Below are 72,089 nucleotides of genomic sequence, written 5' to 3'. Positions count from 1 at the left end.
ATGCACGGTCTTCAGGGCAGGAGGAGGAGAAATGAAAGAAACAGCTAAATGCTTTCATTTTAATCTTATATCCTTATGTCAATTAGACATAATATTACAAGAACTGATTGGGCATGTCCTGGCAAAACTCTTCAGAATAATGTGCATTCTAATTATCAGCATTTTAATTGTATAAATCCTGTATCCAGGGAAAGGGCCCATGGAGGTTTGGTGTGAATATAAAAGGAGAGATCATTGCAGCTGCCTGCTCATATAAATATATGACAGAAATGTCACTAAGCAAATCAATCTGTCCACTAAAATGCCTGCAGGGAACTGCTCCCACAGGTGCACGCCAAGATACAGTTTCTAGCACCTAATTTAAATGCCATTTACCCAGACATAGAGTTCTCTCCCACTAACCCCCTCTCCTGCCAAAGAAAATCTTGAATGTTTGCAAACTTGGGTAAATCTCAGTTATTTACAACTGAGTTTTAGAATCCCTTAAGTATCCATATTCATAAAAATTGTGTCTTAAACATTGTGTGTTGACATAACATTGTGGAATTCAAACACTACGACAAGCTTGCAATGTTGCTGAGAGGGCTATGCTAACCACATGACACTATAGGCCAATCAGAGCATTGGAAAAAAATTCCATTGGACTCACTCTTCCCTGCTACATAAATCACTTAGAACACAAGGTCCATTCCCTACTTTCCACTCCTAACTGTCAGACAAAAATCCATCCCAAGTGTTCCTGCCCTATTCCACGTCCTCACAACCTAATTCATTAGATCTAGTAACACTCCCAGTGCCTGCATTTCCTGGGACCAGCTGGTCTTGCTCTTATTATTATTCTTGGCTCCATGCAACCTCATCCCTCGCCTTTTCAACTCCACATTTGTTCTTGCCACCTCTCTCTTGGCTCCAAGTCATGCCACCCAAGTTAAAGCCATTAAAGATGCGGCAGCAGATGGTCAATACTAATTTCAAATGGGTGCAGACCTTCAGAACTATTCGATTATAATCAACCCATTCGCTGGGCAATGCTGCTAAATGGTAAGCAGAATTCAGTTTTATGGTCTCTCCTTCAATGTATGGCAGCACTTCCCAAACAGATTAGTACAAGTCATGGCCATGATCCATTGTACCTTCATGAGTGAGTTAAAAGAGTATAAGGCCATGAGTGTCCACTGCTTCCTATAGGCCTGATCTGAGCATTTATCAGCCCATAAGGATGTAGGTTCTTTGTCAATTGATAGTTTCAAGATTGAATAAATAGATTTTTGTTATGCTAATAGTATCAATGGATATAGAGAAAATGGAGGTAATGTCTAGAAAAGTCATGATTAAAGTCAGGGTGCTTATGGGTGACAAGACGAGTGCTTGGAGGAAACAGACAAATGGGCTACCCAAAGGGTCTGTTTTAGCCCCAACTTGTTCAACTTGTAAACCAATGCTCTATCACCAACTCAGTGCCAGAAACTTATCTACGCAGATGACATCTGCTGTGGAACACAGGCTCAGACTTTCCCCAAGTTGGAAGACATGCTAAACGTTGGAATTGCAAAACTGGCCGACTACTGCAAGACATGGTGCCTAAAGCCAAGCAAACTCCATCTTCACAATGCCAGCACTAAGAGGGAATTGAACATAACCCTGGATGACTAGAGACTGAAGCACAATCCCCATCTTGTTTATCTGAGACTAACCCTTGAGAGAATCCTCATGTATAGTCAGCATCTTATCAAGACTGCTGAAAAAATTACAATCCGTAGGGTCCTCAGTAAACTGATTGGAAAGTCATGGGGATCACATGCCAAGACCTTAAAGACCTCTTCTCTTCAGATCACGTAATCAACTGCAAAATACTGAATATTAGGGCTCTCTGGACCCACGTCATGAGCATCAAGTCTCTAAACCCCTTCATTGTGAAACCACAAGTTAACAGGATTTGAGAGTATGGCCCTAGTCTGGTCACAAGCTGCCCATACTGCACTTATTGATGTGTAACTCAACAATGTGCTTCATCAAGTCACCAAGTTTGACCAAGTCACCTTCCCTGGCTCCTCATCCTGAGTAACATGGCCTGTCTACATCCACCACCACCATCAAGAGGGAAACTGCAACAGGCAAGCCACTGGAGAAATTCTACAATAACCCAAGAGCTCCTCAACCCACCAGTGGTATGCCTTTTCTTACTCCACCCTATATGGTTAAACCCACCACACTGAGGAATAACAGCTGAGGACTGGCAAAAGCAAACATCGAACAGAAACAACTCTCCCATCGGACACTCCAATATTTGCCCAGCCAGCTTTGATCCCCCATGGCAACATGGACTCCATTAGAATATTTCCGAGCAGGCCAAGGCCTCTGTGCAGCCACCCAACGTTGACAAGGTTGCTAAGACCATCCAGGCTGCAGCTGTAGTACAGTCCAAACAATGACTCACATTTTGAAGGAATGTCCACTGACTAACTTTGAAGGTGGGCTTAAAGAGCTGCATCTAGCAACTGACAAGGCTATTGTTTGGCTCTGTGTTTATGCACATAGTAAATAAAATAAATGAATTAAATAAAATGGAAGAACAGATTTGTGGGATCAATGACCTTCTCCTGTTCCTGGGTTGCATCCCATTTTTTACCAAATGCCAGTTAGCCCGACAGTGGTTACAAAATTCAACTATTTACCACCTTTTTTGGCACAATGAGTGCCATTTTACTTCCAAAATGTTGTCCGTGGCACACACACACTTTTCAGTGGCGAGACGCATTGGATGCCATTTTAGTGATTTGAATGATACACAGGGAACATTTGCTGGAAGTATTCAGAGCAGGCAGATCATGATGTTAATCAGCATGTGACACTGATTTGATGCCAGTGCTGCTATTTTGGAGCTTAACGCTCCAGCTAACACCCCCTGTTAATTTACATAGCTTAGAATGCATTCAACAGTATTATGATCACCAAGAGGAAACTGTAAACTAAAATAACCAAGTTTACTGAATGACCCGCCAATGAAGAAGTTACCAACAATATTTCACTTTTTGTAGCTTTTACTTTAACATGAATTGGAACAAATGCAAATGACACATGAACCGAAGATATGTCTTACACAACAAACATTTACATCACTACCTGCACAATTATGGCACTACACAATTCTACAATATGCTCTCTCCCTTCGCTCTCTCGCATACCTTCGCATCCATACTGTTTATTATCCTTTGGGGAAGAGTGGGGGAAGTGGTAGAAGGATTTCCGAACTAATTAGCAGCCACTTGAATTGCATTGAATGGTCCTTCCATGGCTAGCAGTGCTGGCGTTGGACTCAAAACCAGAGCCTTTGGCCCAGCAATAGGGGAGCTACCATGGCGCACAAGTTCTTGCTCCCAAGCATGGGTGCAGAGGTCACACAGAGCAGAACAAATTTCTGGAAGAGGAAGGGGATAAGGGATTTCAGCATCTCCACACAGGGTGGTCAGGGAGAAATTCCACTACCCGAACCTCAAAGAGGAACAATATGCCAGGCATTTCCATTTCATAAAGGATGTCCTCACTGAAATCTGCCACCTAATGTAGTCACAACTGCAACCTCAGAGCAGGGAGAGGACAACACTGGCAGCGGTCGTGAAGTTGACCACAGCCATGAACATTTATGCTTCTGGCTCCTTCCATGATGCAATTGGTGATATTTGCAACATTTCCCAGTTTACCATCCACTGCTGCATAATTTTGATTTGACTTATTATTGTCACATGTATTAGCATACAATGAAAAGTGTTGTTTCTTGCGTGCTGTACAGATAATGCATACTGTTCATAGAGAAGGAAATGAGACAGTGCAGAATGTAGTGTTACAGTTATAGCTAGGTTGTAGAGAAAGATCAACTTAATGCAAGGTAGGTCCATTCAAAAGTCTGACAGCAGTAGGGAAGAAGCTGTTCTTGTGTCGGTTGGTACGTAATCTCAGACTTTTGTATATTTTTCCCGGCGGAAGAAGGTGGAAGAGAGAATGCCCGGGGTGCGTGGGGTCTTTAATTATGCTGGCTGCTTTGCCGAGGCAGCAGAAAGTGTAGACAGAGTCAATGGATGGGAGGCTGGTTTGCGTGATGGATTGGGCTACATTCAAGATCTTTTGTAGTTTCTTGCAGTCTTGGGCAGAGCAGGAGCCATTCCAATCTGTGTTATAATCAGAAAGAATGCTTTCAATGGTGCATCTGTAAAAGTTGGTGAGAGTCATAGCTGATATGCCAAATTTCCTTAGTCTTCTGAGAAAGTAAAGACGTTGGTGGGCTTTCATAACTATAGTGTTGGCACGAGGGGACCGGGGATGCGGGGTTTGTATTTCTAAAGAGCTGAGTACACTCCATTCTGTCTTGCCAGGGGAAACAGACAGAATGAGCATGCAGCTTTGTGAGGATTGCAGGCTTTCCCATGGTGCTGAGTGTCACTGACTACATGTTACTTTGTGGGGGCTGATGTCAACTCTGTGTTACACTGAACTGCAAGGGATTCAACTCCTCCAAGATCAGGTTGGTGTGTGACCATACTCAGTCTATCAGGCAGGTCAATGCCTGGCTTCCTGACAGCAATTATGATGCCTACAATCTGCATTTGAGATATCATGACAAACTACAGAGTGGCTACTGGTGACAAAGGCTATTCCTTGATGACATGGCCCAAGATTCTGGCATGCAACCCATGCAGACATGAGCAGTATGCATTCATGATTTTCAGGGAGGCAGTGCAGTAGTGGTATTGTTACTGGACTAGTAATCAAGAGACCCAGGGTAATGCTCTGGGAACCCAGGTTCGAATCCCACCGTGTTGGATGGTGAAATTTGAAATCAGTAAAATCTGGAATTAAAAGTCTAATGATGACCATGAAACCATTGTCGATTGTCGTAAAAACACATCTGATTCACTAATATCCTTTAGGGAAGGAAACCTGTTGTCCCTACTTAGGCTACATGTGATTCTAGGTCCATAGCAATGTGGTTGAGCCTTAAATGCCCTCAGGGATGGGCAATAACTGCTGGGCCAGCCAGTGACACCCACATTCCATGAACAAATAAAAAGAAATACCGCAGACCACTGGGTGCTTAAACAATGCTCCCACTGCCTGGACTGCTCTAGAGGAACCCTGAAGAGCATGTATCAAAATTTGTATGTTGCATGTTGCACAACCTCACCATCATGATGGAACATCTCTTGTCACCAGCTACATGATAACCAATTAAGGAGGTGGAGCCGGGGGAAGAGGATGAAGAGGATAAAGAAAAGGAAGGGAGAAGGCAACTAACATAGCTCCTTTCTGGCCAGGGTCCCTGTGATCAAATCATCCAACTGCAATACCAATAAACCCAACCACAAATTTCCCTTCACTAACAATCACACACCTTTCCTTCTCTCTGTTACCGAGCATTGCTGCATCTACTTGGTCTCAATGGAAAAGTAAAAGTCACAGCAAACATTTCAAATGAAATTTATGAATCAAATCATACTACACTGCATACAAATGACAAGGAATCATGCTTGTGCATTCTCATGCTTGTATTCCACATGTGTTGGCCTGTCCTAGTGCTCCTGCCCAGTGACTGGAGTATGGCTGCTGAAATTCATTGGAGAAGACTACAGATAGTCTTTCAGGATGACACTGGAGTAGCTCAGAACCTAGAATATCCAGCTTTGGACTGAACTATTGTGGCAGCAGTTTGTGCTGGCTGACTGGCAGACAACAGCAAGAGCGTTGGTGGGATGGCAGGGGTGGGAGGATGAATGCTGTCACCTTGAGAGACCATAGCAGGTTCGTGACCCACAGAGACACTGCCACTCCTCTTGAAAGGCACCTCAGCAATCCTATTAACCTGATGGACTATTATGAGATCCTGTAAACCACTGTGAATACTGGTACTCACAGTATGATGACAGCAGTAGGTTGACCGTGCATGAATTCAGTCAGAGTTTACACTGCAGTACCCGAGTATTGGATGGTCTCAGCTTGTTCTACAATGGAAGCTGAGATATTGGCTGAGATACACTGTATGGTGGTTGGATTTGGAGGTGTGCTGATAGTGGTTGGCCACCACTTCCACATTGGAAATAATGACCTTCAAACTCCATACAAAGACCAAGTTGATGCTAGACTCCAGCCCTTAACATTGATAGCAGGCTTTCTGGACAGCTGGACAATACAGCAAACATTTCATGAAAGAAGGCACTAGGTAGAGTCATAGAGGATTACAGCATGGAAACAAGCCCTTTGGCCCAACTTGTCCATGCCATCCAGTTTTTATCACTAAGCTAGTCCCAATTGCCCATAGTTGGCCCATATCCCTCAATATCTATCTTATCATGCAACTGTCTAAAGGCTTTTTAAAAGACAAAGTTGTAGCCCCTCCGCTAGTGTCTCTGGCAGCTCGTTCCAGACACTCACCACCCTCTGTGTGAAAAAATTGCCCCTCTGGACCCTTTTGTATCTCTCCCCTCTCACCTTAAACCTATGCCCTCTGGTTTTAGACTCCCCTACCTTTGGAAAACGTGTTGACTATCTACCTTATCTATATCCCTCATTATTTTATAGACCTCTATAAGATCACCCCATGCCTCCTACACTCCAGGGAAAAAAGTCCCAGTCTATCCAGCCTCTTCTCATAACTCAAACCATCAAGTCCCGATAGCATCCTAGTAAATCTTTTCTGCACTCTTTTTAGTTTAATAATATCCTTTTTATAATAGGGTAAGCAGGACTATACACAGTATTCCAAGCCTTACTAATGTCTTCTACAACTTCAACAAGATGTCCCAACTCCTGTACTCAATGTTCTGACCAATGAAACCAAGCATGCTGCATGCCTTCTTCACCACCCTATCCATCTGCGACTCCACTTTCAAGGAGCTATGAATCTGTACTTCCAGATCTCTTTGTTCTATAGCTCTCCCCAACACTCTACCATTAACTGAGTAGATCCTGCCCTGATTCAATCTACCAAATTGCATCACCTCACATTTATCCAAATTGATCAAGATCCAGTTGCAATCCTAGATAACTTTCTTCACTGTCCACTATGCCACCAATCTTGGCGTCATCTGCAAATTTATTCACCATGCCTCCTAAATTGTAATCCAAATCATTAATATAAATAACAAATAACAGTGGACCCAGCACTGATCCCTGATGCACACCGCTGGTCACAGGCCTCCAGTTTGAAAAACAACCCTCTACAACCACCCTCTGTCTTCTGTCCTCAAGCCAATTTTGTATCCAATTGTATTTTTTTTTAGAAGCTCTTTGGATTCTCCTTTGCCTTATCTGCAAAAGCAATCTCATGTCCCCTTTTTGCCCTCCTGATTTCTCTCTTAACTCTACTCTGACAACCTCTATTCTCTTCAAGGGATCCACTTGATCCCAATTGCCTATGCATGTTATTTGCCTCCTTCTTCCTTTTGACCAGGGCCTCAATATCCTGAGTCATCCAGGGTTCCCTACTTCCAGCAGCCTTGCCCTTCACTCCAAAAGGAATGTGCTTACCCTGAACCTTGGTTAGCACACATTTGAAAGCCTTCCAGTTACCAGATGTCCTTTTGCCCGCCAACAGACTCCTCCAATCAACTTTTGAAAGTTCCTGTCTAATACCATTGGGCCTTACCCCAATTTAGAATTTTAACTTTTGGGCCAGACCTATCATTCTCCATAGTTATCTTAAAACTAATGGAATTATGGTCATTGATCCCAAAGTGATCCCTCACTGACACTTCTGTCACCTGCCCTTCCTTATTTCCCAAGAGGTCAAGTTTTGCCCCCTCTCTGGTCGGGCCATCAACATACTGAATGAGAAATTCCTCCTGAATACATTCAACAAATTTCTCTCCATCCAAGCCCCTAATGCTATGGCTGTCCAGGACAATGTTGGCAAAGTTAAAGTCCACTACTATTACCACCCTATTTTTCTTGCAGCTATCTGTAATCTCCTTAAATATTTGCTCCTCAATTTCCCGCTGACTATTTGGGGGACTGTAGTACAATCCTATCAAAGTGACCTCTCCCTTATTTTTTCAGTTCTACCCCTATAGAGGCAGTGGGCGAACCCTCAAGATATATCCCCTCTCAGTACTGCCCTGATGTTCTCCCTAATCAAAAACTCAACTCCCCCTCCTCTCTTACCTCCTGTTCTATCATTCCTATAGCTTCTGTACCCTGGAACATTGAGTTGCCAGTCCTGCCCCTCCCTTAGCCATGTTTCAGTAATAGCTATAATATCCCAGTCCCATGTACCCATCCATGCCCTGAGTTCATCTGCCTTGCCCGTCAGGCCTCTTGCATTGACATAAATGCAGTTTAATCTAGACTTCCCCTGCTCTCGGCCCTGCTTTCTCAGGCCATCTGTCTGGTCATGTTTTGTACACTCTCTCTGTGTTTTATTTCTCTTAGCCTTACTGGACCCATTCACTGAGTTCTCCACAGCCTCTGTACTCTGTACTGTGGCCCTTTCTGATTTTTGACATTGATTTCTCTGCCTTTCACTTTTCCCCTTACTGTCTTTTGTTTCTGTCCCCACTTTATTTCCATCTGACTTCCTGCATCAGTTCCTATCCCCTGCCACATTAGTTTAAACCCTCCCCAACAGCGCTAGCAAACACTCCCCCTATGACATTTGTTCCAGTCCTGCCCAGGTGCAGACCATCCTACTTGTACTGGTCTCACCTTCCTCAGAACCGGTTCCAATGTCCCAGGAATTTGAATCACTCCCTCTTGCACCATCTCTCAAGCCACGTATTCATCTTAGCTATCCTGACATTCCTACTTTGACTAGCATGTGACACTGGTAGCAATCCTGAGTTTACTACCTTTGAGGTCCTACTTTTTAGTTTAACTCCTAACTCCCTAAATTCAGCTTGTCGGACCTCATCCCATTTTGTACCTATATCGTTGATGCCTATATGCACCATGACAGCTGGATGTTCACCCTCCTCCTCCAGAATGTCCTGCAGCTGCTCCAAGACATCCTTGACCCTTGCACCAAGGAGACAACATACCACTCTGAAGTCTCGTTTGCATCTTCAGAAATGCCTGTCTATTCCCCTTACAATTGAATCCCCTATCACTATACCTCTGCCACTCTTTTTCCTGCCCTCCTGTGCAGCAGAGCCAGCCATGGTGCCATGAACCTAGCTGCTGCCACCTTCCCCTGGTGAGCCATCTCCCCCAACAGTATCCAAAACGGCTATATCTGCCTTCCTACTCTTTCTCTGTCTGGTGGTCACCCATTCCCTATCTCCCTCAGTAATTATTATCTGCGGTGTGACCAACTCACTGAATGTGCTATGCACGACTTCCTCAGCATTGTGGATGCTTCATAGTGAATCCATCCACAGCTCCAGAGCCATCAAGCGCTCTAACAGGAGCTGCAATTGGACACACTTCTTGCACATGAAGGAGCCAGGACACCGGAAGGGTCCCTGAATTCCCACATCACACAAGAGGAGCATGGCATGGGTCAGGGATCTCCTGCCATGACTTAACCCTTAAGTTAACTTACAACAACTAAAATGCCAAGAGAAAAAAAGAAAAGAAAAATTACTTACCAGTCACTTAACTGCTGGCTGTAAGGTCACGGTTTGATTTCTTTCTACCTCTCACTTGTCCTCCGGTCTCCCTCACAGGTCCGCCTCTCTGCTCCTCCCAAAGATGAGCACCTCTTTCCCCATAGCACTGAATTCCCACTCAGCTCCAAATTCCCAATAACCTCACTCTGGCAGAAATCTCGTTCTGGTGGACTGGTTCTGTGCAAGCTCACTGGTCCAGTGGTAGGATTATGATGAGTGGGTATCGGTGTGGGAGGAGGGGTGAGGAGGGGGGGGGGGGTGCACAGGTGTTATGAATGCAGTTTAATCTAGACTTCCCTTGCTCTGTGCCCTGCTTTCTCAGACCATCTGTCCGGTCATGTTTTGTACACTCTTTTATTTCAGGAAGTGAAATGTGTGAGAGTATTATTGGAGAACATACTGTTGTTTTCAATGGTTTCAGCCCCAACACTGGCCATGGCCTTAGCCATTGTTTATCCAATGATGGTGAACACCATCTTCTACATGGGGGTAAGGACATGTAACTATGCCTGTCCCCCACCAGTTAGCTCCCAATAACTCGAGTTATGGACAACCTTGTCCTGCAAGAGAAAAAGTGGTGCAATGCATTTGGCAGATATGTTTGTCAAGATTGAATAACTGGCAGTGTGTGCAAGATGTGATGGGTGGGTATGAGGCTTGCAGCAGTATCTTGTGATGTGAAGCTATGAATGTTGTGTATGAATCATGACTGATAGAGACTGTTGGTAGGTGAGTGATGGGGATGTGGAATGTTGAGCAGTGCGTGAGGTTAGTGTTGCAGTTGTTAGGCTATGGCATTTCAAGATACAGTTACTGTGCTGTAACACTTGTGTGAAATCCTTGAACTGCTTGCGGCATTGCATCCATGAATCAAGGTGCTTGGGGCTAGTAACCTGACTTTGACCACCAAAGCCATCTGTTCCCTCTAACTTCGCAAAGTTTGTCTGAGGGCCTCCAGTTGCAAGCTGGTTAGGCACCCCAAACTGGAGATTCTATTCAGAGCATGTGCCTTTCCATCCTTTGTAAGACACTATTACATCATATCTGTCCTTCTGTGCTTCCCCTGAACCATGTCCTTCAGTGATATGTCAGGAAATGTTGGAGCCCACTCTATGCCGTTATTGAGTGTTCCTCACATAAAATCATTTTAAAAATTACTTCCAGTTCCAGCCAGTGTCCCGCCCCTTTAAGAGGTGCAGGTTGGCTTTAAGAAGCACAGACTGCCTTGAACTTGTGCTACCCTTTCCCAATTTTTCACTCACTGCTTAGGTGCGCAGCAATTTAACAGCATGCTTATTGCTGGCTGTATGATACAATCATTTAAGTTAGCATGAAGTTTGCCTACTGCCAACATCAATAGCAACAGGTAAGGGGTATTCCTACAATGCAGTCCCTGCACCTGCTCCTTGTCCAACTGCACAGCTGGTATTGCTCAGTCTTCCCTTGTTAGGTCCAGACTTTCACTTCTGACCAGAAACATTTAAAATCGTTCTTGATCCTTTAAAAAAGTTTTTAAAACAACTTAACAGCTTTTAAAATTTGATTTATTATTGTCATGTGTATTAGTATACAGTGAAAAGTATTGTTTCTTGTGCACTATACGGACAAAGCATACCGTTCATAGAGAAGGAGAGAGTGCAGAATATAGTGTTACAGTCATAGCTAGGGTGTAGAGAAAGATCAACTTAATTTGAGGTAGGTCAATTAAAAAGTCTGACAGCAGCAGGGAGAAGCTGTTTGTGAATTGGTTGGTATGTGATTTCAGACTTTTGTATCTTTTTCCCGGTGTAAGAGAGTATGTTTGGGGTGCGTGGGGTCTTTGATTATGCTGGCTGCTTTGCCGAGGCAGCAGCAAGTGTAGACAGAGTCAATGGATGGGAGGCTGATTTGAGTGATGGACTGGGCTTCATTCGCAATCCTTCGTAGTTTCTTGCAGACTTGGGCAGAGCAGGAGCCATATCAAACTGTGATACAACCAGCAATAATGCTTTCTGTAGTGCATTTGTAAAAGTTGGTGAGAGTCATAGTGGACATGCCAATCTTCCTTAGTCTCCTGAGAAAGTAGAGGCTTTGGTGGACTTTCTTAACTATAGCATCCACATAGAGGGATCAGGACAGGTTTTTGGACACCTAAAAATTTGAAGCTCTTGACTTTTTCTACTTCATCCCCACTGATGTAGACAAGGGCATGCCTCCACTACACTTCCTGAAGTTGATGACTATCTCCTTCATTTTGTTGACATTGACAAAATGTAAAAGTCATAAATTCAGTAATCAGGAAAAGAACATGCGTGAAAACAGATACACAAGACAAAATGCAGATAAACTAAGATTAAAAACTAAAACTAAGGAAAATCTTGGGAAGAAGTGAAAGGTACTCCAGCATATGTATAAGTAAAAACTAATCTAAAAGGTAATGATGAGGAAAAAAGATGCAGGACCAGACCATTTTTTTTTTACCCGTGAGTAATGACACAGGAGATCAAATAATTTCTATACAGAACTAATGATGGAATAGATTACTTCTGTTGCCTTTGTCTGAGAGTTTGAGGTATAATTTAGATTTATACTGGAAGGAAAATCTTGGGAAGTGAAATGTACTCCAACGTACGAAAAAAAATCTAAAAACAGCTGTTTTTAAGTTTCCTTTTTGTTTGCCTCTTGGGGTGGTTGTTTTACTGAATGTATTTTTTCCAGGATTATTCATTAGAGGAAAGGAGTTCCAAATTATAGGTCTCTATTATAGAGGAACATGGAATTAGGAGAAGTAGGCAATTCAGCCCGCTCCTTCGATTTGTTTTGGAATATCTAGGTATCAGAGAACAACACGACTTCCCATCCTATTTTCATTCCCTCTTACATTATATACAAAGTGAACAGTGATAGTCAGGATAGCCAATGACTGGTTTTTGCAGGAGGATTGCAGCCTGTTTGACAGCTGGCATTTCAGAGATCCAGTTTCCAGTTGTGCACCAGGTGGATCATATAACTCTCACTTTATCACCCTTGGAGGCCAAGTGAAAGACAAAGTGAAAAGAAAACACGCCCAAGCACAAAACTAATATTTTCCTACTGCAGTAACAACTCAGAATAAACAGCCTGCATAAATGTGACAAGAGAACAGGCCGCTGGTGCTCGAGCTCACTGCCATTTCTTCTGAGCATTCTCTAGCTGCTTGGCAACTGTGACCCATGTCAAACACGTGATTAAGAAGAGATTTTCATTGCATTGCCCTCGAGGTGTCTCATTCAATGTATCGAGTATGTCATTCGTTCAGAATGTCATGAATGTCATTTTCCAGTGCAGCTGGAGGAGGCAAGAATCTTACCCACCTCATGGTTGTGCTGTTTTCTAAATTCCAAAACCCATTAAAACACAAATAAACTACCGAGGACAAATGCGAAAGCAGGTGGGAATGTGTGGCCTTCAGAAACTTGACATCTTCATTTTATTTAAACACCGGTTAATGGATTTGCTTTCACTATTAATATTAGATTTTGTATTTATTCCTCAGTGCATAGGACATGATACAAGAAGCTCTACATTCAAGGTGTCTGTAGTTTGTCATTGTCAGCAGTTTATTTTATATGTTCCATAAATATATTTGATATATATTACATATATTTTTAAAAGGTAAACTGTTGACAATGATTATGCATTTCGACATGGAGAAATTTTCGACACTAATTTGAAACCAACTTCACTGGATACAACAATCGACTTTATGGATTTGCACAACTTCTCAAATCTTTTCTGCTGCTTTTTAAAGAATTTTTCTTTTTACAAAGCTTGAGATGTTAATGCTGAGGAATAAACATACAATGTAGTCAATGTTCCCTGTATTATCATTAAGTGAGTACAACATTGGTCGGATGTGAAGTTCCTTCTGCTCGGCTCCAACATGGCTGAATTCCAGGAGAACATCCCAGTGTAGCATATTTCCACCGCAGTTATCCTTTAACCTCTCAGAAAGATTGCCAACTGGGTAGATAATTATGTGCAATGAGCCTGTGCCCACTAAGAACCAAGTTGAGAATGTGCAAGTTCAAGTAATAGTTAACTGCGTGATCTCTCCAATGGCTCAGCTGGCAGAGGTTGCATGTAATTGAGTCAAACTAACCAGAGGGTGCCATGTTTAATTCCACATAAGTTGAGTTAAAGGATTTCAACCCGAGTAGCAGTAGGGATACCTGCTCTGCATGACTGAAAAAGGAAAAGTTTAAGTTTATTTATTTGTGTCACAAATAAGCTTACATTAACACTGCAATGAAGTTACTATGAAAATCCCCTAGTCGCCACACTCTGGCACCTGTTCAGAAAAGTGGGGATTCCCATTCTGATTGCTATCCATCAATTTAGAATCATAAAATCCCAACAGTGCAAAAGGAGGCCCATCGAGTCTGCACTGACTTTCCAACAGAGCATCTTTCCCAGACCCTATCTCTGTAACCCCACATATTCACTCCGCTAATTCCCTGAACCTATATATCTTGGAACATTAAGGGACAATTTAGTATGGCCATTCCACCTAACTTGCACATCTTTGGACTGTGGGAGGAAACTGGAGCACCCAGAGGAAACCCACGCAAACATGGGGAAAATATGCAAAATCCACACAGATAGTCGCCCAAGGCCAGAATTGAACCCAAGTCCCTGGCACTGCTAACCACTGTGCTGCCCTCTGCTAGAAAATATTTGTAAACCTCAGTTAGCAAGCTAGTGCTCTAATAATATGACTGACTAGATTCACATGTGAATAATTATCTCTTTGGTGAAGGTAACAGAGGGGACTCAACATAGTCTTATGCTAAAGGGTGGCATAATTTAAAATAGAAATGAGGAGGAATTACCTCACTCAAAGGGCCATGAATCTGTGGAATTCTCTACCCCAGAGTGCAGTTGATGCCAGAACACTAAAAGTTTAAAGTTTTAAAGTTTATTTATTACTGTCACAAGTAGGCTTACATTAGCACTGCAATGAAGTTACTGTGAAAATCCCCTAGTCACCACACTCAGGGGCCTATTCGGGTACACTGAGGGAGAATTTAGCATGGCCAATGCAACAGCCAGCACGTCTTTCGGACTGTGGGAGGAAACCGGAGCACCCGGAGGAAACCCACGCCAACACGGGGAGAACATGCAGACAGTGGCCAAAGCCGGGAATCAAACCTGGGTCCCTGGCGCTGTGAGGCAGCAGTGCTAACCACTGTGCCATTGAGGAGGAGATAGATAGTAGCGGAATAAAGGATTTTGGGGAGTGGACAAGAAAGTGGAGATGAGGCTGAGATGAGATCAACCATGATCACATTGAATGGCGGAGCAGGCTCGAGGGGCTAAATTGCCTACTTCTGCTCCTAGTTCTTATGTTCCAATATTTCAGCAGGATTTCACACTTCTTGGAGAAAGTGTAAAAATAGGCAAAAATGCAGATTATTTGGAAAGAAACCAAACTGAATCCAAGCAAGACTAATGTTTCTATTCATCACAAAATGCTAGAAATACTGGAGATGGGTGGGGAGCGGGGGGGGGGGGGGGGGGGCAGTGAAATTATACCATGTCACTTTGCAATTAGTTTTCATGAAACTTTGTTTGTCTATCTACTTGTCTGTACGTGGGAGAGGGTAACCTGTTCTTAAACCATCACCTGCGTTTCTCTTTTTCCTGCAGCCAGGAAGCACACAATAGCTGACTTTCTCCATTCTCCATATTTAGTATTCTATTCGCAAACTGTGGCTGAGATCGAAAGATAAGCAAGTTGGAGTATGGGCTGGGCATTATCTTTTTTGTTCCTTCACCTCTTATCTTGAAGGTTATAGCTGAGGCAGGAGTCTGAATTATCGCTTGCTGTCATTTGGCCTTTATTACCTTGTGCAAATGAGTACAAGTTTGAACAATGAGTAGCTACAGAATACCAATCACACGTAAACTCAAATTCACTTACCGGATGTTCAGACACAGAGGCTGCTGGATAGTAATAAAGAGGAGAAATCCTGAATGATTTTCATCACGTTAAATTAAAGATGCTGCGTTGAGGTGCAGAAACCCTATTGTTGCTCTGGCTAAGATTAATTAGCTTAGCATAGATCCAGCCACATCTTTTATTCTTTTTTATTCCTTCATGGGATAGGAATGTCACTGGTGAGGCCAGCATTTGTTGTTCATCCCTAATTATCCTTGAGAAATTGGTGGTGATTTGGCTTCTTGCCTTCAGTCTCTCTCTGGTTCAGTACAAGCACAATGCTGTTTGGAAGGGAGTTCCAGAGTTGTGCCCAGCCAGGAATGGTGATGTAGCTCCAAGTCTGATGGTGGGTGGCTTGGAGGGGGAACTTCCAGGTGGTGGTGTTCCCATGCATTTGCTGCACTTGTCCTTCTAATGTGGTAGAGGTTACAAGTTTGGAAGAAGTCTTGGTAAATTGCTGCAGTGTGTATGGGACTGAGAGTCAGTGATGGAGGAGGTAAATAATTAAGATGGTGGATGGAATGGCAATCAAGCAGTCTGCGTTATCCCGCATGGTGTTGACTTTCTTGCATGTGACTGGAGCTACACTCATCCAGTCAAGTATTCCATCGCTCTCCCAATGGACAGGCTTTGGGGAATCATGAGGTGAGTTACTCACCACAAAATTCCCAGCATCTGATTTGCTCTCAGAGCTACAGTATTTATATAGCTAGGTTAATTAGGTTTCAGTGATAAGTCCCAGCATGTTGGTGGTGGGGAACACAGTGATGGTAATGCCATTGAAATTCAAGGGGAGATGGTTAGATTCTCTCTTGTGGTCATTCATTGGCACTTTTGTGAATGTTGTTTGCCACTTAAAAACCCAAACCTGAATGTTGTCCAGGTCTCACTTCATGTGAACACAGACCGCTTCATACTACATGGCATATTTTGCCAGGTGATCTATTAAGGCAGCTACTGGATAGAGTAGTTAAAAATAATGTTTTTTGACATTTAGAATTTCAAACAGCACTTTTATTTACTGTTTTATATAAACAATGTACTTAATTCCGAGGTTTGCAGTGACTTGTCCTTTACTTGACTTTCCATTGATGTTTCCTGTAGACTGGCTCCGAAAGATGCAGAATGTTGAAGTACATCAGAAAGACCAGGAAGTGGATGCAGGAAAATAGAGACACCATAACAGGGAATAAGTCTGGCAGTTGTGAGGGAGGAACTAGTGTTGCACTTATCAAACTAAGTGTTGCCATGGCAATTACAGATAGAAGGAACTGTAGGAATAAAAGAAAAGGCAGTTTTTCTTTTTCATATACTTCAAGTCACATTTTTCAATACATCACATTTATGCTTTCTCATTTGAAAATATAAAATCCTGAACATCCTTCATTCTCCCTGAATCTCTACTTTGTTGTAATGCTCATCAACTATCACCTGCTTGGCTGATATGTTTCCCAGGATGCCATAACTGTGGAACTATCTGCCTCTTAGTTTTTCCTTCTACAATCTCTTAAAGTCTGTGTTTATTGTTACCCCAGCATTAGTTTTTTTCATACAAGTTGCTCTCTTTTCCTCCTTGCTGGTGTCCTGCGTTTATTATTAAACCCTTCAACTAGGTTTCTTGAAGAAGGAAAAAAGTAAAAGAATCAAAAGCTGTTCTCTGAATTTGATTCATTTATTGATGGTAGCTCACTGGGTAGCAATCTCACTCGGTCAGAAGGTTAAGGGTACATCCCCCATTCCAGGGGCTTGAACACAAAAATCTAGGCTAACACTCCAGTGCACTGCCTAAAGGGTGCAGCATTTTCAGAAATGCCATCCTTTGGATGAAACATTAAACAGATGCCCTGCCTTTCCTGTCAAGTGGATGTGAAAGATCTTATCATACTAGCTTGAAGAATATCACAATTCTTTCCAATATCCTGACCAATATTTATGCTTCAATCTTTTTTTTAAAAGAGTGATCTGGTCATTGCTTTGTTGCTGTTTGTGGGATCTTGCTTTTTGGAAATTGGGTGACATATTTCCTACATTAAAATAATGAACACATTGCAAAAACATTTCAACAACTGTGAAACGCTTTGAGACATCCTGAGATCCTGAAAGGTGCAATATCAATGCTAGTCTTCCCACCTTTCATTTTTTACTGATGTTCCATCTTCTACTACCTCTATTATCTCTATAGTTTTTGGAGCGCTGCTCCTTCATCAGGTGAGTCAAAATTCCAAATAAATTCCAAATAAACCTGTTGGACTTGAAGCAGGTGTTGTGAGACTTCTTACTCTGTGTCCACCCCAGTCCAACACCAGCATCTCCATATCATTTATAGTTTTTGAGTAAGATAGCCACAGTTTAGTACTATTTTTTGTCAACTGCAGAGTTGCTTTGGGTTGGAGGTCCATAACTAGCAGAACTGGGCTAAAAATACCTTCAAATTAATCTTGTGTAAAGACCCATTGGCAATTAATCAAGATTTAGTGTCAAACTGGGAAACAAAAGGTTTGATCCCACTTTTATCATCTGGTATTAATGTTAAGCACTACCATTAAGTAATATGAATTATATGCAACATAAAGTTCTCGTTTCTCTGCCTCAGCATCATAGCTTCAGATTTAGGAAAACACTCTGTTGCGATATTCTCTATTTCCTGCACCAATCATCCTAATGGCCAATTTACTGCTAATTAACCTTTAGTGATCCAATTGGTCTAATCTGGATTTGAACCCAGGTCCTGGGCCTGACAGGATAAGGTGTGATTTCACTGTTCCAACATTTCACAATTGAACACATTTTCAAAAAAAGATGATTTTCAAAATTACTTACTGTAAGTTTTGCAAGATATGGTGGAATTGTAAAGTGTGGAATGTACCTCCTCATACCCTGGGAAAATGGCTGGAGTTGCAGATCCTCCAATGACACTTTATCAAATGCTGACAACAACTTTGCTGTGATGAGGAGGAAAGCCAAAGAGGTAACAGCGTAAGGAAGGAGCAGCCCATCCTTCAACAACAGAGGAAACATGCTGTAAGAAAAGAGTGTGAATTAAAAAACTTCACTCTTATTCTGTTACACCACAAGAAATATAACATTCATTACAGTAAAACCAATCCTTGGATTTAGCATTGGCATCTGAAGATTGAGCATCAATTATTCTCTTTAGTGATCTATGCTAAGACGGTCGATAGACTGGGTCACAGTTTGAGGATATAGGGTAGACTGTTTAGAAGAGATGAGAAGAAATGTCTTTACCCAGAGAGTGGTCACCTATGGAATTCGCTACCACAGAAAGCAGTTGAGGCCAAAACATTGAATGTTTTCAGGAAGCAGTTAGATATAACACTTGAGGTGAAGGGGATCAAAGGATGGGAGGGGAAAGATGAGAGATCAGGTATTCAGTTGGATGATCAGCCATGATCATAATGAATGGAGGTGCAGGCTCGAAGGGCCGAATGGCCTCCTCCTGCTCCTTTTCCTATGTTTCTAACTTGGGCTGAACAACATGCTTTTTGGGCATTACCCCACCCAATATTTGGGAGTTGTCCAAGACTTAATGAATAAATGACTTTCAGCTCTGTTACAAAAGTGAGACTTTATAAGGTTAAATGCTTTTTATATGCTTAAACTATCTCTTTTAATTGAAGATAAAACAGAATGTCCTGGAATGTGGGGATGGTAATCATGCTGAACTCTGTCTGGAAACAGGCCCATGTGATTTGGTTGCCTGAGAGACAAAGGCACAGGTTGAAACTCAAACTCAAGTGTCAGGTTTTGCACCTTGACGCAAAAGGAGGAAAGCTGGTCTTGTTGGATACAGACTCTCAGTCAGGTAACTTGGAGAAGGCGGCAGAAAACAGTGGGTGCTGTGCCAAGCAAAGGAAGAGATTGTTTGTGTCAATCACCAAGCAGAATGCTGGTGAGCACAGATTTCCTGTTTGATGAGATGGCACTTGGAGACTTAAAGATCAAGGAGTCACCAGAAGGTCCCTTGATGCTGGAAATTAATTTGAATATACTCTGAGTGAACGGACTTTTGAAAGAACCCTAGAAAACTCACCCAGATGTAGCAGGGAGAAGAGAACTTGTTGGATAGTTGGGCGGAATGTGAGGTTTAATGGGGGTGATTCTCCCATCCCGCTGAGCTGCCTTTTTAGCCCCCCCCCCCCCCCAGGAGTATTTCACTCCAGCGGGGTTTACAATAGCTCCCCATTTGTGGGGAGCTGGCAGCCTGACCCCACTGGAGTGAAGGGAGGCAATCAGGCCCCCCAGAGAGTCGGGTGCCTTGATGGGGGTGGGGGGGTATACCCTGGGCATTGCCACCTTGGCAGTACAAGCCTGGGACCCCGGCACTGCCCAAGAGGCCAATGCCCAGGGGACATCTTGGCACTGCCCACTGGGCATGGGAAAGTGCCAAAGGGGTGGGGCCTATGCGGGGGGTTCCTGCTGCTACTCTGTATTTGGGCTTAGTGAGAGACAGAGGGAGGCCAGTGATCGGGGCTGCCGGTGGGGTTTGATTTGATTTATTATTGTCACATGTATTAACATACAGTGAAAAGTATTGTTTCTTGCGCGCTATACAGACAAAACATACCGTTCATAGAGAAGGAAACGAGAGAGTGCAGAATGCAGTGTTACAGTCATAGCTAGGATGTAGAGAAAGATCAACTTAATGCAAGGTAAGTCCATTCAGAAGTCTGACAGCAGCAGGGAAGAAGCTGTTCTTGAGTCGGTTGTTGCGTGACCTCAGACTTTTGTATCTTTTTCCCGAAGGAAGAAGTGTCCGGGGTGCGTGGGGTCCTTAATTATGCTGGCTGCTTTGCTGAGGCAGCTGGAAGTGTAGACAGAGTCAATGGATGGAAGGCTGGTTTGCGTGATGGATTGGGCTACATTCACAACCTTTTGAAGTTCCTTGCAGTCTTGGGCAGAGCAGGAGCCATACCAAGCTGTGATACAACCAGAAAGAATGCTTTCCATGGTGCATCTGTAAAAATTGGAGAGAGTCATAGCTGACATGCTAAATTTTCTTAGTCTTCTGAGAAAGTAGAGGCGTTGGTGGGCTTTCCTAACTATAGTGTCAGCATGGGGGAACTAGGACAGGTTGTTGGTGGTCTGGACACCTAAAAACTTAAAGCTCTTGACCCTTTCTACTTCGTCCCCATTGATGTAGACAGGGGCATGTTCTCCTCTACGCTTCCTGAAGTCGATGACAATCTCCTTCATTTTGTTGACATTGAGGGAGAGATTATTGTTGCCGCACCAGTTCACCAGATTCTCTATCTCATTCCTGTACTCTGTCTCGTCATTGTTTGAGATCCGACCCACTATGGTGGTGTCGTCAGCAAACTTGAAAATTGGAGGGGAATTTGGCCACATAGGTCATAGGTGTAAAAGGAGTATAGTAGGGGGCTGAGAACACAGCCTTGTGGGACACCGGTGTTGAGGATGATCGTGGAGGTGTTGTTGTTGCTTATCCTTACTGATTGTGGTCTGTGAGTTAGGAAATTCAGAATCCAGTTGAAGAGGCAGATGCCGAGGCTCAGGCCACGGAGTTTGGAGATGAGTTTCATAGGAATAATGGTGTTGAAGGCTGAGCTGTAGTCAATAAATAGGAGTCTGACATAAGTGTCCTTGTTATCTAGGTGTTCCAGGGTTGAGTGCAGGACCAGGGAAATGGTGTCTGCTGTGGACCTGTTGCGACGGTAGGCAAACTGTAGTGGATCCAGGTAGTCCGGAAGCACTTCATAATGATGAATGTCAGAGCCACCGGCTGATAGTCATTAAGGCACGTTGCTTGGTTTTTCTTAGGTACCGGGATGATGGTTGTCTTCTTGAAGCGGATAAGGATCTCAGATTCTTGTAAAGAGAGGTTGAAGATGTCTGTGAATACCTCAGCCAGCTGATCCGCACAGGGTCTGAGTGCATGTCCGGGTACCCATCCAGGCCAGTTGCTTTCCATGGGTGGGTGGGAAGATCCAAAGATCGGGGCTGCTGGTTGGGGTGGGGGAGAAGGGAGATTGAGGCAGGCTGGGGAGAGGAAGATTGACACAGTCAGCAGGGGCTGGGGCAGCAATCGGGCCGTTTGGGGTGGGGGGTCCGCACGGCCGGTGATGCAGGGGGTCATAGGGCTGGCCAGTGATCGGGAGGCCAGCCGAGCGGAGCTATTGCGCATGTGCCGATCGTGGGCTGACAGATCAGCACATGCACAGTGGCTCGCTTAGCGCTATGCTGCCGGCCTCTCCAGCGGGAATAGGCCCCGCCCACTGAATGTAAGCATGATTCACGCTAAGGCACTCTGCAGTGCAGAGTGTGGGAGATTCATTTTTAAACTCCCGCTGAAAAACAAACGTGATTTTTCTGCCTATTCGATGCTTAGAATTTTTTTGGGAGAATCGCCCCCTATAGATCTGCTGAGTGTGTGCTGTAATGTATAAATGTGGCATGGGGTTTTCAGCTTTGTTAATTGGTTTATGGGGAAAGTGCCTTTTCTGTAGCTGAGTGTAATAGTTATTTGTAGTCATGTTGATTTTGGTTTGCTTGTTACAACAAAACGTTAAATCTTTCCACTGGAAAACTTGTATCTCATTTTAAAAGTTACTGGAAACAGTGGCCCAAATATGTTATGAATGTTTAAAAGAAAAAGATGACTGATGTTTACTAAAATTATTTGCAAAGGGGCATGATTCACTAAAAGCTTTTTAAATCATAAGTTTCTTGTCACTTTTAACAGAGGAAATGGAAAATCACCTCCAATAAGGCCACGGCACATCCACAGAATCTATTCATTAGCATCAATTCAGAGATTTGACATGAAAAAAGCTGACCTTACCTAAAAGTTGACACAAGCAAAAACCAGGTCGCCATGAAAGGAATTTCATGTAGAAGCAACAATACAGGTCTGAAAACAAACCAGATAAAAGGAACATGATTGGAAATTTGCAGAGTTGAACTGAAATATGGGCAATGGATAACGTGGGTAAACACGCTGTCTGCCTTTTCTGGTACCGAGCCATAAAGAACATGAAGGTCAAAGGTTTGCTCACTCGATTTGCAACCTGCTCACACTCGAATCACAGAATGATACAGAAGGAGGCAATGGAGCCCATTCAGTCTGTGCCAGCTCTCTGCCAGTGCAACTCAACTAGTCCCCACTTTCCTGTCCTTTCCCTGTAACCCTACAATTTTTTTCATTTCAAGTAATTCTCCAATTTTTTGGAAAGCCACAATTGAATCTGCTTTCACCACAGTCTCAGGCAGTGATTGGGAGGCCAGCAGTGTGGGGCCAATTTTTTGAGAACACTTTTAGAAACAATAATCAGGGTCAAAAACAGTAGTCACTTAGACAAGGGTGGATTAATTAAGGAAAGCCATAATAGATTTGTTAAAGGTAAATTGTTTTCAACTGACTTGATTTGAGTTTTTAGATAAGGTAACAGAGTGGGTTGATGAAGGTAGTGTGATTGATGCGATGCCACTGGACTTTCAAAAGGCATTTGACACATTTCCACAAAATAGACTCGCGAGCAAAGTCAAAACCCATGTAATGAGAGGAACACTGGCAGTATGGTTATGCACTTAATTGAATGGCAGGAAACAGAGTAGTAGTGAATGTTTTTTTTGGGCTGTAGGAAGATATACAATGGAGTTCTTAACCAAAGGTTTTTCCGCATGTCACTGATGGTTCTTTTGCCGTTAACCTTATGTTGGTGTCGTCTGGTTCTTGTCCCTTCTGCCAATGGCAATGGTTCCTCTCTGTTTACTTGGTCTTGACCCCCTCATGATTTTGAGCATTTCTATCAAATCTACTCTCAACCTTCTCTTCCATAAGCAGAACAACCCCAGTTTCGCCAATTTATTAACATTGCTGAAGTCCTTCACCCTGGAACCATTCTTGTAAATCTTTTCTGCACCCTCTCTAAAATAGCCTTTACATTCTTCCTGAAGTCTGGGTGCTCAGAATTGGACTCAGAGTTTAATAGAGGTCATCAGAACTTCCTTATTTCTGTAATCAATGCATCAATTCATAAAGCCCAGGATCCTCTTTGCCTTTCCAACCAATTTCTCAACCTGCCCTGCTACCTTCAATGATCCATCCACCCAGATCTCTGCAGTCCCTTTAGAATTGCACCCTTGACTTTAGATTCTATCTCTTTGTGCTTCCTACCAAAATGTATCACCTCCCATTTCTCTGCATTAAATTTAATCTGTCACCTATCTGCCCATTCCACCAGGCTACTCACTACCTCGAGGAATCTATCACTTCTCTCCTCACAGTTCACAAAACTGCCAAGTTTTGTGTCATCTGCAAATTTTGAAATTGCACACTGTACACCCAAGTTTGGGTCATTAAAATAGGAGAAAAGCAGCGGTTCTGAAAACTAACCAAGAGGACTCCATTATATACCTTCCTACAGCCCAAAAAAACATTCACTATTCCTCTGTTTCCCACCATTCAATCAAGTGCATAACCATACTGCCAGTGTTCCTTTCATTACATGGGTTTTGACTTTGCTCGTGAGCCTATTTTGTGGAAATGTGTCAAATGCCTTTTGAAAGTCCAGTGGCATCGCATCAATCACATTACCTTCATCAACCCACTCTGTTACCTTACCTAAAAACTCAAATCAAGTTGGTTAAAAACAATTTACCTTTAACAAATCTATGGTGGCTTTCCTTAATTAATCCACACTAGTCCAAGTGACTACTGTTTTTGACTCTGATTATTGTTTCTAAAAGCGTTCTCATTGCTGAGTTAAACTGACTGGCTTGTCGTTGTTAGACCTACAATCCTTTTTGAGCAAAACTGCAGCATTTGCAATTCTCCAGTCTGCTGGCACCATATTTCTATCTAAGGAAGACTGGAAGATTTTAGCCAATGCCTCCACAGTTTCCTCCCTTAGCTCCCTCAGAATCCCTGAATACAGCCCAGCTGATCCTGGTGACTTAGCAACTCCATGTACTGTATCAGTCTTTTTCAATTTTAGCCCATACAGTATGTCAACTGCCTTCTCTTTCATTACGACTTCAGCAGCATCTTCTTCCTTTGTAAAGATAGATGCAAAATACTCATTCACTACCTCAGCACCTCAGCCATGTCATCTGCCTTCAAGAAAGATCTTCTCTTTTGGTCCATAAATCAGCGCAACTCTTCTTATTATCCTTATGCTATGTATATGTTTGTAGAAGACTTGTGTATTCCCTTTTTTGTTAGCTGCCAGTCTCTTCTCATGCTTGCTATCTGGACAACAAGAAGAATGGCTATCTGGAAAAGGTAGAGTACCCTAATCATTACTTGACTGTACCCTAGCACCGGAAAGAAAGTGAACGTGAGCAACTTTCTACTAATTTTCTCTCCCCTTCACCTCCTGTCCATCATACTGATGGTAGAAACATGTCACAGACCTTATTGCTGAGGAAAGTCTCAGGAAGGTTAGAGAAATGAGAAGGAATGGGACCAACTGTAATACATTGCTGAACATTAGCTCAATCCAGTTAGTAGCACATTTTCCTCAATCAAAAAGCTTGTGGGTTCAAGTCACTCCAAAATTTGATGATCTTGGCTGATTTGCCAATACAGCAGTGAGAGAATACTTCATTCAGAAGTGCTGTCCTTCGGATAGATATTGAAATGTGGCACTGTTCTTCCAATGTTTCAATGTGAATGTTAAAGATCCATGGGCATTACTTAAGGAAGTACAATAAGTTCATCAGGTGCCCTGGTCAATGTTCCACCCTCAAGATTCAGTTATTCAATGCATTATTCATCTTATATACAAAATGGCTGTTACACTTGGCTACATAACAGACATTGTACATGAAGTGCTTGAGGTATTTCTAAGATAGAATAAGATGGCATCCAAGTATATGTTTTTGTCCCTCCCCCCCCGTTCAGTAGACTGTCTACAATCTGACTAAACTTGCATATGATGAATGGCCACTTAAGTAAAACATCAGTGAGTGGCTGATTTCTGTAGAATCATAGCCTGGCAAAAGTCTGTGCCTTCAGGAAGGGAGAAAATTGGAACAAAAAATATGTAATTTTAAAATAAGAAATTGAGCCAGGGAGGCAAAATTGTAGCCAGTTTTGATAAATTATTCCCAGCAAATGTGCTCTGGGCAGAAGGCTGCTCCGTTAATTTTATGGCAGCCAAATTGCCTACTGACTGCCTCAAGGTCGGAATGAGATGGAGCAGAAGACTATGTTTGAACAACTGATGGGCTTATATGTTATCTGGCAGAAATATCAATGATCAGATTATTCCAGTAACCATGGAATAATAACTTAATCTCAAGTTACTTTCGGTTAAATAATAATCGATATTTTATAAATAAATGTTGTATTCATTTTAGCTACTCCATGCAGTGTTGCACAACGTATTCTGTCCAATTTGCTTTCATAAGTGAACGTACATTCATTTAAATTTTTTTAATTACATTATCAGACAGGAGTGATTCATATTCAATTGCTGGCACCTCATTGCAGAGTCTACTTCCCATTCTTGAGGCGAGGCGGTCATTTAAATAACTATTCATTTGCACATGTGCATGCACGAGTGCCTATTTGGGGTGGGAACATCACAGGAATTGCATGTTTTCAGACAATATAATCAGCCTTGCTGAATCAAGGTTGCCTGCATAGCCACCAGGAGCAGGTTCGGCGTCTAAATTTTCCCTCCCAGGTAACTTAATTGTAGCACCACACCATTGCCCTGGTGAATAACTCAGCAAAGACCAGAGATGAAATTAGAACACTTCCTTCTTTTTTTTTCAGTCTAATACCTCGGTGCTTGGTGCATTTACTTACTTCACCTTCATGGCAGGTCAGTCAAAATTCATTATGTAGACTATTACCTAATGCCTGCACAAATCATCTATTCGTGAGCTGAAAGTATCAATTTGGCTCAGTTGGTAACATTTCTGGGTCAGCAAGTTAAGTTCAAGTCCTATTCTATTCTATGACTTGAACATGTAAATTGCATTAAATATATAATTTAAATTGTGTTGGAAATTTATCATTGAAGCAGTTATGACAAGGGAACTTCAGTGTCGGATCACTGAACTTTTATTAAATTAGCAATTTCTTAAATAAGCTAATGTACCATATTATAATATATTCAACCTGTACTAGCAAATCAATAGAAATTAAACTGTAACTGTTGAAAATGTTATATCTGTCCCAGATACATTCTGTATTCTCCCATTTTCATCAGTCATGTGTTCATAGTTCACACCACTGTTACCCTCACAAATAAAGAATGGGTTCATAAAGCACAGGTAGTGGGTCAGTCTGTCGCATTCCAGTTACAAGAAAGAGAGTTAAGCTGGTTTTCCATGGTAAAATAAAACGCAAACAAAGTTTCTAAGATTAAGAGTGGAACTGACAAAATTGATCCTGGCACATTGCTTATCAAGAGGTTCAACTGCCAAGGGATAAATGGAAAATGAATCCGTTAAGGCTAGAATGTTAGGCAAATGGTTTTAGATTTGTGAAATAATTTGTTGGGGAAGGCTATTGAATCTGTTAACATAAAGAGGTCTATTTCTGAAGAGAGGAGGAACAGAAGGATGCAGTAAGAACATGGCTAGATAGGTTTAATCTTTCAAAAAGGGATGGGATTGTTGACCTTGATGGAAAAATTTCCATGTCATCTTTTATAATGAACTAATTATAATATATATAATAAACTAATGTCTACTAGTTTGACTGAAAATATCATACTGTCATGAGGAACGTGAGAATTAGACTCATTTATAAAGAAACATATATGCAAATTCCCTTTTAAAATGGAAGAACGAAGGAATATTATTTATATGACATTCTATGATACATGCTCGTCATGGGTGACTTTTAACTTCAGTGCACCCCCCCCCCCCCACCCCCCTCCTTCCCCACTGACAGCCAATGATACTTCAAATGTTCTTGACTGCAGCAAATGTAGCTGAGCCATAGTTGCTCAGCCAACTAACCGTTCTTCATGTTTGAGCCCCTTGTTAATGGAATTGTCAGCTATGGGATTGCAGTATCCCAAATCCAATGCTGATCTTGCCAGTCATCAATAAATGTGCCCATTCCAGCAGGGGGCACTGCTTAGTGACTTGCTTGATTTCTATTTCATTCTATCTCAACCTAGCCTGGAAAATCGCTGCCCAAGCCAAGGCCAACTAACAGCATAAAATCATGGAGTGAACATGGTAACTTCCAAGTCCTTTATGTCTCAATACTACACTCGGCTGAGCATCTAATTACTTAACCATTGGGAAAGCTCAATCAATAGTTTTTTTTAAAAACATAGTAACAAGAATAGAGGCACGTCAAGCAGACAGATGTTTGCCTGGCGCAAGTTAGGGGACTCAGTAGAATAAAGTTTGTCTTTAATTAAATATTTCTAAACAACTTGTTTAGAAATAAATTGTGCAAGTCCCTTTCATTATATCACATCCTGTTATTTTTCATAGTTTGTAATATCTAGAAGCTGAAATATTGTGTGCTACTAACTCAAACTAAAATACATGTTCCTTTCAAGTCAGCTGAGTGCCTCTAATGTCTGATTCCATTCAATTTAAAGATCACAACTAACCAATTTTAAACACTAAATCAAGGCACATGATCTGAAGATCTGAACTCTCTGTGCATCTTAGACCATGCATGGGCCTCAATGAACTTAAAGGGAAAACTTACTCACCGCGTTAACGTTACAATGGGAGTTATTGACATACACAGCCCTCAATATTATGTTGAAATGATAGTTTCGACAGACTGGAAGGAGATGTTTTATGTAAATCTCCTCTTCTGGCAGAATGACTTCATGAATGAGCAAGTTCCCACATTTTGTATTCATGTCAATGGAATGGGACACAATAACATTACAGAAGGGACTGTAAAACTAGGAATGTCCGTGTAGAATAGGAAGACTGAGAAAAATGAGGAGGGAAGAAAATATCTTTTTTAATACTGCATTAAGATATAAAAAAGGGGATATAATTGCCTGATGAGTTAGTAAGCCATAGAGACCATGAAGGCCCCAGATTGCTTGCTTTAGATGAGATAATTAGAGCTGTAATTAGCTACAGTTTATATCAGGAAGGTTGCAAAAAAACACTTCTGGTTGCTATCCTCTGAATCCATGCAGGAAATCCATACCTAACTGAGGGGGTTGCAGGCTAGGTTGTAATATCTGAATTCACACCATCCGACCACACCACCACCCCCCCACCCCCCAACCAACTCCTGCCACCACCCTCACCCCTAGAGTTGAATAATCTATCTGCCTTCACTATTTAGATTCAATCTTTAATTAAAAACAGCCACTTAAGTGAGACTCTGAAAAGTTGCTGGCACTTACAGAATCATAGAATCATTACAGACTGTCAACATTTTGAACAAAAAGGGAGAAACTGAGGGCAGGAAAAGACTCAGGATTTCTATTTTAAACATCTCATAGAATTACCTACTTTACTATTATTAGCAATTCCATAACAAGACCTAATAGAGAGAGAGAGAAAAGAGAGTTCTCTTCATTTACTCTGCTGCTCATCACATGGTTTCTACATTTCCATCTCACACGCGGTTAAAATAAAAGATATTCAAAACTTACACAGCAGCCAGAAGTATAGACTTTTCGTGAGCTTGGAAGGAAAACAGGAAGAATGACAAAGAACAATTCACCTGGAAATTGCAAAAGTAAAAAAGGATTTTAATTTCAGTTTTGTCAATTGCAAATCGCAAAACATCTTCAATGTAGTTTCTCCCCAATCTTCACCTTTTCTAATGGCTAGAGTACAGTTTCTCCAGTTCTGAAGTCATATTGAACTGCATACAAATTGGCACAGAACATATAAAATTAGAGAGGTGAACACGTGGCTCAAAAACTGATGTGGGAGAGCTGGGTTCCGATTTGTGGGGTACTGGCATCAGTACTGGGGAAAACGGGGGGGGGGGGGCTGTACCATTTGGACAGTCTACACCTGAATCGTGCTGAAACTAGTGTTCTTTTGAGACCCATGATTACAGAGGTAGAGAAGGCCTAAAACTAAATAGTGGGGGCAAGGAATCAAACACGGAAAGATGTATATATCAAAGAATAGAGACAAGGTAAGAGAAGAAAGTAAATAATATGGGAAATGAGGGTCAGGAAAGGGGGGGGGGGGTTGTAGTTTTCCTACCTCGCCCGCCACGCAATTATAGTGGGCGGGATAGGAAAATTCCCCCCCCAGTCTCTGTCCTTTCCTGCCATTTCCCAACACTCATTTCCTACATTATGGAAACCATGGAAAGGTCCGTTGACCTCGGGCACGATCTTTCGGTTTTGGGGCAAGCACGGCCGGAAAATCCCACCCTAGATTTCACAAAGACAACAAAAAGACAAAACATTAGGTTCTGTATCTAAATGCAAATGCACATAGCATTCATAACAAAGTAAACAAATTGAGAGAGTGCATTTAAATAAATAAATGTAATCTGATAGCCATTGCAGAGATATGGCTGCAGAATGATATGGATTGGATCCTGAATAATGATAGATATATGACATTCAAATGAATAAGAGGCTAGGTACAGGTGGAGGGGGTCGCATTGTTGATCAAGGATGACACTTGTACAATAGTTAAAGATGATCTTGGTTCAGCATTGTGGAATGTGACCTCAGGGTAAAGGCATCTCTAGGTAGCAGTGACCACAATTTGATTTAATTTTACATCCAGTATGAAAAGGAGATGAGAGGATCTAAGACTTGTATTTTAAACTTAAATAAGGGCAACTATATGGGCATAGAAGCTGAGAAGTGAACTGGGACACTAGGCTAGTGGATAGGTCAATAGAGAAGCAATGGCAGACATTTAAGGGAATATTTCAGAATATTCAGAATAAGTATATTCCTACTATAAAGAAAAATTCTAAAGGGAGGACCCACCATCCATGGTTAACTGTAGTAGTTAGGGAAAGCATCAAACTTAAGGAAAAAGCATATATCTGCATAAAGATGGGTGACAAGTCAGGTAATTGGTCAGAACACATTGAATGGCGGAAAAGGTTAATCGGGAGAAAGCAATTAGAGTATATGGGGAAGCCAGCTAACTATGTAAAAACAGAGTTTGTTCAGGTAGTTAAACAGGAACAAAGTAAAGTGAGTGTTGGTTCTCTGGTAAGTGACAATAAGGAATTAATGGTAGATAACAAAGAAACAGCAGATGAAATTTGATGTCAGCCATGATTGGATGGCGGAGCAGACCCCATGGGCTGAGTGGCCTAATTCTGCTCCTATGTCTTATGGTCTAAATAAACAAATATTTTGGTTCCGGCTTCAAAGAATTCAAAACACCCTCCAGTAATAGCTGTAAATCAGGAGGGAGTGGAGAGAGAGAGAGGAACTTGGTGAAATTACAATCACTATTGAAGTGGTGCTGAGCAAACTGATGGAGTTTCAGCCAGACAAGTCTCTGGGTCCGGATGGACTTCATCCCAAGATCTTAAAGCAGGTGGCTAATGAGGTGGTAGATGTGCTGATGTTAATCTTTCTAAGTTCATTAGATTCTGAAAAGGTTCCACCAGACTGGAAAGTAGCAAATGTAGCTTCTCTATTCAAGGGAGAGAGGCAGAAAACGGGAAACTATAGACCAGTTAGCTTGATGTAGGGAAGGTGTTAGAGTTGATCATTAAAGAGGTTATAGCTGGGCACTTAGAAAAGCACAAGGGAATCAAGAAGAGTCAACATAGTTTTGTGAAGGGAAATCATGCTTAATCAATTCATTAGAGTTCTTTGGAGTAATATATTCTGTGGATAAAGGGGAGATGTAGACGTACTGTACTAGGATTTGATAAGGTGCCATATCAAAGGTAATCGCAGAAAATAAAAGCTCAAGGTGTAAGGGGTAACAAATTAGCCTGGATAGAAGATTGGCTGGCAAGAAGAAAGCGGAGTGTATGCATAAATAGGTCTGTCTGACTGGCAGGATGTGACAAGTGGAGCCCTGCAGGGGTCTGTGCTGAGGCCATAACTTTTTACAATTTTCACAATCAATGACTTAAATGAGGGGAGTGAAGGCATTGGTAGCGAAATTTACAGACTGCACAAAATTAGGTAGAAAAATATGTTCTGAAAAAGATATGAGTTTGTAGATGGATATAGATAAGCTGAGTAGGCAAAAATCTGGGAGAGGGGGCATTGTTACGTTCCCAGTTGATGTTATAACACGACAGGAAGATTCCAGAATGGAACCCTGGCTCAAAGAAAAACACAACTTTTACTTTGTTTTATAAAATGTGGAGGTACAGAATCACAGGATCACTGATTAGTTTTAACAAGAAAAAAAATTAAGCATGAAAAGTCAAATTATTTCAGTATTAATTTACTTCCCCCTTAATTTAACAAATACATGCAGATTTTAAGATTAACATGGATTACAAGATAGAATGGTCTCATTACCATAAAGTCCCTTTTAAGCACACAGATTGGCTGTGGTCAAATACACAAACTCCACTCTGAACCCAAGTTAGTGTCTGTGGTTTTCTCCTCAGAAGTCCTCCAAATGATTGTAACATGAGAGTTTCCAAACACCACTCCCAAAAAGCACACTTTAAAATCTTCTCTCACTATAATGCTTTCCCTTAGCAGTTTGCATTCTGGAATCCACTCCAGATTTTCCAAATGACACTTTTAAACAAAGGTTCTGCTCCACTTTTAAAAATATTGTTATTGAAGATTTTCCCCATTTTACAAACAACACAACATACTCTCAAGGATTGGTACATTACAGCATAATCATTTTTTCACATGTACAGACAGAGACAAGAGAGCACCGATGCAATTGGTTCAGATTATTCATTATTTATTACAAATGGCGCCTCCACAAACAATTAAAGTTTGCTTCAGAGATTCGGGGAAAAATGAATAACAAGATAAAGCCATGATTACAGGCATAAAGGTGCACACCCTTGCCCACAGAACACTAGGGCTAGAGCTACGTAATTTATGGAAAACTTTATAGGAATAAGTCAATGTGGAGCCCAACTTCTTGCGAGGTCCAAAGCAAAATACTTGCTCGGGCTCCACAGAAAACAGGATTTTTTTCCCACCAGGGAAACCTTAGCACCAAAAAGAAGAGGTGTCTTATTAAGGATAAAGTTAAATGGAGTATCTCAGAAGAGCTGCTGACACAGCTGTCCACAAGGTGACAGGGAGGCACATCAAACACGGTCTCTTTCAGTTCAAGACACCCATCGTCCTCCAGAAGAGTTGCTTGAAACAAAGATTTGTCAACTTCCCTTTTAAGAAAAGACATGCAAGTGTCATACAGCCTACACAGCGCACTCTCCAACAAAACTATCTTTTGCATAAGCAAAAGATAGTTTCCCATACTGCCAATTCCAGGATAATTATTTTTATTTATTTGTCACAAGTAAGGCTAACATTAACACTGCAATGAAGTTACTGTGAAATTCCCCTTCTCAAGCTCAAGCATTCAAGGATTTAATTTTGACACGGGGGCAAAGGCAAAGTGGATAGGCCTCCAAACCCAGGCTGCATCTCTGAAACATCAAGGATATAATAGGACAGCACGGTGTTCTAAGCTACATTACCTCACTTCATCAAAGGAGTACGCCGAAGGATGCATTCCATTCAAACAATTGTATTATCCGCATCTTCCAGGATTTACAAAGTAGCTACTGTGTATTCACCCAAGGAGACTATAGGATATTGACAGGTATAGAAAAGGCTGGATGGCCAAAGATTCTTGCACCATGCTTAGGTGAGCACCATATTTCCCCATCTTCAGCTTACACCAGGGGCACCATTGAAACAATGTCTTTTCCCAGGATATGTGCTGTCTGTACCTTTCCAGGAGCCCATCAGATTATTTGACCCCAAAATAATACAGGAAAAAAATTTGACACCAATAGTTCGAAGGAGACTTTCCGCACCAGCTGTGAGGACACATTGGGCCATACCCACAATTTCTACACCAAAGCACCCACCCACCTCTCCCGCAGTTGGCATTACTCACATTAGCTATGACAAGAGTAAAGGATAGAATATATCACCATTAAAAATGTACAGATTATAAAAGAAAAACAGATAAATATTGTACAGCACTAGTGTCATACAACCTACCCACTGCAATCCCCAACAAGCTCTTTAAGGATATTAAAACACTAGGATTCAATTTTGACACAGGACCAGAAGCAATTCAGGTAATCCCCCATGCCACCTTGCACCCCTGGAACAACAGGAATAGAGTAGGATCAAATCTGTGTCCTAAGCTTAGAGTAATTAAAGGAACACGCTGAGGGATGCGTTCCGTTATAAACAAATGGACATCTCTGTTGTTCAAAGGATAACAAGCAAAATTCACCTCAATGCTCATATACTAGATTATCCCTGACAATATGATAAATAACATCGCAAAATCAAAAAAGACAAGGGGTAAAGTCCACGATTAGAGATGAATTGCAGATTATAACTCCAAAATTATTGTCATCCACTGAGAGAGGTCAAAGTGTTAGTAAGACTGTCGAACAGCTTTAAGGAGCCGTCACATATCACCCTCAGGATAGAAGGATAAAGCAGGGCAAACTGCAGTTAGATAGCTTTCCAGCCTCATTAAAATATCACAAGGGCCCCCAGTTGCTAAGCAGTGACTACTACTTCTATTTACCCTTCATGCTGCAGCCCTCTGTAAGCACAATAGAAAGACAGCTGGAACTGAACCAACGCCACACATACAAACATGAATCTAACTGTAGGCTTTACCCTTTCAGGCACAGAAACATTAACTTGAGCACACTTAAAACGATATCTTATTTCTAATGTTTACCAATACAAATATAAATCCCTTAAAACGACCTTTGTTTTCCTAACAGTATAATATGGAAAAATGTGAAGTTGTTCACTTCGGCAGGAAGAATAAAAAAAGCAGAATATTGCTTAAATAGAGGATGACTGCAGAATCCCGAGGTACAGAAAGATTGAGGTGTTCTTGTGCATGAGTCACAAAATGTTAGCATGCAGGTACAGCATATAATCAATAAGGCTAATGGAATGTTATCCTTTATTAGGAGAGGAATTGAACAGAAAAGCAAGAATATAATGCTTCAGTTATGCAAGGAATTGGTGAGACTGCATCTCGAATACAGTGTGCAGTTTTGTTCTCCTTAAAGAACATGATTACATGCTGTACCTGCAGCCAAACTGGTGCCAAATGTTGTGCTTTGCACTCCTTTTGACCCCAAGGCTGAGGGGGGTTTCTAACATTTGGGAAACCTAAAACCTCCATCTAAATATCCTGCTCAGGCACACACCATGGAGAGGTCAGGTCACTCCAGTGATCCACTGGCATACATGCACCTATCTCTTTTGACACAGCAGGGCCAAGGAGTTAAAGATGTATGTAAATGCATTTGAGGCGGTTCAGAGGTGGTTTACTAGATTGATACCCTAATTGAGTTGGTTGTCTATGAATATGGGTTGGACAGGCTGGACTTGTTTCCACTGGAGTTTAGAAGAGGGTGATTTGACTGAAGTACATAAGATCCTGATAGTTTTAACAAGGTGAACGTGAAAAGAGTGCTTCCTCTTATGGGTGAATCCATAACTTAGGGGCACTGTTTTTAAATTAGAGATCGTTAAAGGTCAGAGATGATGACAATTTCTTTTCTCTGATGGTTTTGCAATTTGAGCTTTCAGCCTCAGAAACAGTGGAAGCAGGGTCATTGAATGATTTTAAGGTGGAGTGGATAGATTCTTGTTATGCCAGGGAATTAAAGGTTATCGGGGGTGTGGGGGAATGTAGAACTCAAAATGGTCAGATCAGCCATGGTATTATTGAAGGGCGGAGCAGGCTCGAGGGGCCAAATGGCCTACTTGTGCTCCTATTAAATCTGTTTGGAAATTCGATTTGAAGCGTTAACTCTGTTTCTTTCTCCACAGATGCTGCCAGACCTGCTTAAAATCTCCAACATTTTTTTTTATTACAGTTTAATTAATACCAGCAGCCCTCTGATATTTCTGAGTGGGCTTAATCAAGTGTTAATTATTTATCATTACCCAGCTAACAATAAACTCTTAGGAATGCATCAATCCAGAGGTGGGGTCCAGATTTGTTCCTGCAATTTCCGAATTTTAGTCATTGAACTAGGGGCAGTTGCCAAGTGGTATCAAGGAACAGCCAAGAGCATTTTAATTGTGCCCCCTCAAAAGGTGCTGGAAAGCTGGGATAACACTGCCCCCTAATTAAGGTTAAACTGCCGCCACCCCACCCCCCCGCCCCCCCACCAAAAGCTTGGTGGATCAGAAGCTGCTGCATTCCTAGAGGAGCCATTATCTATCCAGAGCTCTCTACTTACACGGGTCTACACAGTATCAGCAGGCCATCCACAAGAGAGAGCATCAACTCATTCATATTATTGCAATCAGGAGAGGAAATTCTGATTGTGCCCCAGGTTAGGAAGGAAAGTCAATTGTATCACCCCACTGGTTGTGATCAGCTAACTCTTACATTAAAGGTGCAATCAAGATTTGCTTGTGTGTGTGTCTTGATACCAGATCATGGTACATTTTCCTCAAAGCCATGAAGAAACCTTCAAAATACTTCTTGTAACAAAGTAGCAGTAGTCAAAATGGTCTGGCTACCATTCACCTGAAAGTCTCAGCAGACATGTTTCTCCCCATGCTCCAAGTCTCTGTCCATGGACTATCTGGCTATTGACCAAAATAGTTGCCTTGCCCTTTCTTGCTTTGCAGTAAAAGGGTGCCACAAGATTCTATTGCAGGCCAATCTAACTCAATTCCAATTCCAGGGTGAATGCATTCAATCAAAACAGAAAAATTATTGCCCTTTCTTCCTGTGGCAACTTTCCTGGCAACAATTGCCCCCAGTGATATGATTGAAATCAAGGAAAAGAAAAGACAGACATGCATTACATAGCTCACCGTAAGCTACAGACCTTCTAATCAATCACACCATAGCACGCCATCCATGACTGTAGCTTTTAAGCAAGACTTTGGTTGGGAATATGCTCCTTATTAATATAATCTGAAATAAAACTATTTGAATTGACTTAGGTTGTTCATAAATGGCTGAAGCTTCAATATATTGTCACAGTGAAAGTTATTCTGCACTCCAAGCATAAATCTGCATTTCCAATCCTCCCAAAACTGTCAACACTTTTAGAATGGTAATGAATCACAAGATTTATAGAGCATTTTTGAGTCAATTATTGCTGCATTTTAAAACATTATTAGAGAACAATTCATAAATTCATTGTTGCACAAACACTTAAAAAAAGCAAATATTTTACATTCCAAGTTACAAGCACATTAAAACAAATTAGTTGAATTTGTAATTATGTCAAACGTATTGTTTAAAGTTTGTCTTCACCTTCCTGCCCCAAACCCCACCCACCCCAAAGAAATGATCCCTCTTTTCCTTCATTGAATTCATGTTTGCTCCACCACTGCTGACTACCCTCTAGAATCTGACCCAAGAAGTCATTTTTGGCTGAAGAAACTAATGTTTGTGGACCAACCAACTGTGGATTGCATTTCAGCTGAGCCCGATGATGTCCTCGCCCAACAGACATATCCAGGAAGAGTCAGTAGACAGTAAGCAAAACTGGGTACACAAACTGGTTTTCTTTCCCTCCTAAGGCAATGAAGTCAATTATAAAATCCCAACTATTGTCCCAGAAGATCAGTTAACTGAGTAGATAAGCAATAGAACCTGGAATCATCTAATCTACATGACTTAGCAGTACACTGGGCAGTGTCTTCACTGGGTGAGCCCACCAAGGACCACAGAATACTGCTGATATTTTGTTTTAAACTCGTGTGCCTACAGAGTGCAACTCACATTCCACAACACATGTTCCCTACCAGCCGTGGAGGGATCTTGTAACATGATGGAATCCTGTCATTATCTGTCTTCACTTTCACTCTTAATACACTGGGTTACATTCCCTGAATAAGTGCCAAACTACCAGAAGGTCAAAATCTAAAGGTGAAGATTTAAATTCTCTTATACGTAGTATTTTAAAAATGCTTTTAACAGCCTGATATTAAAGGACAAACAATTTGTGTTTAAATAATTTTTATTTAAACTGGAACTCTTAATAACTGGGTGGGTAAATGCACCGCATGATGCAGTGACAAAGTAGGTAGGCCCTAGCTGTAAGTTAACCAATTCAGGGCCACAATGGACATGCCAGTGTCATTCGAGCTAGGAAGGAAAAAACCCAGCCAGCATTTCCATTCCTGACCACTGTCCAGTGATCGTTGTGAGAAAGTAAGTGGAAGTGAATAGGAAACACTGGAGAAGTACAACAATGCAATCTAAACTTGGGGAAAAGAGCTTCAGTTCCTCAGATGACACCAGCCCCTTGGTGCCTCAACCAAACATTTATTCTTTATGTGAGGGGTGAAAAAGTGAATGTTATCAAGCTATTCAACTGTGGAGGGAAACACAGTTCTGTCATATCCTGTCACTATCAGATGTCTACACACATGCAGTTGACTGGAATCACTGGATGGTGTTAAAGAAACAAACTCAGGTTATTTCTCCTCCACTGCTGCTCTGGCTAAGAGCAGTGAACAGGGGTAGTGAATTAAGGGACGTTCCTGGTCAAAATAATTTGGTTCTACTTATCAACTGAACCACGGAAAAGCTAATTTGAAAACATAAAATAATTGCACTCATTGAACATTACTATGACCTAAACAAAGTAAATTCTAGACTTACCAGTGCAAGTTTGAATCCATTTAGCGTGGGATTAATTGTCAGCTTGATACACGTAGGTAATAGTGTCAGAAGTGTGGCAGCAAAACTGAAAAACAAAACATCGTTAAGCCGCTAACTTATAAAATAGCAATACATCAAATGCAAAATAGGCAACAATACTTCAAAACTAATTAATGGAGAGGAAGAGTGGTGGGGCTGACTTACCTCATAACATCGCCTTTCTTTTGAGAAAGGTCCTACATCAAATCAGTCTCTTCTTGATACGTTACTGGAGACTAGGGAATTGGCACCTGCACTTAACATCAAATGCCAACCTACCCAATTCCAAGAATTTTACCCATAATGAGGAAGAATGAGCACACCATCATTTTAGAACTAATTTTGAGGAAAACCTTCTGGAGCTATAAATAACCTCCACAAACTTCAATTGAGCATCTAATTGGTGATAACAATAGGATGCATTTTTTTCTAAAGGTCTGTGCTACTAAAGATACTGGATATCAGACTGGGAAATAAGAAAACTGAAGTACCAGTCCAGAAAACCATCATCCCCTATCAATCACTTACCTAATTCCCCCTTGATACATAGTAAATGTTCCATAACAGTCTGCCTTAGCTCCAACCCTACAATACAGTGTGGCCATTTTCCAATCTCGTGGTTGAGGTAGATTCCTAGTATAGTTGCAATTTATCTGTGACAGTTTTCTCCTGCAAACCTATGCCCAGTAGAAACTAGACTGGCATCACCCGAATAGTCTCATTGCCAATAGGAAAAAAAAGAGTTTTAGTCCTTTCAGCTGGATTTCCCCCACAGGGGAAAATACATACAAAGACACTGACCTATACAAACAAAAATAAATTTTAGCTTTTGATACAGTAATTCACTTTTTCTTTCCCATCTCTTCTGAAGCCTCGTGGACTGTTCTGACAGTCCATTGTGTGTGTCCATGCTACTATTCTTCATGTAGAGAACATATCATGTAGCGAGCCCCCACCTACCGTTGGCAAATCAGCACTTTTCCTCTGAAGCCAATATATGGATTATCTCTTCAGTAGAAGAGAGCAATGAGGTCAATTGGTAATGTCATATCAGCTGTAACTAGTGAACTTAAATATATCAGGGGTCACAGCTTCCTAGTCCATATAGCACAGCACTACAGGGGGCAGCATATTTGCCTGCTGAGTTATTGCAAGAACTTTAAAAGGCTAAATTTAGGATCACTTGCAATGATCATTCACAGACTGCACAATCTGGCCATTCAAATCAGTCACTAATAGTCCAATCACTCTCACCAATAGGCACATCAAATATTGTCCAAACTAAAATATCGTAAAGTAGAAACAACAAAGTTGTGAATATGAAATACACACTGTTGCAAATATCTAATTGATGGTTCATGTTAATATTTTACAGATAATTTTTAGTTCTGTGAAAATTAAAGTTTAACTGTTGAAAGTGGGATAAATGGATCTAAAGCTGTTTGGAGTCCATTACACTCAAAAACGTTATGGAGCCATGTTGACCTAAGGGGACAACAGCTAGAAAGGCAAGATCCTAAAACAGTAGATGGGATTACTGATCTGGGGAACTGGAGGCATAGTGTCTACACTGCTTGCAGAAAAGGGCAGTACAGAGAGATCTTTTGCTTTGGGAGTTAGAACTAAATTAGTTTGAAAGCATTCTGTAACCCTTAAAGGTTATATCATCATGGAGATGGGTGGAGTTTAAGTAGGTTCTCTCATTTCAATTTATCTGGCCATTTGCTCAGAGGTTGGTTGCAATTTGGACCTCATGTGGTTTGCAGTTCAAAGAAAAGCCCTGGGAGTCATTTGGTGTAGTTAGGGTTCAGAGATGTTTTGGAGAGCTGAGAAGGTTGGAGAACAAGTCTCCAGCACTACAGCTAGGGTGCTGTCAAGACTCATAGCCTTTGCTGCATGTAGTTCACCCAGCTGTTTCCTGACATCACATGGAGTGAAGTGAAATGGTTGTAGACTGGCATCTATGATGCTGGGGACCCCAGAAGGAGGCTAAGGTGGATCATTCAACTGCACTTCTGGCTGAAGATGGTGCAAACACTTGAGCCTTCGCCGAATGATGATTTGCGCATGATAATGGAGAATAGTTAGCATCTATTGAACCATATCATAACAAGTTACCATCTTCAGGAAAGATGAGAAGAGAGTTTGAATGGGAGTTATAAACTCACATGATTAACATAAATTAGTTATGTTAATTAGTTACCCAAAAATGAGGACGAGTGGGGACAGGGTGTTGGTGATGAAAGAAAAATCATGAAATGTCTTCATGACGTAATGTAGATCGACAAGAGCAGAACATTACCTGAGCCAAACCTGGGTTAAAGGTGATAAAACCTTCTTCACCTTCAATATGACAGATAAACTGCACCACACATTTGCGACTTTATCCTATTTAGAAAAAAACATGTAAATAATCATCAGACGCAATATGCAAATTATTTCATTGAGTACCTGTGGCATGGTAAACTTTAACAAGGATCAGAAACAGAATAAGTTGGATCCCAATTTTTAAACTATGCGGTAACCAGCTTCACCTCAGTGATGTCACATGACCACAGTCGCCATTTGCTTACTTCCTTGCTCTTCCACCGACATAGTGAAATAATACGAAGTATGGGATCCTGTGGACCATGCAAATTGTGGACAATGCTCGCACAGTGGGTATCGTTCAACAAGTATGCACTCAAATAAGGGAGATGGATATTGAGACAAGGCCTTCTAAAAGATAGAGAAGTTTTAGAGAAGCACAACAATAATGATCCAGGGATTTAAAATGTTAGATAATGAAAAAACAAGTTACGAAAACTAGAATTATTTTCATTGTCAGAAAAATGAGGTTAGAAAGCATAGAATGAAAAATGGCCAACAAATTCATCACTCCTTCCACACAGTATGTACAATCTGCTCAATCATGGACTCCATTTCCTCCATTTAACATTCTGAGGCATAAATATTCTGGAACATTTATCTATTCTGTTACTACCCATGGACAATAGCCTTTTTTCACCTAGCAAGACAAGAACCATTGTAGTCCGTTACTATATGTCCAACCAGATATTTATCTGAATCCTTTGTGGAGGAGTTAATTTATTCAGCTTCATCAGCTTTTGCTGAATCTGTTCCACGTGATTGAAAACCATTAATAAACAAGTTAGTTATCTTAAGCAATGAGTGCATTACTGGAGAAACAAATGTACTGTTTAAAAAAAGGTTTCTTGCCCAGGGAACTGAGCATCCGGAACAATTATCCAGCAAAAACAGAATAACTTCTTCAGTCAGGAGTTAAGTAAATTCTGATTAAGAATGGAATTGAGAATGACAAAAAGTATACAATGAATTCATGAATGATGCACGAAACATTATAGTTCCTGTACGACTGTGGTCAATTTTACCCATGGAATCCAGTTAGGATTGACTAACACGGTGGCAATTTTACATTAATAGCTTGGTGCCTCTTCATGTCCTCTATTAGGGACTTCAAATTGTTCTCCTGATGGAGAGGTTGTCTGAGGTAACAGATTGAAAGGTTGTGTGGTATTTTCTGGTTCCAATTAATATTTAGCTATTTTAATTTTTTTTCAAATATAGACTAAAGTTTGATGATCCTGCTGTAGAACCTAAACAAAGGCCCCAGCTTATTAATTGGATGAGGAATTTGGGACACAGATTTACGGTTTTGGGCAAGAGATACAGTGAGGAAGATTTTTTTAAAAAACACAGCAAGTGCTAACGGCCTGGAACTTGCTGCCTACGAGGGTAATTGAATAGGAGGTGACCAATTATTTCAAAAGGAAATTGAATGGACACAAAGAATATAAACTTGCATGATGATGGGGACAGAGTGGGGGGGAGGGGACTGACTGGATTGTCCAAAGAGCTGGCATGGACTGAATTGGCTGAATGGCCTTCTTCCATGCCATAATGAGTCTTTCAATTTATAGCTATATTCTCCCCATTATTCTCTTAATATGTCCCACTTAGCACAATAGTACTACACAACATTGCAATGTGTGGTCCCACCACTGTGTTAAGAGGGACAGACTAAGGAAACATCTAGAAGGCCAAAGCAAGGCATCAATGAGATGTCACATAGTCTGAACAGCAGCATAACTGTAGAACACTGCAATTTATAACCTCATGGCCCACCAGATTTTGGGATCATATCCGTTCTCAATCTTAATAAAAACAATTTTAGTTCTGAGTCTCTCCTCATATTGTTCACTTTTGTTTTCTTTGGTAGTTACTGAGTACCATAACTGGACCAGCAGCACGGTGGCACAGTGGTTAGCACTGCTGCCTCACAGGGCCAGGGACCCTGGTTCGATTCCCGGCTTGAACCACTGTCTGTGTGGAGTCTGCACATTCTGTGTCCATGTGGGTTTCCTCCAGGTACTCCGGTTTCCTCCCACAGTCCAAAAGATGTGCTGGTTAGGTGCTTTGCCAAGCTAAATTCTCCCTCAGTACACCTGAACAGGAGCTGGAGTGTGGCGACTAGGGGATTTTTACAGTAACTTCATTGCAGTGTTAATGTAAGCCTACTTGTGACCATAATAAATTAATAAAGTGGAAGTTTAGCCAACTCTAGTTGTTCTCTGAGTCTGTGCTTCCCTATCTCCACACCCTACCTAACCAATCAGTTGGAACAATGCAATGGGCGGGGATGAGCCTTCGTGGGTAGGCCACAGTAGCCGCCTCTTAAAATGATGCTGAAACATTCCATTGTACAGCAACACCAACTATGGAGGTCAGTGGAGTACGAATACTTGGAGGATTGAAGCTAGAATTCATGCTCAAGTTCACTGAATGCAACTCAGCGACTGAAACACCAAAGGAATAATCAAATATTTCACCTGCTGCTATTGGGCAACATTAGATGTAAACTATTGCAAGTACCAGAAAAATGGTCTTAATCTTAATTTTCTAACATTGGTGAAGATTACAACCAAACTATACAATAGCACAGACTAGTGGTCATTCATAGAAAATATGTCCATTTAACTGTCATAAATCTGTAACCTGGAAACTCAGAATAGATCATAACCAAGGAAAGTCTAATCGACTGTTCAGTTTTGGCAGCTCAAAGACTGAAGAGTGAGAGAGGGAGCAGGATAAATCAAGTGGTATTGGTTGGATGAAATCAAGCTTGGGTTTTAAAAACTTTTTGATTGTAGGGGGAAGGAAAATAACTTAAAGAAGGAATGAGTTAGAGTTTACTGTGCAATGGATTTTTATTTTAATATGGTTAGAGTGTGGAGGAGGAGAACCTGTAAAGCAACATTTCTGGAGCTTTGGAATACAGAAATTCAGATAAATGCTAATATTAATAAAAGACAACAAGGCGGCTGCAATGGAGAGAAAGATTGGAAGAGGGTGGCGAGAGGGGGCCTACTCATTACAAATACACAAAGTATAAAGCATAGACATCAAAGCAACCTCAAATCTCCTAACAGCAACTTAGAAATCAGTTCTCCTATCCCACATAATGGTCGTTTTCTCAATTTTTCTCTGCACTCTTCACATTTAAAGGGGTTTATCACGATGGTGCCCGCAAAGCCTTATAGGAACCACTACAAACGCACTTGCAGTTCCTCTCTTAGGTCTGCAGTAAATACCCAGTAGCTTTCTCTGAAAAAGCTGAGGTTTTGTTGTGGCCCCAGTTGGCCGAGCAAGTCTACTCAATGAGTATTGAGGAATGCAAACTTGGAAGATCTCCAGTTTGATTCCAAAGCCTGAACCGTTAGTTGGGGTTCAGCCAGAGCAACATTAGCAGTGCTCCATTGAAGTTTGGTGCCACTTGTTCAGAAGGGAAGAGGTGCCTAGTGTTCCCGTTCCAAATCCCTATTCAGTGATTTTTTTTTCCCCATTGGACCGTGCTCACATGGATTGTGGATGTAGAAGATTAGGCTCAATTAACTCAGACAAAAACATCACAACTCTCGCCCCTTCGCCTCTTCCTCCAGAAATAGAGAATACTTGCTTTTCTCTAAGCACTAGAGTCACTAGCTACCAGGAAAAACAGTTTAGATTTAGAAACTTCTTTCTGATTTTAAGCTCAATCTCTCACTTTTAACTGGACTCTTGCAACTTATGTTCCATTGTCCAGTATCAACTGCCCTCCCTGCTCACAACATTCTATTCTTCTTTTACCCCCTTACTCGTCCCTGCAACACCACACATCAGCTAGAGCTGGAATGCAGGGCAAAGGACCTCTGTCAGTACATCTTATGCCAGGATACCAAACGTGCTGAGCAAGACTGGGCTCTTGGCTCACTCCAGAGAGAACACAAAAATGAGCAGAGTGGGAGAAATCAAACACATGTTCCACTTTGTATCTCTGGGCTCTACATTACAGGGCAGATGGACAAATAGATTAAAAAAACAATACTTGTCTCAACATAGATAAAAAAGTAAACAAAGTTCTCAAAAAGGTTCTGCAGCAGCAGGTGCATATACATCATATAGTAAAGGAATAGGAAAAAAGGAGGAAAACAACGCTGAGACGTTCGCATTCAGGTATTCTGGAACTCGGCTCAGTTGTGACGCCGAGAGGTTGTTGTAATACAAGTCTTGTCAGCTGTCAAAATCACCGTGTACGTATTAACAGCCCAGAAACCAGCTGATTTGGTTTTGTCATCTAGTACCCAAGACCATAAGGAGAATAGTGTCTTTGTTATGCAAGATATATATAGTCTAGACTCACACGGCAATGCTGTATTGATGTTACCATCTTTTGAAGAGAAATTCAAGCCAAAGGCTATTCTGCTTGCTCCAGTACACATTTATGGTACCATGGCACCATCTGATGAACAAGTGCTCATAGCGTCCTAGCCAACATTCCACCCCAACCCAACACCACAGAGAAATAAACTTGTCATTCATCTCACTGCTGTGAAAGATTTTACTTCATACAAGGTGACTTGCTATGTAGCCAAACTAGCAATGGTCAATCCACTTCAAAGTTATTATATGTGAAGTGCTTTTGAGATATGCAAGAGTGGCGGTGTTATGTAACTGAAACATCTCAGCTCAAAGAAATTAACTACATTAGCAAATTCTATAGATTTACTGCGTGGCCATATTTATTACATATTGATATTAAATAGGATATTAATAACGTATTTTGAAAAGTGCCTTGATGACTCACCAAATAAATGCTCTCCCCGATGTGATACTGGGTCACGTAGACCAAGGAAGTTACAGATTCAATTCCTGATCATGGCTGGGGTGCTACGGATGATTAGGGCGGGGAGGAGAAACCATCTTTCAATTGCTATGAAGGACAATTGGGAAGGAGGAAAGGGATTTGGGCTTCCAATTCTTGCCAGTGAAGCCAGTGTAAAGTATTTGTATGTTAAACGTGGAACAAATACAGGGTTGGGTTTGGATAAGATACCACAGCCAGTTAAGAGGCCTGTTGACAGTTACTGTTTAGAGTCGCACTTGAAAGACATCAGGAGGTGGGTAGCGCCTGTGGAACCATATGCCTGAATAAGTTGACAACTTCAGAGAAGGAACAGAAGATAATTAGGTGAAAAGAAAAAAAAATGTAATAATAAGCTGCTTTGAGGAACTGTTCTGCACACAGAAACTTTGACCCTACCGTACACTTAAAAGCATCCCATTTACTGTACAGATCTTTTTAATGCATCCTCTTTCTCAGAGTTACAAAGCCAATGTGCAGCGTGGACAGGGCGAACCGTCAATCCATTTCCTTGCTTGCTCCAAAAACCAAAGCTTTTAAAAAGAGAAGTAGAAAAGATGACACAAATCTATGGAGCCCACCAACAGCTGTATTACTTCCACTCTGCTACGTACAGGCAGTGTGTGGTTGTGGTTTCGGCTTTCTTCACGCAGATAAAAAACACCACTCAAACAAGATTTTCTTTTAAATTTGCATGTGGAAAATGGTTCCAATTTATTCCGTTTCAGAAAATATTTAAAAACTTTTCTTTTGCTCCATTAATTGCGCCTGTTGCTGGAGATTTGAAGAGGTGAATGTTGCTGAAAGCTGTTTGGACCAGAACAAGCGAGTTACTCGGGCTAACAGTCACAATCTTTTTCCGCTTGTAACTTTGATTGAAGCAAAGATGTTTACAGTGCACCAAACACCAAAGACAAAAGTCTGGTGTGAGTCTTTAATATGTACTGCCACGTTAGTGGTAATCAGACCGTGGTGTTTATAATGCAAATGCACCACCAATTTCAAGGGTTAAGTTTGGGGCAGATTGGTTCTATAAATGGGCTATCTGTGGATGGTTGTGATATCAGTATCAAGAACGTAATATTCGATACCTCTGTTCAGGACAGGAAATAGAAACAGCAGAGACAGTTGTCAATGTCACAACTGGAGGGGACATAACTTCACAGCAAACGCACCACACCCCAGGCCGACAGAACAACTTCTCTTCTAAATGGCACATATAGAATATCTGCCCTGAATTTGATGAGGACACAGGGAAAGGTTAGAAGGTTAACACTTGATGCATTCTACAAACAAACTGAACAAGATATCCACTTTATAGCTCATGTAATTTACACTTATCAGCATATTTTTTTAAACAGCAATTGGAGATGGCCAACACGTCACACTCAATTTGTTGGGTGCTTACACTAATGAGTTCTCAAGTTCGTCCTCGTCTACTTCTAAATAAGTCAGCCGCTGCAGACTTCTGAACTGATGCTGAGCTAATATTATCAGTGAAATGTCAAGAAGATTTCCTGATGAACTTGATGCTGGGTGAAGAAGCTGGGCTCTGTGTCTGAGTTGGATAACTGGACTGCTCAATTCTTAAGATGTATTGTTCTCAGTGTTTCAGCCAACTTGGTGTTAGATCATAAAACATAGGAACAGAATTAGACCACTCGGCCCATCGAGACTGGTCCGCCATTCAATCATGGCTGATATTTTTCTCATTCCCATTCTCCTGCCTTTTCCCCATAACCCCTGATCCCCTTATTAATCAAAAACATATCTATCTCTGTCTTAAAGACACTCAGTGCCCTGGTCTCCACAGCCTTCTGCGGCAAAGAGTTCCACAGATTCAGCACTCTCTGGCTGAAGAAATTCCTCCTCATCTCTGTTTTAAAGGATCGTCCCTTTAGTCTGAGGTTGTGCCCTCTGGTTCTAGTGTTACAGTACCTGTCTGCCACAGAAACACAGACATCATGGAGGAAGCATGCGCATATTTCCAATTGTTTACTGGCTGCCACAACTCAAAGTTTAATAAAATATATAGATATTCATGAGTAAACAGGCATGGCCTGAGGCTCAGTTTTCAAACCTACCTCAAACAAGCCTCTGTCGACGGGGAAAAGCCTTTGGAGCACCTGCATGGACTGTTGGAGACTGGTGAGGAAGGGCAGCCAGCAACAGGCAAATGTAATCAGCACAGTGAGAGCAATTTTGATCAACTGTTTCATCCTGTAACAAAAAAGATTTGTCCTCCTGAAAAGCAAGACTCACTTCCCCCTCTTACATCCATAGTGAAAAGAAAGAATGAAAAGAACGCTACCGAGCACCACATTTTCTCTCCACCTAACAGGGTGCAGGGATAGTTTACATAAGAACATAAGAAATAGGAGCAGGAGTAGGCCATCTAGCCCCTCGAGCCTGCCCCGCCATTCAATAAGATCATGGCTGATCTGAAGTGGATCAGTTCCACTTACCCGCCTGATCCCTATAACCCCTAATTCCCTTACCGATCAGGAATCCATCTATCCGTGATTTAAACATATTCAATGAGGTAGCCTCCACTACTTCAGTGAGCAGAGAATTCCAGAGATTCACCACCCTCTGAGAGAAGAAGTTCCTCCTCAACTCTGTCCTAAACTGACCCCCCTTTATTTTGAGGCTGTGCCCTCTAGTTCTAGCTTCCTTTCTAAGTGGAAAGAATCTCTCCACTTCTACCCTATCCAGCCCCTTCATTATCTCATAGGTCTCTATAAGATCCCCCCTCAGCCTTCTAAATTCCAATGAGTACAAACCCAATCTGCTCAGTCTCTCCTCATAATCAACACCCCTCATCTCTGGTATCAACCTGGTGAACCTTCTCTGCACTCCCTCCAAGGCCAATATATCCTTCCACAAATAAGGGGACCAATACTGCACACAGTATTCCAGCTGCGGCCTCACCAATGCCCTGCACAGATGCAGCAAGATATCTCTGCTTTTATATTCTATCCCCCTCGCGATATAGGCCAACATCCCATTTGCCTTCTTGATCACCTGTTGCACCTGCAGACTGGGTTTTTGCGTCTCTGGGTTTCACAATGCACTTCCAGAATTCTCAACTGGGCAGCTGCTCTGCAAGATTGAGCGTCAGTGTGTTACTCAGCTATGGAGGCTATCACAGTCTCATCAATTAATATGCATTTGTGGATTTTCCAGCATTACACATCAAGCAGTAATCAAACAAAAGAACTCGGGCTAATTTTTCCCCTCAATAGCTTAAGAAACATCAAATGGAATGGTCAGCACTGCTGCTTCACAGCACCAGGGACCCGGGTTCGATTTCCAGCTTGGGTCACTGTCTGTGGAGAGTCTGCACCTTCTCCCTGTGTCTGATGGGTTTCCTCCGGGTGCTCCGGTTTCCTCCCACAGTCCGAAAGACGTGCTAGTTAGGAGCATTGGCCATGCTAAAATTCTCCCTCAGTGTAGCTGAACAGGTGCCAGGGTCTGGCGAATAGGGGATTTTCACAGTAACTTCATTGCAGTGTTAATGTAAGCCTATTTGTGACACTAATAAATAAACTTAAAAATCATTTCCCTGTTTGAGATCAATTAATTTAGCACAGATTAGTGACTATCACCCATGTCCACCCTCCCCCGCCACCCCCTTCCCCCCTAGTTGGCATGGTTTCATCCCACAATGGAAACTAGTTTAGCTATTTGAGCAATGAGGGGTTGAGGGGAGTCAACGTGTTTTCATCGGGTCAGATTTCAACATTTCAATCTTTCAGGGCAGCATGGCTTCCCACTTCTACAAATGCACTGCAGCAACTTGCCAAGCCTCCTTTGATAACACCTTTCAAACCCAAGACTTCTACCACCTAAAAGATCACATGCAGCACATGGGAACACTAAAAACCTGCCAGCTCCCTTCCAAGTCACACACCACCCTGACTCAGAACTACATAGTCATTCCTTTAGTGTTGTTGGGTCAGAATCCTGAACTCCCTCCCTAACAGCACATGGACTGCAGTTGTTTGAGAAGGTGGTGACGGGAAGAGATTTAAATGCTGGCCTTGCCAGTGACATCCACATCCCAAAACTAGAAGGAAAAAAATCTGACAGCTTCCACAATGTGTGTGTTATCAAAAACAGCAACACAATGGGAGGGACAGAAATACAACCCTGGGTTCCAAAATACATCATGGTGTTCCATAGTATAATATTTACAAAGGAATGTCTGAAAGGATCTGCAATTTCTCCTTCATCCTCCCCCAGGTTATATTCCAACACTCTTTATACAGTTATGAACTGTTATTATCACACTATGGCAATGCTAAGTCACAACGTCTGTGGTCTTTGCCTGTCGGCAATCTCATCTTTTGATAATCCTCTAGTACTTGGCCTTGCTAAATGAGCACTGAATTAATAAGTGTGAGGAATACTAATCTACGTCAACTCAAAAAGATGGCTAAAAACTAAAATATGTCAGCAAGTAGCTGAGGTGGAACATAGAATGTTAGGTTTATTGTACCAATGATCATTCAACTGATGCAAACAAACTACCACAAATATTCGTCAGTCAATGGTAACATTCTCACCTGAATCAAAACCACTTTAGGACTTGTGTACAAATTTTAGACACTCCAGTGAAGTACTGGGAGCACGCTGCATTGAAGGAGGTGCTTTCTTTTACATGAAGGCCCAGCCATCTGCTCAGGAACGACTGAAGAACAGAACTGCTCTCCCAGTGTCCCAGCCAATCTTAATCAACAAAACAGTGCAAGTACTTACCTTGTGAGATACTTTTGTGCACAAATTGGCTGCCCACATTAAATCATTTCAACTTAGTTATTTTCTTACAAAATGCAATATAATCCACCTCTAATTTTCTCCACACCTTTGTTCAGTGCACTGTCTCACGACAGGATATGGTCCTACAAGCAGTGACAGCTCTGCAGTGTCTTCTATACACAGTCATTTTCTCCCTCTCTCTCTCTCGTTGATAGCTGTACAATGTCCCAGAAAGGCACTGACGACCATGCACTTCAATGTGATGGTCCATGGTTATTCTTGACAAGGTATTGCAGTGATTTGCTGTTGCCTTCTTCAGCTTCTGCCTGACCAGAAGACTCTCCCACTCTTATCACCTGCAATAGGTATACTGAAAGGATTTGCAGGTTGATAATCAACCTGTTTGGCCTAATTACGAACACATCTTCCATGGGACACAAACACCCAGTTTCTAGCAGGGATGCTATAACTGTGCCACAAGAGCCCTGACAGCCATGCTAGAGGGCAGATTCTTCAGACTGGAGGTTTGGCAGGCTATTCAACTTTGGAAGTCATAACAGCAAATCCAATTCTGTCTTTATAACAGTTCACACATGCTTCTCCTAGCATAGGTAAGAGTTAATGGATAACAACGTAAAATAGAATCATTGAATCCCTCCAGTGCAGGAGACTTTTCGACCCATCAAGTCTGCACCGGCTCTTACCTAGGCTGACCCCATAACCTCACGTATTTACCCTGCTAATCCCCCTAATTTATATATCTTGCGACACTAAGGGGCAATTTAGCATGGTCAATCCACCCAACCTGCACATCTTTGGACTTTAGAAAGCTGACAATTTATTCATCCCTCCCTACCCCAGGTAAGACGACAAGTTACCACATTCATATTGCTGCTCCAGCTGAGGTAACAGAACACAGAGCTGGGATCGATCCTGATCTTTAGACTCTGGTCTACACAGAGTACTGTCCTCACCATTCAGAATATTGGGCTTTGTACAACTCCAATGCGACAGCATAAAATCATCCAACGGCTATCTACAAAAAGTATACTTAGCAAGAAGAAATAGTGGAGGAAAAAATAGAATTTTAAGTCGAATGTTAAGAAGAAGTTCCCTTCTTAATTAAACTGATAGGCTCAAACATAGCTTGCATGTTTATTTTAAGCTGTTTACAGGGCAGTGCAAACCAGAACAATTCTCAAGTCTTAAAAATAGACCTCACTTGATCCATTTGACATGACAAGGACCATGAGTCTATTTAATTCATTGTTTCAGTTACTCACCCTTCACCTTTCAAGTCTCTCTTTAAACAGTTCCCAAGGAGATAGCAGAAGAAAGGCAGTGCATGGTAAAGTTCCATTTGCTTATAATTAAGAGCCAGGCAAAATGCCACTGAGCCAAAGAGGACTCGATCAAACAGTAGGCCCAGCAACCCCCACACGGCAAGGCCCAAGCTGATAGAGTTATATGTGTTTTCATGTTAAGGATAGCTCACAAATATTCATTCAGACAGCATACATAGACAAACTAATACTCTCACCACCCTTTTTATTGCCTTGTGCCAATACTAAGGAATGAGGCAAAAGCCACTTATGCATATGTTTTAAACGAAAAAAGTCTTTCAACATTTTCAGGATTTATCACATGAATGGAATTAGATAAAGTGGTTTTATCCTTTTCGAATTCAGTTTGACTAACAACTTCCATTTGCCTATGATCGAGAGGCAGATATTTTATTTGCGGGTGTATTACTTTGTTCCCTGTCACCTCTTTAAGATGCTGGCTCGTGTTGAGGTGCTGGACTTCCTGCTGTCCCCAAGTGAAAATACCAGATTATTTAAACATGGGCAGTATTGCACCCACGCACAGTTCTGTCCTCATTCAATGTTTACACACATTTTCCAGTCAGGGTCCATGAGGAGTATTCAGTAGCACAAATTGCTGAGTTATTTTTCTTCCCCTTGGCCTGGGGTTATGGAAGTTATCGTGGCTGAAATCAAGTTAACTCAATAAAGACCTGCCAGTGAACCTAGGATCATCTGTCTCCATAGAATCCCTTCAGTGCAGGCGGCTATTCGGCTCATTGACTCTCCGAAAGAATATCTAAACTAGACCCCCCTCCCCACCAAACCCCCGAACCCCACGCATTTACCATGGCTAATCTATTTAATCTACACATCTTTTGGACACTGAGGGGTAATTTAGCATGGCTAATCCACCTAAACTATACATGTTTGGACTCTGGGAGGAAACCGGAGCACCCAAAGGAAACCCACGGGGTGAACCTCCACACTATCACCCAAGGCCAGAATCAAACCCGGGTCCCTGGCGCTGTGAGGCAGCACTGCTAACCAGTGTGCCACATCACAGTGCAGTCACTCACTGAACCACTGGGAGAGCTAAATGCATTGTTTTAACAGTTTCCTTAACATTCAAAGGATATTGAAAATGGCCATGGTCGATAAGAATGAGTCCAGGGTACAGCAATACACACAGCACAGATGACACCTGCAAAGAGTAAAAGCAATTGTACATTTTCAATACAGTTACACTGAATCATGTCTCCCGATAAGCAATGAATTATTTCCCCAAGTCAATTTTCTCTCTCTTCTTCTGAAAATGGTAAAACTCATGCTGGGATCAGAAATGACTTGGATACTCTACAACAGCTCACCCAAGGCACCGTTTATTCAACTTATGGGCATCGCAACTGAGCCCAAACTATCCTTACCAAAAAACTACTTTCCAATGGGGGCCACTGATCAGGAGCGAGAACTCTGCTGATTTCTGTTCCACGCCAAAACTCAGATGCAGAAGTCAATGAATTATCAACCTAAAATGGCCTTCCCAAAATGCTTTTTTCTAAGTCCATATCCTTTCATTTGTCCATTTTTCCCTGAAAGTGTTGATTTGTACTGGTCTCACTGAGGCTTCGAATAACACTGCAAAGTGCCCATTCTTCCCATATCAGTCTAGATGGTGGCCCCATTATTTGACCACAGAGAATATCACAACCCTGTCCAGTCCTATCCCCACCAGACATCAGGGGCACACACATTCCAGCAGGATCTCTTTGACAAGGAATCACTGGAACAAGAGTAGACCATTTAGCCCCTCAAACTTGTGCTACCATTCAATTCTATCCTGACATAATTTCATCTCAACTTAATTTACCTGCTTTTTTATTCCCAAATTCCTCAAACCCATACTTAATAAAAATACATTGATTTCAGTCTTGTCAGCTTCACTTGACCCAGTATTTACTGCATTTTGGAGTTTTCATTTTTCAGGTATCCACTACCACATGTCAAAAAACGATTTCCAATGTCACTTCCAACTGGCCTAGCACTAATTTTAATATTGGAACACTGGCTGTTTTTTTAATCTTTCCACCTTCACTGTACAGGATCATTGAGGTAAACTGGAGCTTTGAACTGCTACTATGTAATGTTTCATGCTCACAGGCTTCATTAGGAAAACATATTTATTAATAAGGGAAGTCCTCTCCCGCCTGCTGCCCTTGAGCAGTCCACCAGCTGCCCCAATCCCTACATGTCTTCTAGAGGCCTTTTGTGCAAGATAGGACTCCATTCCTTGGTGTGGTTATCCACCCTCAGTGCCAATTGGTCCCTCAAGCCAGGTGACCCTCTTCTGCTGTGTTGCCCTTAAAGGAACAATCACCACATACTAGCTCCTCAATTCAGACAAAAGATTGAACCTAGGATCATTTTTGGTCTTTATGATTCTCTATCAAATTGTATGGTGCATTTATCAACTGAACCAATTGGACTGGAAAGTAAAAACATTTAATCGAGTTAATAATTAGCTTTCCTGTGCTGAAGAAATACAACTGGTCAAGCAAATATTACCTTCAAACAAAGGCTGCCAGATGATAGCATATGGAATACATCTCATCGTATAGACTGCAGTTAATCATACACAGTCCATAAAAATACAATAGCATTGCATGGTGATCACCCAATATAACATTTAAGCATATTCACTGTAAAGATCCAGATACCATTTCTGGTCTGTGCAGATATGAGATTTCAACAGGATTAGTTTAGCAATCAGGGCAGCTGCATAAAAATATTTAATGATTGTTGGAAAGTGAACAAGAGTAGACACGAGACCATGGCAGCCCCAGGCTTAACCGCGATGTCCTCCAAGGTCAAGTATATTGCTCGTCTCGATTTACAAAAGATGAATAGTCACTTGCTTGAGGCATCACGGCTCATTATGAATGAGTGTCTTCAGGTGAAGGTGGGGAATTGAAAAGATGCAGCCGAGATGGAAAAGAAACATTTGCGTTCGTTTTTTAAAGCCAGTTACTACGGATTTGTATCCCGATGACATCAATGCGCTGCACTCCAGTGTGATTTTAGTCACGTAGCGGAGGTGCTAATTTAGGAACATTACTCATCGCGCAAACGTAAGAGCACGGGGCAGTTAATGCGCAATTGCAGCTGTTACCTTTATATGAAGTACACTGATAATTACATGGGACAAACAGTGAATAAATGTCATTACTGTTCCCTCTCAGCTGTTGATTGCCCTGTAGTCTCCAGCCACCTCCCCAACCAGCTTTCCTGCATGCTTCTTGGGAAACAATTTCAAAAATTGTCTACCAGCCAAACATATCTGGTTTCATGGCATACGCATTTCGCGCGTAATCTTGAAGCACCCATCATAGATCAAGGAAGCCTTCACCTTGACTTTTATCAGTATTTCAAGCATGTTAATGATTTGGTTTTGTTGTTTCAGTATACAAAAATATCAGTAAATCTAACGATGATTCCATAATGTGACAGAATTTAAAATCTCGGAGCAGTTTCAAGTAACATTATCCTCAAGTCATGCAAGCCACTGCTGCACGATCGCGTGGACTTCACTTATTCCACAGCTACGTTCCAGAGGATTTCATTGAAACCGAAATTTAACCCTAAGCCTTTGGTCACCTTCACTAAAATGTCAAACCATATTAATCTAATCCGCCATTCGATCAAAGGAAGCAGAAGTTCCGTTGATCACTCCCTAAAACTTTATTCTTCATCAATTCCTTCCTACCCCGACCAAAACAATTCCTCTCCTGAAGGCATGAAGAATTGCTACATTGTGCATCTATAAGTGTCCTTGGATATGGCACACACGCAGATATTCTTCACAAAAGCCTGTACGCTAATATCAGAAGGCTGTTTTTCCTCAGAGGGAGGTGACTCACCATAGTTTACCCTGCCTTCACCCAAAACATGTCTGCAAATGCAGAAAGATCTACATATATACACACAGGTAGGTAATGATCAGGAATGGGAATGGAAACTGATTTCCACCACTGCCCCCACTCCTTGCCTAGCACAGGGGGCCGAGACCAAACACTTGATACTGAGATTTATCAACACAATTCAGACCAGGCCTTGGGAATCTGAAACCTGTTTTGCTTCTATACTAGGCAATGAACTTCATTACATTATCAATTTTTCTCAAGTTAACCAGTGATGATTTAGGTGCTAAGGATCAAGTTATGTAGCCCTGAGGTTACTGAAGCGGAATAATCAGAGACGGATGCATGAAATGTTGTACTATGTTCACTTCAGCCACAAAGATTAACAGCCAACTTATATTTATGTAGCACCTTACATTAAAGGGGTGGCACAGTGGTTAGCACTGTTGCCTCACAGCACCTGTGACCTGGGTTCAATTCCCGGCTTGGGTCACTGTCTGTGTGGAGTTTGCACATTTTCCCCGTGTCTGCGTGGGTTTCGTCCAGGTGCTCCAGTTTCCTCCCACAATCCGAAAGATGTGCTAGTTAGGTGCATTGGCCATGCTAAATTCTCCCTCAGTGTACCCCGAACAGGCGCCGGAGTTTTCACAGTAACTTCATTGCAGTGTTAATGTAAGCCCACATGTGACATTAATAAATAATTTTAAACTTAAAGCAAACCCAAAGTACATTAAAAAGTGTGGTGGACACCAAGCAAAAAAAAGGGAATTTACATGAAAATATTGAAGACAGCAGTAAGATTTTTAATGGTGAGGAGAGGTAGAAAGTAAAAACAACGGTGGATAATATTCCAGAATATAGGGCCGACAAGACAGGAGTTGGAAGTCATTGGTATGCAAGTGAAGGTGGCCCTGTGTTTGGTGATTAAGGCACCATAGGTTAAGAAAAAATAGTGGACTCCAGGGATGGCGATTTAGGAACAGTGGGAATGACCACAAGGACATGGGAAGAAGAGTTATCGGAGAAGATTTTATAGCCCAGAATTTGTAGGAGTTATACCTGCATTAGATCAGCTATAAAAGTATTTCCCGTGAAGTTACTAGAAGCACGAGCTAATAACAGCACAGGTGAGGGCAACAGTTTATTTGCTGATCAATGGGACAATCAATTTGGCATTAACCAAATAAGATTTAGGGATTGAGAAATAAACAAAGGAAGAACCGAGGAGCAGGGCAGTTAAGAGTGGATGGAATTCAACATCAACTCAGGCACAGACAAAGAGAGGGATGTAGAAAGATTGAATTAAGAGGGGCAGAATAAAGGCAGAAAGGAAAAGTAAAATATGTCAAATCAGACAATTTCTGGATCTCCAACAATTCACAACCTGAAGGTATGAAACTCCACAATTTAATTGTTTACTTTCTGGGCAAAGAGAGGTTGATTGACGGTTAACAATTTATCACATTATTATAAGTACTTGTGTTGTCAATTAGTAGATGGAGCTATGTCTTGAATTTTATTTAATGCGCATGTGCGGAAACTTGAAAACCATTGGGAATTAAAAGGAGAGCTGCTGCTTTTGAAAGGCTAATGTTGGAGTGGTGCGCAAATCAGTTAGTAGCTTATGGCAGCTGACAGCTCACAGGCTCTCACTTCCTCACCACAGGTTACTGGACGACTTACAGGTTGATAACAACACTTCTATCTTTCCTTATATCTTGGACAATTGCTTTCAGAAAGGTAGGAATAAAACTAGAAGAGATCAATGACATGAAAACAGACCATAGAAAAGAGGTAGTGAAGGAAAATGAGCTGTATTAAAAAGTCACAGGAAAGCTAAAGATAGATAATAAAAGCAAAATACTGCAGAAGCTGAAAATCGGAAATAAAAATGGAAAATGCTGGAAAAACTCAGTAGATCTGTGGAGAGGGAAATAGAGTTAACGTTGAGTTCACATGACTCTTCTTCAGAGAAATAATGTGTTGTAGTGGCAGCACAAGTTGTTAATCAATGACCAGTAGATTCTCGGTGCTGTAGTTCGCACGGAAATGAGATTGGAGAAGATAGTTGGCGTTGAATAAAACAAAAATGATCCATTTGAGGACTACAAATTAATGGGATTTTGGAATTGTCCTAGCCCTTAGGGAAGATAAAATAAAGCTAAGCTTTCCAAGGGGGAGGTGAAGGAGAAAATAACGCATGATAAAAGGAAGAGGTAGGAGCGAAGTGGGCTTAAAGTGCCAGATGATCAATGAAGAGTGAAGGGATTAAAAGAGCAGGCAGCAATCTGATGAATGGCCTGATTGAGTGGAAGAAGAGACTGAATGACACAGACTTGGGTCGAAGGCTCTGGTATTAAAACAGGCAGTTAATGGCAGGAAGGAGATATGGCTTGTCCTCTTACTATTGAATCTGCTTCCACCTCCCTTTCAGCCAATACATTCCAGATTACAACTTGTTGCATCAAAGAATTTTGCCACCACTTCCCGCAAGCTTTTGTACCAATCATCTTAATTGCCATCTGGTTACTGAACCCCCTCTCAATGGAAACTTTCTTCCTTTTCCACTCCCATCAAAATCCCTCAAATTTGAACATCTCCATTAAATCTCCCAACTTGTTGATGTCATGTTTTCTATCTGAGTGGTTTTTTAAAATAAAAATGGCCTCAACTTTATTTGACCGATTGTAATAAACATTTGCTATTACGTGACAAAGACCATGTATGAAGCCTTCTTTTTAAAAAAAACTTAGCTCATTTGATGGCCTTGTGGGTAAATATACTGTCAGTGTGATGCTGAGTCATACAGATCAGCAAGGCCCAAGGATCAATTCCTGGTCTTGTAGGCATTGGCTGTCCTCCAGCATTGCACTATCCTTTGAATACAATTCCAGACAATTGTTGATAGGCTACTTGACTGGTGGCAGGTGGTGGAGAAAATCAGTACGATCCTATATTTATCCTGCGCTCACACATGTGGCTTTCCGGAACTAAAGTCGCTGGAGAGCAGTCAGGATATGGAATGCTTGGCTGTTTTCAGCACCTTTCCCACCATCTTTCTAGTCTTGGAAAATTGGAGCATTTCAAATGAATTTTAGCCTCAACTCAGCAGTAGTTCTCTCACCTCCAAGACAGAAACTGAAGAGTACAAACTCCGCTCCATGACTTCAGTGCGTAATCTAGGCATGGTAGTGCTGAGGTAGTGCTGCAGTTTCCAAGGTGCCACTTTTTTGATGGTATATTAAAACTGAAGACCCAACATCCTCCTCAGATGAGCGCAATAGATTCTCCGCCACCATTCGAAGATGAGCAAAGGGAATTTTCCCAAATTATTCCTTGCAAAGAATCATGAAAAGGAGACTGACTGGTCATTTAGCTCATTGTTGTTTGTGGGATCTTGCTATGTGGAAATTGTTTGCCAATTTTGCCTCAGGAAAAATAATGAAATCTTTGGCTGTCAATTGTTTCAGTATATCTAGTTTCTAATAGGCGCTATATAAATGCAAAGTTATTCTGTTGATACAGCTAGACTTCTCAAAAATTAACATTTCTTTCCTCAAACTGCAGCACTAGAAATAGCAGAGAAGATAAATCGCTGCCACTTGGACGACTGATGATACCTGGAACAACTTTCACATCTAAGCTTCATTATAAGTTTTCTGCGAAGTTGATGCTTTGGGTACATGGCTCATAACTGAAAATCTCTCAGCTAACATTAGTCTGACATTGTCAGTTTTGCTATCGCCGTAGTTATATTGACTGTAATGCCTACCTTCTTCCTCTCTGGTCCTTTACAGTGATGAATGTAACAGAGGATCGCAGGGATATATACAGCAAGGTCTGCAACAAACACTAAAAATTGGCAAAATGTCAGAGAATTGTAAACAGAAGAATTGTTAGAAACAAGAAAAAGCCTCAAGGTCCAAAAGGGCAATTCTTCTCAGAGATCAATTCTACCTGCCCGATGTTTCAATATATTTGTCAATTCCTTGATTAGACTATTGAACCCATTTAGATCAATCCTGCTTTAGGAGATTCCCTTAGTTACTTGTCCCACATTTCTTTGGAACCACGCTACAGATGCCAGTTTTATTAAGGCACCTCACTCAATGGCCACTGATCATGAGAGTCTGGACAAGTGGTTAACTGTCAACAAACATCTAAACTTCTCACTATGGAGGGGTGAGTGTATCGAGGTTTGCATAAATAACAAAATCCAAGATCAATGAAAAGGAAACAACAGCCTGAACTGATTATTCCTCCCTCTCCCAAGATCTCTACCTCCAAATACCATCTTGACTGAGATCAGCTAACTGCACAAACCATGGATACAACCAAGGGCACTTTGGTTTGGATGGAGCATTGGAACAGGAATAAGCCATTCAGTTCCTTGAGCTTGTTCTATTTTCAATTAGACCATGGTCAATTCCTACCTCAAAAATGGTTTTCTGCCATTGCTCCATATCCCTGACTTATTTCATTTCAATTGTCCCCGCAGTCACATTTATTTGGAGAGAGTTCCAGATTTCCATGAACCATTGTGTGGGAAAACTGCTTCAGGGTTTCTCGTCTAAATGGATCAGTTACAGGCCACCTTTCCCAAATGAGCCACCCTAAGAGCTCAGTCCATTTCCCTGCCTGCCATAAAAGTTCCATCTGACTTCTCTTCCTACTCACCTTGAGTATGGAATCCAAGCCTCCTGCTATTGAACCTCTGTACTTGGCATGTCAAAACATTAGGTGACACATTAAGCTGGAGTACTAAAGTCCAAGATGGTAATGAGGAGATCTGAAAAATGTCAATCTTGGTAAGGGTATTGCACACTCACTCCTCAGTGATGGGCATTACACTTTTCCTGTTGTTTTAATCCAGGCCAAGTTAAAGGAATGTAGGTCATTATTAGCAGTGAAAGTCCATTCTGAAATGACTTGAAAGTCTGAATCCTACTAACAAAAATTGCCCAGAGTTCAAAGCTAATTGAAACTAAGAGGTCACAGAGATGGCTGGTGGGACAAAAAATTAAAAATTAATTTCCTATTGGTGCTTTAAGGTGTATTCTTTAAAGAGTTCCCAACACATTCTGTTCGTATTTCAAAGTTTTGGCATTTGCAGGACCCCCACCGCCCACTCCTCCTCATCCCCCTCTCCCATCCCTTTCCTTCCTGTGAGGCCTCTGCCACCCCACCATCTCGCAGGCCCACTCTGCCACACCACAGGCCACTCCACTCCGTTGTGCCATGGATCCCCCTCCACAGGTTCACTCTATTGCATTAGGTTCTGGGTCATCATGGTCCATCCAATAATAACAGTAAGAAGTTTAACAACACCAGGTTAAAGTCCAACAGGTTTATTTGGTAGCAAAAGCCACACAAGCTTTCGGAGCTGCAAGCCCCTTCTTCAGGTGAGTGGGAATTCTGTTCACAAACAGAGCATATAAAGACACAAACTCAATTTACATGAATAATGGTTGGAATGCGAATACTTACAACTAATCAAGTCTTTAAGAAACAAAACAACGTGAGTGGAGAGAGCATCAAGACAGGCTAAAAAGATGTGTATTGTCTCCAGACAAGACAGCCAGTGAAACTGTGTGGGGGTTACAAATAGTGTGACATGAACCCAATATCCCGGTTGATATTGATATTAATATTTCCTGTTGGGGAGCACTTCAGCGGTCACGGGCATTCGGCCTCTGATATTCGGGTAAGCGTTCTCCAAGGCGGCCTTCGCGACACACGACGGCGCAGAGTCGCTGAGCAGAAACTGATAGCCAAGTTCCGCACACACGAGGACGGCCTCAACCGGGATATTGGGTTCATGTCACACTATTTGTAACCCCCACAGAGTTTCACTGGCTGTCTTGTCTGGAGACAATACACATCTTTTTAGCCTGTCTTGATGCTCTCTCCACTCACGTTGTTTTGTTTCTTAAAGACTTGATTCGTTGTAAGTATTCGCATTCCAACCATTATTCATGTAAATTGAGTTTGTGTCTTTATATGCTCTGTTTGTGAACAGAATTCCCACTCACCTGAAGAAGGGGCTTGCAGCTCCGAAAGCTTGTGTGGCTTTTGCTACCAAATAAACCTGTTGGACTTTAACCTGGTGTTGTTAAACTTCTTACTGTGTTTACCCCAGTCCAACGCCGGCATCTCCACATCATGGCCATCCAATAATACCATGGGTCAAGGATTCAGTCTGTTGTTTCAAAGCAAGATTTCAAATGCTGGACCATGTGCCAGTTGGTCCTATCACACTGTGATTCAACAAGGGTTCACCGTCTCCCATGACAGTGGATTGTAGAAATCTGGAGACTCTCTCATGTCAGTGGTTGGTAACTTCTAAGTTAACAAGTAGCACTATATTGTATAATACGACTGGAAAATTTATCACTTCACTCACGGTTATGATTTGACATTTAAGATTTAGTTCATATGGATCTGGAGGCTTTTGCATGAGAGTAGGTAAAGTAGATTAATACTCATATTCAGTCCAATAACCCCAAATGACCTTCAGAATCCTCAAAGTCACCAACTGAACAGATCTTAATAGATGTTTATATCACTGGATAGACTGCTGCTGCAGTGAAGTTTTGCAATTTCAGTCTATGCCTTTGATTAAGTTAAAATTTAACATTTTTCATCAATCTTCGAAGAAAGCAGTTGAGGCTGTATGCTATTTACCATCAGTTTAAAGGATGCATCACATATCTATAAACAATTAAATTGATTTACACTCCTTTCATATGTGAGATGTTTGTCTTCCACAGTTATTTTTTAAAATTATTCATAACAAAATATAAAAGTTTTTTTGCTCTTCCACTTTGCCTTAATCTATGTCCAAGTGCACCGCAATATTTGTTTCTCTAACACCATTCGCTCTACTTGGATGATCTACTTCAATGGGGCAGCACGGTGGCACAGTGGTTAGCATTGCTGCCTCACAGCGCCAGAGACCCGGGTTCAATTCCCAGCTTGGGTCACTATCTATGTGGAGTTTGCACGTTCTCCACGTGTCTGCGTGGGTTTCCCCTGGGTGCTCTGGTTTCCTCCCACAGTCCAAAGATGTGCTGCTTAGGTGGATTGACCATGCTAAATTGCCCCTTAGTGTGAGGGGGACTAGCTAGGGTAAATGCATGGGGTCATGGGGATAGGCCCTGGGTGGGATTGTGGCTGGTGCACTCTCGATGGGCCGAATGGCCTCTGCACTGTGGAATGCTATGATCAAACCAACTGAGTTGTCCAAGTGATTTTATCCACTCCCAGTTTGCACAGTTCCGATAAATTCTTCAAAACTGTGCCATGGCAAACATCTTGTGTATGTCACTTCAGGATTATCTGCCCAAGGTGCCCACTTCAATTACAAGTCATGCTCTTTAATCACTAGCAATGAAGAGAATATTTTGTCTTGCCACCTCAGTTTCCTAAAATGGGGAAGGACAAAAGATTTAAGCAGCAGAAGTAACAGAAAATCCAATGTATTTTGGAAGATGGAAAGGTTTTCAGGGGTCAAAAATTGAACCATTTGCCAAAACATCCACTCTCTTCACTGCTCTTGCAGCTTTGGTATTGACATGGCTGGTCTAGTTAAGTATCTGCTGAATGGCCACCCAAAGTTGAAAGGGGAAGACTCAACAATGGTTGAAGATCAGGGGGAGTTTGCTGATCTAATTTTGTTCAAGGTGATCTGTACCAGGCAATTATCCAGCCCTAGTTAGGATTTTATTACTTCATGATCAATGTGCTTGGGAATGGAGCTGAACATGAGCCATCTGTAAAACACCCCTGATATTATGATGGAGGAAGGTCACTGATGAAACAGCTGGATATGGTTGGACTGAGGAACCCTGGACCTGGTTTGACCAGCTGCTGACAACCATAATCATCAACCTGCAGTTCATTTTCCTTTCAGATTTCTTTTTAAACTTTGCAGTTTCTAAAATTCTTAATTACCTGTTGCTCGCATGAATAGCTTGTGCCCAAGGCTTTCAAAGCCACGAGATGTATGAAGGGCAATCCACTCAGGATTTATCGATTTAGCTCTGTGTTTTAAAAAAAAAGATTTACCTCTAGAATAAAAATGCATTCACTTTATGTAAAATGTACACATAATCAATAAAAGATACCCAATGACAGATAGTACAATTTATTTTTCTCCATCTAATTCCCTGTCCTCCCCAAAGGAAATTACTGCCTTCCACACCTCACCCAAGTATGTATTCCACATAGGGAAGCCTGAACTCTGAATGTCAACAGGCTGCTTGACAATGTAGAGTGCAACTTGAGCTTCATCCTGTCCTCATCAATCAGAGCAGCTCACACAACTGCTTTCTTTCCAAGTCTCAAACTGCAACATTGTGGCAGCTGGCGTAAGTGGGCTGAACAACCTGTCAAGCCCATGGACAAATGCACCATTGCAACATCTAAAACTTACATTCACAATGTGTAATTTATGTTGGAGCGTAATTCCAATACCACCAATGGCTATTCTTCAAACCGAAACAGTAAGTATGAGCACAAACAGCATCAAAGCCAAGAGCGATCCTGATCTCACCCAAAATCCACTTTCCTGCTGTAAGGGGAGGGGGAGGAAGAAGGTGGGCACTGATCAGGAGCTGCAATCTTAACTAATTACATTTCATATTAGAGATTTCTGAACACTAATTCTAAAAAAGATTGTCTTATCTACAGTTTAAACTTACACATATGCACAAACCAGACTGTGGTAAGCAGTGAGCGGTGGATAATCAAGACCCCAGTACTTCAGATTATTGCTGCTTGTATTGAAGTACCTGAAGTAAAATAAATCAATTATATGTTAACCATAAAGAGAATGCATTCAGAAATACTACATATTTTGACAACATACTCTCTATTGCTCTATACGTAGCTAATTGTACCACCCGATACAGAATCAACATCATCCCAAATCCAATCCCAAGATCTCTGCCGAGTTAGCCAATCTCAAGATGACAGCAATAAGATGCTACAATTAGCCTCAGTGCCATGAACTAGCAACGAGGGAAGAAAGTCAGGGATCACACTCATGAATGATACCCAATGACTTCTGTTGAAAAGTGTAAATGTCAGGTGGGAGCAGGACAGTACTCGACTATGATGCCCAACCCTTTCAAGGATTTAAATGCTCCCCAGCATTTCCTGTCGAGGCTTACATCCAAAAAACGAATGCCTGATTGAAAGACTGGAGGTTTGTCAGGGCCAACATTAATGCAGTTTACAGTAAGAAAGGGTAGGAGTGGAGATGTTGGCGGAAGGAAGAAATTGAATCGCAAATAATCTAAACAAATTCCATAGCAAGACGTCTCCAAGAACCTCCATAAACATTACATTAATTGAATAATGAGATTACAAACCATTGATGGATGGGTAGATTGATGGTAATCTCCTGCCAATGTCGCTGAGCCTCATAATCCCCAAACATAGGAGGTTTCCCAGCACCTGCAGACATAGTTAAAAACTGTAAAACAGATAACATTAAAGGGTGCTACTTTCACAAAAAGGTTGGCAAGTTCATCTTTCTAAGCGCAATGTTTCATGCGGAAAGTGACTGACATGTCCTCTGACATTTCCACTGAGGGAAATTAGCCAATTTCAGCTACTGCAGCAATGCAACAATTAGTCAGAGTATCAATGCACCAAGACACTGGAAAGCAGGCTCCTGGCTTCTAGACTCTTGATTAGTGTATGGCCACCTTGCTAAAATGTCTGAGTTTATCTGTAAAACACATTCTCATCTCTTGACAAGCTTATTCTGCCAAGTCAACAACAATATGCTCTTGAATTGCAAGAGTTTTGCAATGAAGGATCAAAACCCAACTAGAATTTTGAAAGGGTGGTTTGGAGTTGACTAAGGATATGGCCTAGGCTCACACATTGAGAATGGTCATGAAAGGAAGGATGTGATGAACTGCTGCCATTCGTGGAACTACATTCCAAAATTGTGTGAAAAAAGTGGAAAATCAGGAATGTGAAATAAAGTGACAAAAAATAAAACATTGTAGATGCTGGCAATCGCAAAACATAAAATTGAAAAGTTTGAAAATACTCAGCAGTTAGACAGCATCAATGGCAAAACAACAATAACTATTTCACCTCTTCCTCAGAACTACTCATTGTTACAGATGGTCAGTGTTTTAAAAAACACAAAGGAAATAAAATAGAAGTGACTTCCAGTCGAGAACAGATGATGATAAAGTTGCAGTTATGACATTACTAGGAGTCAAAAGGTGGCTTAAGGATAGAAATCAAAGATAATGTGAATAACTAAAAGGAAGCATAAAAATGATCGAGCTGGGGCAGCTTCCAGTGGTTCAGGAATCTGTTAGAAAAAGAAAGGGCAACAACTATTTCCCAGTTTGAAGAATATGTTTAGAAAACAAGGTGCATTATTTTTTGCAAGTTGATAAGCCACTGAAAAGCAATTGGAGCAGAATTTCTCATTCCACATCACAATATTGTAGGCTTGCAAAGAAAACCATAGCTTGCCAACCACATTGTTCGAAGAAGCCTATCCACCCCTTTAACAAGTCCACAAACTAAAAACGGCTCGATATTGCCACTCGCAATGGTCTTATCAAATGCAAAAGCTGTTAGCAACCATTGCGGTTTACAGACAACAGTTGACACGTTCAGCTTGGACCCAGGGGTGTCTGTGTTTTCATTGTGGTGTGGAGCTGAATAATAAGAGGCGGGGTGATCTGCAGCTCACTGACTGACCTGAGTAAGAATTCAGAGATACTGTCCAGCGCACCGTGAGGCTGACTGCGAGTATTATGGCGATGGTACTCCATCGCTCCATCCCGCACTGATCTACGGCTCCTGCTCCTCAGAACGGCCCGCTTCTCCTTCTCAGGCTCCCTGCCTGGCCCGACACTTCCTGGATCCCCCGCGCGTGCGCGCTCCATGTCCCACGCCATTGGGCCGGCGCTGCCTGATGACGTAAGAGCTCCTTGGCCAACTCAAGAGTTGGTGCCATTGTCAATGGAGAGTTTGCTGTCTGAAGTTTCCTGGACTTAAGTTTCGGGGAGACACTGATCAGATGCATCACTTTAAAAACTACACAATAACATCACTTTAATTCCCTGCAGTATATACATTTCATAAAACTCTATTTACATAAATTAAAATTGCAGTAAATCCATTTCAGAAGAAGTTGGATCAGCTGCCATTACAATAACCTACCGTAGTTTATGAATACATTGTTCTAGTTTGTTTTCAAATTGCTTGCTTTAATTAAGAGACAGCATTCCTGGCTGCATTCATTTGGGTAAATAAAAAGTTATTTATATTAACATTTCAATTCCAATTTGGGTAGTATCCGAATTCTATGTTGTCCTTGGCGCGTACAGACATGCTAAAGGAGACAAAGTACTGAAAGGGAACAGAAAGACAGGGAAATGTTAGAAATGAAACTTCTTTAATGGAAAGTTTTGTGTGTAGGGAGGTGGGTAAATCCACCTAAAGTGTGGACTTATGTCAATTTCTCTCAGACATTATAAGACAAGCCGCATTGTAGGTCAGGAAAGATTTAGACCGGACAGGTCATGAAATGACCAGGATTCATTTGTTTATGCTTGTACAAATTCATATCCCCATGCTGTCAAGCGAATGACAAAAATAACTTGTGTTTTGGTGAACCTGGACGAACAGCATCAATTTTCAAACTTTCTGCTATACTCCCTTCCTTGTATTGCTGCCAAAATTAATATTATTTCAGCCTCATTTGTCATCATACGTTATAATGGAACCAGTTGAGGCAATTAGTTTTATTTAATTAGATATCTCATACATAACCTCCAATATATTTAAGTTGAACTGAATATTGACAAGGTTTGAGAATGGCATTTAATTGGATTCCTTTGCTGTAATACAAAAGTAAAACGATTTAATTGGATTCGTTTTTGCTCATTCTGATGAGGCTGAGGCGGCTTATTACTTTTCGCTTTTTGCGTTTATGATCATTCCTCGTGTAAAGAATTGGTCAGAAGCACAAAAGCAGCAACGCATTGGGTTGTGTGAATTATTAAAACAATTGAAATAATAATTTAAATCAAAAGTTCAACGTCTGTGTATGAACAATGATTCCTTGCTGGTTTAATGCGTTTGACCAAAAGTCTTCAATCAGTAATGTCTACATTTTGATTGCTTTGATTTTAATTGAAAAGTAAATATTCTCTATTATTATTACATATTTCCATGAATGTTAAATGAATTTCGGACAGTTCAAAGCATTCGGTATATTGCACTGCGGTTTTCAGTATACGTACATTATTTTTTAAAATAGATGCTTATATCTAATAACCATACTAAGCATGTAAAATGTAGTCTTTCTGGTACAAGTCTATGGTATAGATGCATTATACTATGAATATGTATTTTTTACAGATTTACCTACATCGTCAAAAGAAACCCCACTCGACGACGCAAGTTAATATCAGACACTGCTGTTCGAGGTTAGGCAGAGTTTAGCCATCCCACCTTCAGTTAGATTAACCCCAGGTTTCTGTACTGTAAAGGCTGTAATTTCATTTTGAAAACATCGCTGCCTAATGTTTGTAGAATTAAAATGCATGTTAAGATTTTTTAAAAACCTGTTGCCATCCTTCGTGACAGTGCATCCAAAGAGCAAGTGAACATCAGATTTCGGTCAAGGTGTATCGTGCTCCTAGTGATTCACATCTGGGCTCGTCGGACTTTGTTTATTTTGTAATTGAAATATTCGAACTACAGAGAATGTGAACAAAACGAAAAACTGGCACAACTTTATATTGCTCATTAAAATCTTGCGGTTTAATTTAAATCGGATTGCTTGACAGTGTAATTTGGCAAAGAGCTGATAGGCGAACGATAGTTAAGATTAGCAGCACAAGAGTCCTAAATAAAAATAAAATCGATGTTTTTATCTGGAAATAGATTTTGGTTGAAGTTTCTCGTGCTGATTTTATTTCACAATGATGGCGCATTCACTTTTTAAATTGAATTAATTTCAACAATGTTGTAATTGAATAAAAGTCGAAATTGCCAATGAATTTTGCTTCCATGACTTAATACGTTTATTTACTAGGAAGCGTGTCTGCTGTGTTTGATACTTTTTTTTACCTAAGTTTGGGTTCATTGTCGTTTCACCTTTCACCTGCACAAACATATGTTTTGCTTTCAATGATTTCTTACACTAGAAAGCGAGTGGTACAGGTAATCGGTGAACGATAGTTTCATTCACGTATTAATTGCAGAAATAACCGAGATCCCGAGGAGTAGTGGCATCACTTTCCCCACCACTCAATCTGAAAATAACTGCGCAAAGCCCAATGAAGTAAATAGTAACATTTTACAAAGAGGAACAGCTCCACAATAAACTGGATACATAATTCTAATACTGACACACACATGGCGAGAGGGGTTCCCTTCAAATTTGGAAGCAAACTTTTCTGGTTCATTTTGTTTTATTTGCTGTTGTATTGAAAGTAACCATCGGGCAGTTGCTAACATTTCAGACATTTTAAGCACATTCCGTAAGTGACATCTAGTGTTGTATTTCGGTATCGCAGACGCCCGTCCAAATCCAACCCCGAGCGTCCAAATGGAACGAGATTTGGTTAAGTTACAATAATTATTATGGTGCTGTTTACATCATTTTCGGCGCATTACTGAGATCCAACTCTCAGTGAAATAAGAACGGAAATGCTGGTTACACACGTTAGCCTCATTGACGCTTAATCCGTTCCATTCCCCACAAGTTGCAGTTTACCTTCTGGGTTTCAGTAAAATAGAAGTTTGTTCCAGACTTGGGTTCCTATAATTTCTTTTTTTTAAAAAAATCAATGCAAGTAGTTTTGAATTTGTAAAAAGGCGTTTTTTTTATTTCTGCCGTTCACTTGTGTCGACTTCTCTGTGACACTCGTATCCGTGCAAGTTTCGTTTAACAAAAATCATAAATCACTTGAACCTCACGGTTGACCGCAGGATGACTCAAAAGTTACAACTGCAGATAAGTACGAATCAGTAAAAGTTACAAACAACAAAGGGTCAGTGTTGGAATGAGCCCCTGTTATGTCTCGTCATTTCGGAATGGTTATATCAGCAGGTTCCTGAGGCGGACAGTGACTTTAGGAGTCGCCTTCGACTTTCCCAGGGGTATCAGTTAAATATAGAACTCACGCTCGTATTTCACTAACCACCCGCCATTTGCTAGTTTTGTGTAAACGTAACTCATAACCAGGGTCACAACTGCCTAACATCTTGTTACGTTTATAGAAGCAAGAGACAAAACATTTTTAGATCAGTTTCAATTTCCTTGTAAAAGGATTACTGAGGGAGATTCAATTTAGGGACAGGATCTGGTGTTATTAAGTTGCCCTTCAAGTGAAGTTGGGGAGGCGGAGTGGATATTTCTTTCATCGTGCCAAACGATTATCAAATATATCTATGTGTTGAGACCACACCCCGACAAGCAAGACGGCTTGCTTCATTTGGTGTATTTATACTGAGGTATAAATGTTTACACACTGTAAAATAATATTTACAATTACAGAAAGAACTCGCGTCCAAGCAAATGTTACTCTCAAGTTGGACGGGGTCTGACATTTCGCAACACTCTTTAAGTACAGAGTGTGAAGTAAATAAGGAAACTCAACACCGGGCAGCGACACTTGAAGCCGCGACACATAGATAAACAGTCAGGGGAGAAAGGCTGGTGATCTAAAATCAACCTCGTCGCCCGAGATCATTTACAAAGTATTAAAACGGAAAACGATCTGCGGACGTTCTCAACCCCACCCCCCTCCCAACTCTTCACTAGGTTTTAGACCAAGCTCTTCAAGCTCTGAACTGTCCCAGAGACTCGGATCTGTTTCCAAGAACTAAAAAGTTAGATGAATATGGTGCATTTTATTTATTGGAGTTCGCAATACACAAAATGGGGGGAAAAAAGTTACACCCGATGTATTCTCAATTTTCCCTCAGTCAAGCGCTCAGCCCCACAGCAGGCCCTGTTAGATTCGGAATTGAGATAACTGATGGGTTAGAGTTTCCCGATTTACGTCAAGTGGGTTTGTTTAATATTAATTTGAATATTCGTTCGGACGGCTGCCAAACATGTCTGCCACTGGGGCACACAAGAAAATGACAAGATTGAGAATGGAGTTCAATGTTCCCAGAACACCTGGAGTCTTCTCTTCAGTAGCGCAGCCGTAACCATCGCCTCTTCATTCCCATTCCCCTTTTTATAACCGGCATGCATTATTACCCCTTTTGTCATCAATTCCTGGAATTAAATTGTTCAGGTAACCTGCAGGACAATCGATGCCGGATTGCTGATGCATCCTTGTTTTAAACAGTTATTATTTCAACGATTATGTAGATGAGATCATTTTATTTTTTTTAAAAATCTGAATTTACAAGTCCAGATGCGGGTTCTTTTTAAATCTGCTCGAACAAACCTTTTGGACGAGTTTAAACAGTTTGGCTTTAGTAATTTGCTCAATTTCATATAAGCAGCATGAATTTCCCAAAAGAAAAAAGCGACTGTGTGCACACAGAAACATCAAATATATAATTTAGTACAAAGCACCACACTTGTTTGGTACGAGTGTATCATACAACCTTTTTAAAATGGTGACATATTCTAAATAATATATTTTGCTTCGCTACTAAAACGGAATTGAAACAGATTTGAGTCGAACCCATTTCAATTTGCTCTGGCGAACCCTTCTTCCATGAAGTTAAACAGTAGTTGCTGTCAGCTCGGATTTCACAACTAATGCCTTCAGCAAAATGTTTACTGATTAAATAGCTTTTAATTTTAAAAGAAAGCCGCAATGACCTCTATGGCGTCACTTCAGAGATTTTATTTCTGGTAATCTGCTGAGCTTGCCATGTTTTATATCTTTCTGAGGTTGCTATCCAATGACAGTGTATTTTAATATCCCAATCTGAAACCCTCGACATTTAATACAATCACGACTGAAAAAGAAACTGTAAATTTGCAAGGCCAAGAGCGTCTTTTTCTTTTTGAAAATGAACGAGGACAGAAACGTTTGCAATTTGTAAAATTTATTTACAAAGTTGTTTAATTCCCATTGTACAACACGACGGTAGCGCTACATAGAATACATATATTTAATTCATATAAAGGGCTTTAAGCTTTTGCAGTCGTATACAATATTGACATTTTTTTCTCCTGTTGTATTAATTCTTTAGAATGATTCAGTCTTCCTTAATATCTATACATGTTCGTCAATAAGCTACTGGCAATGAACCTTTCAAAAAGACATTAAGTGTGAAAGCCCAGAGCTCTATACTACAACTGTGAAACAGTCTAATTAAAAAATAAAACTCAAATACTATGAACCGATAGGTTCTTTATACAAATATTTACAAACGTATTTACCTGTACAGAAAGCATTCCATTTTTATATATAACATAGGATTTTAGTCTATATTTCGCAGTCAAGTTCAGTGCGACCCACTACCACAGGAGAAAAAAAAGGGATATGGTGAGTGAGCAGTTGGAAGTGGAGGAGGTATTAAGATGGCCATTTGGTCACTGCGGCGGCCGAAGCGGCTGACTGTAAGAAT

At 41.3% G+C, this 72,089-nt stretch overlaps 2 protein-coding genes across 5 annotated transcripts in view; both read right to left on the bottom strand.

Moving 5' to 3' along the window:
- Window positions 1-13,079: 13,079 nt before the first annotated feature.
- On the bottom strand, window positions 13,080-66,407 carry alg6 (ALG6 alpha-1,3-glucosyltransferase). 4 transcript variants are annotated; one of them, XM_078218402.1, is made up of 14 exons: window positions 66,231-66,407; window positions 64,868-64,952; window positions 64,196-64,285; window positions 63,447-63,535; window positions 59,266-59,345; window positions 52,716-52,780; window positions 51,556-51,741; window positions 47,596-47,731; window positions 40,613-40,698; window positions 38,272-38,356; window positions 29,139-29,209; window positions 22,373-22,441; window positions 18,373-18,571; window positions 15,430-16,823 (listed from the first exon to the last, which is right to left on the bottom strand). In XM_078218402.1, exons 1-14 carry the CDS (start codon window positions 66,310-66,312, stop codon window positions 16,626-16,628), a joined length of 1,521 nt encoding a protein of 506 aa, XP_078074528.1. In that variant the 5' UTR covers window positions 66,313-66,407; the 3' UTR covers window positions 15,430-16,625. The 4 variants fall into 4 exon arrangements, 3 of the variants coding, with proteins under 3 accessions (XP_078074528.1, XP_078074530.1, XP_078074529.1); XM_078218404.1 differs by having other exon boundaries at window positions 16,549-16,823; window positions 18,419-18,571; XM_078218403.1 differs by having other exon boundaries at window positions 16,655-16,823; window positions 18,429-18,571.
- A 2,947-nt stretch (window positions 66,408-69,354) lies between these two features.
- Window positions 69,355-72,089, bottom strand: part of foxd3 (forkhead box D3) — a 4,085-nt gene continuing 1,350 nt past the window's right edge. Inside the window, exon 1 of the mRNA XM_078218399.1 lies at window positions 69,355-72,089. This exon is cut by the window's right edge and continues 1,350 nt beyond it. Within this exon, the coding sequence (XP_078074525.1) occupies window positions 72,038-72,089 (52 nt within the window). The 3' untranslated portion in view covers window positions 69,355-72,037.

This window comes from Mustelus asterias, chromosome 8 (assembly GCF_964213995.1).
Source record: "Mustelus asterias chromosome 8, sMusAst1.hap1.1, whole genome shotgun sequence".
Taxonomy (NCBI): domain Eukaryota; kingdom Metazoa; phylum Chordata; class Chondrichthyes; order Carcharhiniformes; family Triakidae; genus Mustelus; species Mustelus asterias.
This window is presented reverse-complemented; position numbering and strand designations above follow the sequence as displayed.

Excerpts from the sequence above, each read along its gene's own strand:
- alg6 (XM_078218402.1), bottom strand. The coding sequence starts at position 66,312 with ATGGAGCGATGGAGTACCATCGCCATAATACTCGCAGTCAGCCTCACG. Across the intron at positions 64,286-64,867 it reads AATCTACCCATCCATCAATG|GTACTTCAATACAAGCAGCA; the intron begins GTTTGTAATCTC and ends ATTTTACTTCAG. Across the intron at positions 47,732-51,555 it reads AGAGACTTGAAAGGTGAAGG|GATGAAACAGTTGATCAAAA; the intron begins GTGAGTAACTGA and ends TTTTTGTTACAG.